Source organism: Molossus molossus, unplaced genomic scaffold, assembly GCF_014108415.1.
Source record: "Molossus molossus isolate mMolMol1 unplaced genomic scaffold, mMolMol1.p scaffold_m16_p_7, whole genome shotgun sequence".
In the NCBI taxonomy this organism is placed as follows: Eukaryota; Metazoa; Chordata; class Mammalia; order Chiroptera; family Molossidae; genus Molossus; species Molossus molossus.
In genome coordinates, this window is record NW_023425401.1 from 104,374,959 (window position 1) to 104,446,634 (window position 71,676).

Sequence of the window (71,676 nt, forward strand, 5' to 3'; positions counted from 1 at the left end):
AATTAGGTAAGGCTGAAGTTAGTACCTGTCTTCTCCTTGGCCCCTTCCTACCTCTGACTCCTGCTCCTCAATGTCCACTCTTTTTTTTTTTTTTTTTTTAATCCTCATCTGAGGACATTTTTCCATTTTTTGTACAGACAGAGTGGGAGGGAGAGAGAGGAAGAGAGAGAGATAGAAACATCGATGTGAAAGGGACACATCGAGTGGCTGCCACCCGCACAACCAACCAGGGCCGGGGACAAACTGCAACCGAGGTACATGCCCTTAGCGGGAACTGAACCCGGGCCTCTCCAGACCACAGGCGGACGCTCTAACCGCTGAGCCAAACCGGCCAGGGCGTCCACTTTTTTTTTTTAAATAAGGAAGTTGATGAAGACACATTTTTTTTTTAATTTTAAAATTTTTTATTGATTTTTAGAGAGAGAGAGAAAGGGAGAGAGAGAAACATTGATGAGAGAGAACATCGATTGGCCGCCTCCTGTATGCCCCCCACTGGGGATCACGCCCACAACCTGGGCATGTGCTCTGACCAGGAATTGAACTGGCGACCTCTTGGTGCATGGGTCGACACTCAATCACTGAGTCACACCAGCCAGGCCAGTGTCCACTCTTTTAATGACATCTTCTGGCAACGTACTTAAACACCATCTGAACCTGTTATATTTTGCATATTATTTCTCAACTTGCTACTGTGGGAGACAGAAATTTGGCTTTCTGGAACTCCTTTTCCCCAGAATGCACACATGCAAGACAAACATGTCCATCTTTCCCCCATACAATAATTAAGTCATAATGTTGGTATAGACCGATGTTCACTGTGTACATGATTATAATTATGGGACTAGTATTCGCAGATGAGCCATGGATATACTATTATCACCGACTATTACATTCGCCTTCTTGTAAAACTTTGATTTCCCTCGAGTGCAGAATGGCCTCATTTTTGTTCTTTGCTTAGTTTTCTGTGTAGTTATCACTACTTGACCCCAGAACACTGAGCCAATGGCGTGAGTGTCGGTACATTTGAACAGATCAACAGTGTGCAGTTTTACCATGGTTGTAGAGATGACCCTCTTGGAGCCTTGACCTTCTGCCCCAACGTGGGCCTGGGGGTCTCTGCTCACTGCACAGCTGTGCTGCTGCATCACATCCGCCTGCATCACCGCCCGGGAGATTTCCTCACTGTCTCCTGAATCCCTGTTTCCTGGGGGCTGCATTTTCCTCTTTCTCCTTTACTCCCATATTGGTTGAAACCATCTCCCTGGAAATGTCCTTTAAACAGCGAATGCGGGAAAATAAAAGCATCCGGGCACTGAATATCTGGTAACGTCTTGATCTGTCCACACGATGGATTCATACTTGGCGAGGGCGTAACGTTTTTGTGCTGAAACTGATTGTGAAGGACCATTTTCTTGTTCCTGGCCGCCAGGGCCGCTTTTGAGAAGTAGGAGCCCATTCTGATTTTCACCCCTTTCATGGGACCTATTTTTCTCTCTGAAAACATTCGGTGTCTTCGTCCAGAGGGACCTCAGATGTCCTGACACCGTGCCTTGGGTTGGGTCATATTTAAAATAAAATCGTGATGCGTCGGTGGGTCCATTCATTCCTGGGACTCGTCGCCTTTGTTTCTGCGAACTATGCTTATGTTTGAGCTCATGTCGCTCCCCGACTTCTTTGTTCTTTCTGTCTGGGATTCCTAGTCAGGTATTAACCCTTCTGACTGCTCCTCCTTGGTGTTTTTTGTTTTTTGTTTTTTTTTTTTACTTTGTATTTTCTCTATTTTTTCCTCTCTGTCTTTTTGCTCCACTTGTGGGAGATTTTCTTGACTGTCTTCCAACGCTTTCATCTCATTTTTTATTTCTACAGTCAAGTTTCTGATTTTAAAGAACATCTTATTCTCTGGTGCTCCGTTTGCCTGGGTGATGCGATATTCTAATTGTCTTCATTTGATACACTCAGTGCCGTGTCTAGTTTCTCCGAGGAAATTCACTACATCTGTTTTGTAGCATCTTTCTTCCCCCTGAGATGTCTCTTGTGTGCGTGTGTTTTCTCGAATATTAGAGGATTTGAAAATGCCTGGCGCGTCCCAGCTCTCTGTGCAGATCTCTGATGAATCAAGAAAAGCCATGTAGAAGAACAGTGTGTACAGACAGAGCGTGTCGCCTGATGGACTTCCACACCGAGCGGTGTCTCGGCTACTTCAACGGGGACCTCTGTCAGGACCCGTACTTCTCTTCTAGGGACTTGTCAGTATACACAGACATCTATCAGTCTCCAGCCTGCAGGGTACAAGTCTGGGTGCCAACATCCTGAGACTGAAAGGGAAAGGGGTCTGAGATGGGGCAGAGGTGGCGCTCATTGTGCACCTCCAGCATGCTTCTCTGTCCTTGGGTAGCATGGGTCCCTGAGTACAAAGTCCTCCGTCCAGCCTCTGCCGCCTTCACCTGGGTAGAGCAGGGGCAGCTCAGTGACTGTAGGGCTCTGACTGCTTCTGTGCAGACTTTTCCACCAGCTCTCACGCTCCCCACCTTCCCAATCCACTCCTGCCCGGCTGCAGGACGTCCTGGGAGTCGCCCCTGTACATCTGGGCTTCGGGGTTGCTGCTTTCCCAGCCCAGGGTTCTGTTTTCCTCGGGGTACTAAGTTGGGTACCCATCTGTCGGCTTTGCAAAGTCTAACGCTCATCACTGTCATCTCCGCTCCGTTTTCTCAGTCCTTGAAGATGTGTAGCTTTTATCCCCGACTTGTCAGGTTAGTGAGGTCTGACGGAGTGGGGGCACGCTCACATGGTAGGTCTCCCGCTTAAAGAAAGGGAGGGTTCTTAAGAAATACTTCTCCGCCGTATTTTGCCAGACTAACTTTTTGGTTCATTGATTTTTTTTTTTTTTTCTCTCCGTCTCTCTTTTCCCCTCCATGTTATTGTCTTATACTGTTACTATGCCCTGGGAACTCTGGATTGATTTCCCAGAAGCAACACCATAGGTCATTGTGTTTCAAACTTTTTAAAAAATTGTGATTTATAATAATTACTCTTTATATCATATTTTGGTATATGCAGGGGGGAAAAAAACCCACATACATATAATTGAAACAAACTTTCACAGAACAACACTTCCCTGTAATACGTGCGGTAAATTTCATTTATTTCCCCAGTTCCATTCCATTCTGTTTCAGTCTAGCTATAGTATTTTTGTTAAGAAAAATCTGCCCTGGCCTGTTTGGCTCAGCGGTTGGAGCATCGACCTGCGGACCAGAGAGTCCTAGGTTCGGTTCCCGCTAGGGGCACGAACCAAAAAAAAAAAGAGAAAAATCTATACTATGCTAAGTGAAATAAGCCAGTCAGAGAAAGACAAATACCCTATGATCTCACTTATATGTGGAATCTAATGAACAAAATTAACTGATGAACAGAGTAGAACCAGAGGCTTGGAGACTTGGAGCAGACTGACAGCTGTCAGAGGGGAGGGGGCAGGGGCTGGATGAAAGAAGGTGAAGGGATTGGCCAGAGAACATACATGCATGACACACAGCACACAGCAGTGTGGTGATGGCCAGAGGGAAGGGGGCAGGGGGCTGAGTGGAGGTGGGCAAAGTGGGGGGTGGGGGACATCTGTAATTGTGTCAACACTAAAAAAAGAAATCTGTTCCGAACCTGCTAGACTATATCCACTGCCTACTAATGGCTTGAAAAACATTGTTGAAGATGATTCTGATGACAGGTCACAAGTACAGCATTTTGTGAAACCCTTTGCAATTTCTTGGTCTGTGTCATTGATACAAATGAAAACCAAGATAGGGCACATTGTCTAGTCCTGCAGAATATTTCTAGAAATCTCTGCTAGGTTGAAGCAGTGCCGTTAATCAACATGCTTTGCATATGGTTTATCCATCCGCTCAACAAATATTGCCCGCAGGTATCAATGTAGGCACTGTCGGTACAGCCGTGATTCAAACAGCTAAAGTCATTTACCTATGAAATGCCTATGTCAGTGGGTAAAACAGTCTCTGACAAAATATACAGAGAAACCTGTCAAGGGATGATAAATGCAATGGGGAAAATAAAAGCAAGATCAAAAAAGAAAAGCATGAGGATGCTTTGCTATTTTATTTGCAATCATCAGTGATTTTTTTCCCCCTCTCTTGAAATACTAACATTCAAACAAAGAGCTGAAGCAATGAGAAGTAGCTGGGGAAGGAGCATTCCAATCAGAGGAAAGGGTGTGTGCAAAGGCCCTGAGGCAGAATCACATCTGGAACTGGAGAGGAACACTTGTAGGGAGCAGAGTGGTAGAGATAAGAGCAGAGAGGTAGCAGGGTCCAGCTCATGGGTTGCTTTCAAGGCCATGGCTGTGACTAGCTTTTACTCTGAAATAACGTGGTGTTGCAGCTGAGTTATTTGATCTGACTTGTCTTTAAAAGAGTCCATCAGACTGCTGTGGGGAGAATAGAACCTAGACAGGTAAGAGGCAAAGGAATGTATTGCAACGTCCAGGCAAAAGGGGGTTGCGACTTGGATTCGGGCGAGAGCAGTAGAGGCGGTGAGGGGTGATTGGCTCTGTTCTGCGCATCCTGTTCTGTGTGTGTCCAGAAGGCAAAGCAGACCAAGTCTGCCGATAACTGTACGAGGGTTTGAAAGAAGGGAAGAAGCCGACGCCCACTATCATCCCATTTTATATATTTTTATAGCACTTATTATATTTATAATTATATTATGTATTTTTTTTTCGTACTTGTGTGTTGTCTTCCTTCACTGCTAGACTAGGTCCTCCGCGCGGTCAGAGACCTCGTCTGTCTGACAGCTGTAATCCAGCACCCAGAGGAGAGCCGGGCACAGACAGAGGCTCAGTAAATGCTTGTTTGCATGAGCGCATGGAAGGGGAACAAGGGCATCCACACGGGGTCCCTAATGTCTTCGTGCATTTCTCCTCTACTCCCACTTCTGGGAGCCGATCTGGAGGAAATGTTCACAAAGGCAGAGACTTATCCCCGCAGATAGTCAACAAAGCACCTGATTGGAGTAGTGGGAAATGAAACACATCCTGACTGTTCAGCAGGAGGAGAATGTGGGACGCCTCCAGAAATGTTCGGAGGACACTTGCCTCTTTGGGGCAGGATGCTCAATGGTTGGAAGTAGCCTGCTCTGCCAGGGGCGTTAGCACCAGAGCCTGCTGGGTGGCAGGGTCATGTTAGTTCACCTCGAGTCGTGCATTCTAATTACAGCTCTCCAAATCTCCAGGGTTCAATTTAAAGTTTTACAGCTTTGAGCTGGCTCCTGGGGCCTCATTACTGTGCTGTCCTCACCATGGGCCTGTGGCGGGGGGGGGGGGGGGGGGGGGAAAGGAGGGCAATGACGAGCAGAGAAATGGAGGAGAAGAGGTGTATGATGAGAGGAAAACCCGGGAGAGAGAGGGAGCTCTAATTAAAGCCCAGCTGGGCAACTTGCATCAGTGAGTGGAACCCGGAGACGAGGCTGTGGGAACGGCCTTGCTGGGTCTCTCTGAGGTGACACTTGCAGCAGAAGGTGCAGGACAGCGTAGGGCAGGTGCCCACCCCATTCCTGGGGGACTCCTGCCTGTGTGCAAATAGGGACACATTAGCATTTGTAATTTTACTAATTAATAAAGCCTATGTTTGTGCTGCTGAGTGCTGGGAAAAACAAATGAGATATAACACTTTTTTTTTTTATTACCAAATATAGAATTTTTTTAAAAACAGTTACACAACAGCGTTCCAAGTCCTAGTACACAGTTGTGAGTTTATATTGATTCCAAATGAAAGTATTTCCACGCTGAAAGGAGCTTGGGGCTATTCTGCTTCTTCATTTTACAAAGAGGAACATGATGTCCAGAGAGTTATTTGAGAGAGTAGAGAATGTGTTCATTCCTAATCCCCATTTCAACTCTTTCTCCCCTATTCTATACTGTTTTCCTTTTTTTTTTCCCCCTGGATCTATTTATTCGACAAATACTTGTTGAAAACCTATGTGCAATGCACTGGTTGGTGATTGGGAAAGGTAGTACATAAAGATGAAACTGGAATGGATTTTACTTTCTAGAGACATATACTCTGGATACAAGTACTCTCGTACGCATTCTTTTCTCTTTCTTTCCTCTACCTGATCTAACGCCAACTCTAGGTAGCCAGGATTTACACATCATGAGCCACATAGGACCTAATGCAGAGTAGAAAATGTAGGTAGCATATAGGCTTCCAGAGAGGCTAAGATTTGGGTAGAATTCTTGGAGGAAGAGGCTGTCAGGTTGGCCTGAGGACGCTGCAGTTGTGAGTGTATCTGGTGTGGCATTTAGGGGGCGTGATTGGCAGGCACCATCAGAGAAAGCCTTGGCTAACTTCTGCAGGAAAGGAACTAACCAGACATATTAGGAAATCTCTCATAACTGACGGCGTGAATGGAGAACGAGGTGTGACTACACTAGGAACCAGGACCTAGATATTCAGGTGTACAGAAATATTTGTACAGGCTCAGTTCCAGACCCCACACAATAAAGCAAATATCACACTAAAGCAAGTCACATGGATTTGTGGGGTTTCCAGTGCATATGGTAAGTTACGTTTACACTGGACTGTAGTCCACAATGTGTGAAATATCATGATGTCTAAAAGAACAATGTTGACACCTTCATTTAAGAATGCTTTATTGGAGATAGTCTACAGTGGAGTGTGTATGGAAGCTGAACTTGCTGCCTCTCAAGAACACATTGAATGTACACCTATGTCTAGAGCAAATCCTCCTGGGAGACAGCTGTGAGCCAATTGAACAGCTTCTGCACAAGCAGCAAGAGAGAGGGGGATGGTATAGAGAAGGTGAGGGAGCTTAAGAAAGATGCTAGCCATCATCTGAGTCTTCAGCAAGTTATACTCTTTGTGCTGGTGGAGGGACTGTCCTCAGTGTTGATGGCTGCGGACTGACCAGGGCGGTGGTTGCTGACCGTTGAGATGGCTGTGGCAATTTCTTAAGATAACAATGACATGTGTTGCATCGATGGACTCTGCCTTTCACAGACAATGTCTCTAGCGGGCAATGCTGTTTGATAGCACTGACCCACGGAACGTCTTTCCAAATTGGCACCAGTCCCCCCAAGCCCTGTGGCTGCTTTATCAGCTCAGTGAATGTAATAACCTAAACCCTTTGTTGTGATTTCTACGGTCTATGCAGCATCTTCTCCAGGAGTAGAGTCCATCTCAAGAAATCACTTTCTTTGCTCACTCATAAGAAACAACCCCTTATTCATTAAAGTTTTATTATGATATCAAAGCAAGTCAGTCATACCTTCAGGCCCCACTTCTAATTCTAGTCCCCCCCCTTTTTTTTTTATCCTCACCTGAGGACATTTTTGCATTTATCTTCAGATAGAGTGGGAGGGAGAGAGAAATATTGATGTGCGAGAGACACAATGAGTGGCTGCCACCCACACGACCCTAACCAGGGCCAGGGACAAACTGCAACCGAGGTACGTGCCCTTAGCAGGAACTGAACCCGGGACTCTCAGGTCTGTGGGCTGATGCTCTAACCACTGAGCAAAACTGGCCAGGGCTAATTATAGTTCTTTTTCTATTTCCATCTGCAGTTACTTCCTCCGCTGAAGTCTTGAACTGCTCATAGCTTTCTTGTGGGTTGAAATCAACTTCCTCCAAACCCTTGTTAATATTGATATTTTGACCTGTTCTCATGAATCACAGATGTTCTGAATGTCATCCAGAATGATGAATCCTTTCCAGAAGGTTTTTATTTGCCCAAATCCATCAGAGGAATCTCTATCTACGGCAGCTGTAGACTTGCCAAGTGTATTTCTTAAATAATAAGACTTGAAAGTCAAAATTACTTCTTGATCTAAGAGCTGAAAAATGGCTGTTGTGTTAGCAGACATGGAAACAAAATTCATCTTGTTGTGTACATCTCCATCAGAACTCTTGGGTGACCAGGTACATTGTCAATGAGCAGTAGTATTTTGAAAGACACCTTATTTTATTTTATTTTATTTTTCTGAGCAGTAAGTCTCATTAGCGGGCTTAAAATATTCAGTAAACCATGTTGTAAACAGATGTCATCCAGGTTTTGTTGTTCTATTTATAGAACATAGGAAGAGTAGATTTGTAATTTTTAAGGGCGCTAGAATGTCCAGAAAGGTAAATGAGCATTGGCTTCAATAATCACCAACTGCATTAGCTCCCGACAAGAGAGGCAGCCTGTCCTTTGAGGCTTTGAAGGCAGGCATTGACTTCTCTCTCACTATGAAAGTCCTAGATGGCATCTTTAAAATAAGGCTCTTTCTTTTACATGGAAAATCTGTTTAGTTCTGACTGGTATGATTCAGTTGGTTGGGCATCATCCCATGCACCAAAAAGTTGCTGGTTCAATTCCTGATCAGAGCACATGCCCAGGTTGCAGGCTCCATCCCCAGTGGGGAGGCATGCAGGAGGCAGCCAATCAATGTTCTGCTCTCATATTGATGTTTCTCTCTCTCTCAGTCAATCATTTTTTTTTTTAAAGGAAAGAAAACCTGTTTAGCATAGCCACCGTCACTAATTATCTTAACTAATCTTCTGGATAACTTACTACGGCTTCTATATCAGCACTTGCTACTTCATCTCCCACTTTTATAGTATGGAGAGGGCTTCTTGCCTTAAATCTTATGACCCAACCTCTGCTAGCTTCAGACTTTTCTTCTGCAGCTTCCTCACCTCTCGGTCTTCATGGGATTGAAGAGAGTTAGGGCCTCTCTCTGGATTAAGCTTTGACTTAAGGGAATGGCTGGGATCATCTTTCCAGACCTCTAAAACTTTCTCTGTATCAGCAATAAGACTGTTTTGCTTTCTTATCATTAGTGTGTTCTCTGGAGTACTTTTAATTTCCTTCAAGAACTTTTTCTTTGCATTAACAACTTGACTAATTTTTTGTTTGTTTTCTTTTCTTTTTAATTGATTTTTAGAGAGAGAGGGAGAGAGAAACATTGATTGGCTGCCTCCTGCCTGCCCCCCCACTAGTTGTTTGATGCAAAAGGCCTAGCGTTCGGCTTGTCTTAGCTTTTGACCTGCCTGCCTCACTAAGCTAATCATTTCTAGCTTTTGATTTAAAGTGAGAGATGTGGTTTTCTTCCTTTCACTTGAACACTTAAAGACTTTTGCAGAATCATTTATTGGTCTCATTTCAATATTGTTGTGTCTCAGGAAATAGGGAGGCTTAAGTGGGGAGAGAGAGAGATTTAGGGGAACAGCTGGTCTATGGTACAGTCAGAACACACACCCAACATTTATTGATTAAGTCCGCTGTCATATATGGGCACGGTTCATGGAGGCCCCAAACAATTACAGTAATAATGTCAAAGACAACGGATCACAGATCACCATGACAAATACAATTAGATAGTTTGAAATATTGCAAGAGTTACCAAAATGTGACACAGAGACACAAAAGGAGCAAATGTCACTGGGAAAAGAACACCAATAGACCTGCTCAGCACAGGGTTGCCACAAACCTTCCATGTGTAAAAAACGCAGCATCTGCAACACATAGTCAAGTGAGGTCGGCCCGGACAGCAGCAACGATGCCACGGAAGAACTTGGTCAGGAGTGGCTGCTGTGGCTGCTGGTCCCTGGATGCCACCGACAGAATTCATCCCATGCTTGACACTCTTCTCGAGTCATCCGCTTGGGGCCCGCCTGCACCCTGGCTCCAAGGGCCGAGGGTAAGGAATATGCACACTTGGCATTTGTACCTGGTGCTGTGAAGAAGGACCTCGTCTTCCTCTCCGACTCAGACTGAGCAGAATCCGAACAGAATCAGGATCCGAATGCCGAGTAGCCAAAAAAGAAAACAACAACAACTACAAAAACGAAAAGGTTCCTGTTTCTGTTTAAAATTTTACGAATTCAGTGAGTTGAGAGCAGATGGTCTGTGTGATTCCAGTCAGGTTGCCACTTTTCACTCACGGAGTTTTAGATGTGAATCAACAGATCTGTTGTCACAGACCCCAAAGATAAATTGAGAAGTAAGGTGCTGTTATTAAGGGAACCCGCCTCCCCCAGAAGTTTCACTATTATAAAAATAGCCCTGGCCAGTGTGGCTCAGTTGGTTGGCTGTGGTCCTATGCACCGAAAGGTCGCAGGTTCGATTCCTGGTCAGGACACATACCCAGGTTGCTTGTTCGATCCCTGGTTGGGGTGTGTGGGAGGCAATCAGTTGATGTTTCTCTCTCTAAAATCAATTAAAACAAACAAACAAACAAGAACAATAAATACTTGGGTGAGGATTTTTAAAAAATCTTTGAGGTAATTATATATTATATATTATAGTTGATTAAAAGAAAAAATGTCATGTACACATTAGTCTCTTACATGTCAAGCATATAATAAAATCTAATGGAGTTGATAGAAAATCAGTTTTTCTGACTGACCTATGGACTATGTTCTATTTCATCTCTTTTCCTTTAGTTGAAAACTACTTTACATTTTCATGTAAAACTAAACATACTGTACCGTGTTCCCCTTTCAAACACATAACTGACAGTTTCTCTCTTCCTCCTGGGCTATTCACTACTATACACAGTATAAATATTCTCTAGTATTTTATTATTAAAAAGAAAACTCTTCCCTTGTCCTTTGAGCACTTCAGTTACCTGTTCCTTTGCTTCCTTACCAAGAAAAATGTATTAAAAACATGTCGAATATGAGTTGTCTTGAATCCTGCATCTCCCTTTCTCCTCCACCTGCCCCAGGTGGGCTTCTGACCCAGCCGCCACCCACCTGCATGAGATCACCAACCGTCTCCATGAGCGCTGATCCCACCGTGACCTCTCCATCCGCTTCACGCAACGTTTTCATGAGTATTTAACGACATCTGCCTGCTGACATTGCCCTCCTCCTCTGCTTCGAAAGAATACTCCCTTTCCCACCCGTCTGTGACACTATTATAAATGCGGGCTCTCGCCTTATCTCACCAGGCCAGCCCTTCCCAGTCTCCTTTGCCTGCTTCAGAATGTGGGCCTGCAGCATCCCTAGTGCACTCCCTCTTAAAGAATTCAACTCAAGGGGGAGGGGGAATCAGTGGGGGGAAAAGGAGAAACGTCTGTAACAAAAATAAATTAATTAATTAAGAAAAAAAAAAAAAAAGAATTCAACTCAGCCTGAAACTCTGACTACCCTCTATATTCTGGTAAGTGCTAAATTTACATTTTCAGACCTGACCTCTACTCTGAAGTCTAGACTCATCCATCAAACTGCCTATCTAATATCTCCTCTTAATTCTGTACGCTAAGCCTCCAAAGTCTAGACTCGTATCTCAAGCTGTCTATCTGATATTTTCTCTTCATCTCACACCCTCATCTCCCACGATCTCAGTTCAAGTGTGCAGAACTCCGACAATTCAAGCCCAGCGCCTAGGTGTCATCCTTGATCTCTCTTTACTGTCCCCCATCACTTCCAATTTATTGCTAAATCTATTCCTCCACCCCCCCGCCCCCCAAATATAGAGGATTATATTTTCTGGAAATAATGACCATTTTGTCTCTTCCTTTTCAGTTTGCTTGTTTTTCTTAATGCATTCATAAGGACCTCCAGGGATATGTGGAAGGTTGCATTAAGAGCGGACATTCTTCTCATGTTCTTGGGTTGAATGTGAACACTTCCAACTGTTTAACGCTGAGTAGAACACTCGCCAGAGGTTTCTAGCCTTATAGGACGTGTCTTTCTACTTTACTGTACTGCCAGTGTTTGGTTGTGACTGGGTCTTGGATTTTTCACATTGTTTTTTGGCATGATCATAACATTGTTCTCTCGTCATCTGTGAATGTAGTGAACATAGTAGCTATACTAGAATTGCATCATCTTTGCATTCTTGAGGTTTTCTTGTCCCCCCAATCCACGTCCCCTGGACTTGGGGAACTCCCGTGGCCGTGCCTACTCGGAAAGCTCATGGCAGGAGGCAGGATCTTGGTTTTCTTCAACCACGTGGTACCAGCTCCCTGGGTCTTTCAGAAGGAGCCTGCCTTCTGGTTTTCGTTGCTGTGTTAGTTTCAGAAAAGACCTCGTCTTTCCAGTCATTTCGAGTCAGGACTCGAAGAGGCTGGCGCGTGTGTTTAGTGCGCCATCTTGAGGACAGACAGGAAAGGACTCAAGTTATTTTGGTTGGTGACAGAGATGTGGGGATCACCCTGACTTGGGGGAGTGCCCTTGTTCTAGAACATCGTAACATACAGCAGGGCCAGGAAAACTGATCCTTCAGAGAAAAGAAAACCCTCAAAAAATGATTGCTGGCTGAAGTTCAAAGAAGGGGAGACAAGAAACAGGTGTGGGAAGAGGTGAGGACAGAGACCGTGAAGTGGCAGGGCCTAAAAGATTGAAATAAAAACTGGTTATTTCCTTTGAAAGTTTCCATCACCCTCCCCACAAAAATGTTTCTAAAAACATTCTCCTAAGTACTGAATCTTTAATATTTAAAGGGGTGAGGAGGAAAGTGTCCTTCCATCCAATCTGACCACCAATATGACCCAAAATTGTATGGTCAGGTATAAGGTTAAAAAAAATGGAGGGAAGATTAAAGTCATTCTGAAACTCCTTCTGGATTAATGGGAGAATGTCTTTGAATTTCAGTAAATATCACAGGCTTCTATAGCATATTCCAGGGGGACAGGAGTTGGGAACCCTTCATCAGTTTTGTACACGTTTCCTGAGTACACAAATACCTATGGAAAACGTTTGATGTGCCAGGCACAGTGATATGTGTCAGGGATAAAGCTCTGAGAGGTGCCTTAAACATTAAACAAGGGTGAAGTACAAATGTGCAGGGAAGTATTAAATAAAGCACAGGAGGTATGGCTACAGGCCGTATGCAGAGGTCATTCAACTGAGACTTAAAAAAGAAGAAACACATACCCATTGGTAATTCCGACTCCTGTCTTTCCAAAGCTGGAAGAAAAAAAAACCACCCAAATTCTTTGTTTATGATCAATTCTTTTCTCTCTATCCAAAAGTTTCTTCAAAAACAAGAGTGTGCCCTGGCTGGGTAGCTCAGTTGATTAGCGCATTGTCCAATCTGCCAAGGTTGTGGGTTCGATTCCTGGTCAGAGCACATATACAAGAATCAACCTGCCTGGCTGGTGTGGCTCAGTGGTTGAGCGTCAACCCCCGCACCAAGAGGTCGCCGGCTGGATTCCCGGTCAGGGCACATGCCCAGGTTGCGGGCCTGATCCCCAGTGGGGGGCATGCAGGAGGCAGCCAGTCAATGTTTTCTCTCATCGATGTTTCTATCTCTCTCTCCCTCTCCCTTCCTCTCTAAAATCAATAAAGAAATTTTTTTTTTAAAGAATCAACCAATGAAGGCATAAATGAGTGGAAGAATGAATCAATGTCTCTCTCTCTCTCTCTCTCTCAAAATTAATCAATAAATGAAAATTTAAAAACAAATAAACGAGAGATTGTATGCTTTCAGAATCAAGGATTCCAGAGGCGGAGACCTGGGTAACCACTGACTCTATTACCTTCACCATCAGTGGGAAACGGGCTGTGTTCTCACTGTCATGACTCAGGTGGGGCCCACTGACTGTGAGGAGTGAGACTGAAGCCCGGAGGGTCTGCTCGGGGAGAGTCCTCCATGAGACAGGACAGGGGTCAAACAGCAAACGTCAGAGGACTTGAGGAAGGTGGGAAATGTTTTAGTTAGATTTTTCTGATGGCAGGTGAAATAAATTCAACTCAAACTGGTTGAATCAAAAGGAAGCAATTTATTGATTGAGGAAACAAAAAAGTCTGGGAGTTGACCAGGAGCATGGAGTATTACTGCATCTCCATTCTTGAGCTATATTCTTTGGGATCTTTGTCTTTGGTTTGTCGTCATTTTCCAAGATAATGATGTTACAAGACAACTCTTGCCTTAAATGGCTGACAGAAACCATAATCTCAGGGGGAAAAATTATTTTCTCTATCATTTTGAAAACTGTTGGTTGAGGAGCACTAAGGTTTTCTAAGTGGCCACAAGGGGGAGACAACGAGCAACACAGGTGACCTCAGAATCTACAATGTGGAAGGTTCCTTCAAGGTAGAAATTAAGAGTTATGCCCTGCTTAAGAACAGGGATACCTTCTGATAAATTTGTCCTTAGGCTATTTTGTCGTGGGAACATGATAGACTGCACTTACACAAATCCAGGTGGTGTAGCCTACCATACATATAGCCTATGCTTCTGCACTACAAACCTGCACGGAATATTACTGTGCTGAATAAGGCAGGCAACTGTAACACAATGGTAAGTATTTGTGTATCTAAATATATATAAACATGGAAAAGGTACTGTAACCCAGGTATGTGCCCTGACTGGGAATCAAACCTGCAACCTTTTGGTGTACGGGATGATGTTCCAACCAACTGAGCCACCCCCCAGGGCTCTTCAGGATATTCTTCATGATAGGATAATTAATCCAAGCAGTTTTCATAAATTTGTTGGAAAACTAGCAAAAAAATTTGTTTTTTCAAGTAGTGTCCTTCTTACTGAATGTTGACTTTGGGTGTTATCCCCCTGATGTGAGCATTAGGGCGTCTGAAATGGTAATTAGAAGGCTTTGCCCCAAGGTGAGAACGTCTTTCTCTGCATCTGTCTTGGGTGCCCACCCACCCAATTCCTTTGTCCTCTGGGTCTCTGGCTGGACGGATGCTTAGCAAATGCAATTCTAACTTTTGTCCTCACCCCGCTATGTCCTTATCTGTGCTTAACATTTTACAGTAGCACTTTCTCCTTCCATCATCTTCAGGAGCTTAGAGGTGATATCTAATTTTTTTTTTTTTTTTCAATGAAAAAAGGTGTTTTCACTGCTTGCCCAATCAAAAGGTGAGTCAGTAGAGAGAGTTATGTGTACAAAATGTAGGCTCTCCTGTCGGTCAAGTATGGGCACCAAACTCTCTTCCTGTTACACCTGGGAAGCACCCCAGGCTTTAAAAGAGCATGCGCACCCTGGCCAGTTTGGCTCTGTGGTTAGAGCATCAGCCTGCAGTTCAGAGAGTCCCGGGTTCGGTTCCCGCTAAGGACACGTACCTTGGTTGTAGTTTGTCCCCAGCCCTGGTTGGGTCATGTGAGAGGCAGCCACTCATGTGTCCCTTTCATGTCAATGTTTCTCTCTCTCTCTCTCTTTCTCTGTCTCCCTCCCACTCTATCTGAACAAAAAAGGGAAAAATGTTCTCAGATGAGGATAAAAAAAAAAAAATGAAAGAACATGGGTGCTTTATCAGCATAGTCCCCAAAACCTGGTGACAGGGACAAGGGCAGGGACGGAGGCAGCTGAAACGTGGCTGCCTTTCTTTAGAAACCCTGACCGCGTCGCACGCCTTGGCCGACCACGTGTTGGCACGCCGGGACATGCCGCTAAGTCGTGCTTGGGGGTTTTAATGAGCATATCAGAGATTGATGTCAGTAATACTCAGAAAGCTCGGGCTTCTGTTCAAAGCTCCTGGTCTAGCCTAGGAGGCTGAAATTCTTTCGACAGTCAATTAAGATGTCCTAGGGGCTAAGAGAATAGCTTCTTACCATCGGAAACTCTGAGCAGGGTTCGAGTAGGACAAATATTGGAAATTGTCTCCTGCAGAAACGGAGACTAACGGATCAGAGCAAGTACTTATGTACAGTTGCTACCGAGAGCCACCCCAACTGTCTTGTTCTGAAGGCGGAAAGCCATCTGAGAGGATCTGAATTATTACTACTAGTATTTGGTCTTAATTTGGCATGATTCTTACGGCGTGATGAATCTCTGTTCCAGAGCCGAATGACATGAAAGAGTACGAGAACTGTTCATTCAAAAGAAAGGTGTCTTTATGAGAGTTAAATTGGCTTGGACATGTTAATTAATAGAGGAGAGGAATGGACATAGACATGTAGTACAAATAGGGCCCACGACATTTCAGGAGGTGAAAATTCGGAGAAATACTCAATTGTTCCCCAAAAGCATAGAAGAAACTTCTGAAAATAACTTGTAGTGTTCTCCGACCAGACTTCCCTGAGAGGAGGGGAAAGAGAGTTGATAGAACGTGTATTCTCACTCAGGCAGCCTGCATTCAGATGACAGAAACGGAGTGGTTAGAATCACCCCAACGCCTCCGGAATAAGGAAAGCATGGTCCTGAATAGGGGTGAAGAACAGAGGTCTTTTAAAGGGAGCCAACAGGTGTAGCAGTTGGCAATCCTCACCTCCTCTTTCCCTGTATTACAGTCGTACTGGGCATCTCTGGATTCATTCGAGACCCACAGCGAAGCTTGTGTGTGGCAGGACCTGTGCCGGGGGCTCTGCCACCAGCTGTAAATCAGACAGACACGTGCCGGCCCTTACGAAGTTCCCATGCGGTGGGGACGGAAAACACTGAACAAATAATGACATGTGGTGACTGACACCTAAGGGAAATGCGTAAGAGTGTGAGGCAGGGGACCAAGCCCAAGGAAATGGCCTTGAAGTTCAAACCTGAAGGAGAAGAAAACCTTAAAAAGACAGATACTCGAATCTGTCTTATTGAGAAGTACCACGCCCTGGCTGGTTTGGCTCAGCGGTTGGAGCGTCAGCCTGTGGACCAGAGAGTCCCAGGTTTGGTTCCTGCTAGGGGCACGTACCAAAAAAAAAAAAAAGAGAGCGAAGTACCATCCCTCCCCGCAAGGCCACCAGGAGGTCATAGAGTGCCTTTTCGTAAGTGCCTTTGCCTGACTTGCAGGGAGAGGAGCCAGAGCCCCCTGCTGGCCCTGTATTTGTTATCTTTTTGTGGGGCCCAAATGGCACATGGACATGGTGTCCCTCCTCCATAGGACAGAATCTTACTTTATTAAATGCAACGCTGCACAGTGCTGATTATTTTACTGATATTTAGCTAACAGATACAATTGTTCACATTTCCAAAAGATTTCAGACCATTTTTTCCAGCTTGAGGTCGGCTTACAGGTCATTGAATACTTAACAGGGAAAACAAGGAGTGTTCTAATTTCCGGGGGTATATATAAGTGATGTATTATGATTCTTCCCATCTGAGACTATCATTATAGACAAGGATTGGTTGGAGTTTTGCTCATTTGTTTCACCAGGGAGGAAGTCCGAACACCAGCTAGCTCTTCACTGTGAAGTGGGGGGAAGACCGGACGGGGGAGGGATGATCCAGGAGCAGGGGGCAGCCTGTAGACAGGGGAAGGTGGGACGGGAGGCGAGCGGCCATTCCTGGCCCCCAGCAACTCGTGTTTCACTCCTCCAGCTGGATGTAGGCCCGCAGGGGGTTCCCCTCCCACCGGGGCAGACGGGCCAGGCTCTCGGCCACTGCCTTCCGGACGGGCCAGCCCCAGGCCTTGAAGAACGGAGCCAGGTTCTTCTGCACTTTTTCGGAGAACTTCTTCACCCACAGATTCATCTTGCCCGCGTTGTCTTGGGGGATGTCGGAGAGGGTCTGGTACTCAGCAAAGAGCCGGGTGAATGGCTCCCACCCGAAGGCCTCCTGGAGCTGGGAAGAGGAAGAAGGGGCAGCAGGCGGCATGAGACTTCCAAAAGCAACAGCAACATGCTCGCTCCTAGTAAAGAGGAGGACTTCAGTTACTGCGCCTTAATCAGCCATTAGCTTTACTCCTCACCTGTTCCCGTGCCCCCCCCCCCCGCCCCTGCACATGAATACAGTAGCATTGGCTCATTCCACCTCCTGGTCACAAAACCTCCACCCCCTGAATCTACTAGGGGACTTCATGGGACCTAATAGCTGAGAAGAGGTAAATATTCAATACATGACCTTCATAATCACTCTCTTTCGTATTAAAAAGCGAGATCCCCGGATCCTAACGGCTCTCCTAGGCATCAGACAGGGTTGAGCCCGAGTGTGAGGAGAAACCCTCGTGTCATTCTGGATGACACGGGGAGAAGAGGCCAAGAGAGCGCAGCTGTGACCGATGATTTGACAGGTAATAGACAAGATGTCCACGCAAGATGCAGCCGCAGGAAGGAAGCATGGGGAGGCACAGGAGCCCGGAGCAGCCAGGTCTGCTCATGGCAGGAAGCAGCCTGGGGCCCTGGAGGACAGTTATGGAGGTGAGGACACTGGGCGGCAAAGGCAGGGCTGCTGGTGATAACCTGATGATAAGGGGCCCCCTACACTCTGCTAAGTAGCTCCCACTTCCTCCTGTAGGGAAGGAAAGCGCTCGGAGTGTGTTACATTGTTACGTGCGGAATATTAAGACTGTTTTGGGAGATGGGTTGTAGGCGTAGAGGCAAGATGCTGGAACAATTTAGGAGGCTTCTGGAATCGACCAGGAAGAGTGAGGAGGACCTGAGCTGAGACCAGGGTGGCAGGAGTGAGGGGGAGCAGGTAGAGGAAGCAGGTGTCCGCCGGTCCCGAGGCTCAGGCTCCAAGAGGATAACTTCCCACGGCCTTTGCACAGTGAGTCAGGGCTCCACGGGGAGGGTGGGGGAGGGGAGGGCAGAGGGGCCTTCACTCTCCACTTCGGTGGCAGCCTCCTACCATTTAAGGTCTGTTTCCTTGTAGCCCCTCAGACTGGCTACATGAGGACGAAGAATGGGTGCAACACGACGCGATTTCATTGACATTCACCCTTTAGAAAACGAGGGAAGGAGAAAATAAAAAGGAGGGTCCCGTCATTGACTTCTGATGTTAGGCGCTGGCCCGTCCTTTGAATGTGTGACATTGGGCAGGCTGCTTGGACTCCCCGACTTAGTACGTGCCTCTGTGGCCAGTGCGCGTCCGCTCCCACCTCCAGGGTAGAGGTCGACGGCGGAGGAGACCCATACGGAGACCGGCTTTGACCGCTCCCAACATTACAGTCCCCAGCGGGATTCGGGGGGGGGGGGGGCAGGGACTTGTGTTTACGTCACAGGAAGTGGACCTAGTTCAAGGCTTTTCCCCACTCGGTTAGTTGGTTAGTTATTCATTCATTCTTAAAACATTTTGGGTTCAGCCGGGGAGACAGAAGTCTGAGCATCGTAACAGACTGGTCTCCTGCCTTCTCGCCGCTGTCCCATAGACACATCACTGTCACTGTGAAGGGACCTAGCACTCACTTGACCCACAGAACAAAGCAAAACAGAACAATGACCATTTCTGGAGCATTTCTGAGGGGACCGAGGTCAACACCAGTTGGACGGGAGAGCTGTGATTCATTCTCAAGAATGCCTAACTCAGAACTTCCGCTCTTGGCCAACGTACCATGAGGCCGTATTTCTCTCTCATTAGTTTTTCCATTTCCTCTTACTAATGATTGCAAAGTCACAGCAGGCGAGTGGGACGGGTCTCACTCTCTCCACCTAGAAATGTGGCAGCTGAGAACGTCACCATATGGCCCAGTCTCCCACGCCCAGGGGAGGCGGGGGGCCCAGGCTGGTGGGGCTGGTGAAGGGCGTTGCATGACAGAGGGGTCTGATGCCCCCCTGCCTGGATCTCTGCTCAGTACCTGTAAATATGTTTCCAGAGCTGTCCACACGTTCCAGTCACACAGGGGCGCTCCCTTCCCCAGGTGCTCTTTGATCCTCTTCTCTCGTTCCGGAGGGCTCAGAGAAGGGTGGGCCCGAGCCCTGGGGATACCCAGGACCGTCTCATGCACATAGACTGACCAGAGGTTGCAGGTGGCCTCGGTGGTGTGTGGGGGGAACTCCCACCCATGCTGCTGCTGGTTGTGGCCCAACTCGTGGATGGGTCCCCACAGCCCACTGCTTCTCATGGAGGTCTCATTGATGAGCTCCTGCACCGACTCCAGGTGGCACATGATGGGGTACCCTGCATGCATCCAGCCTGGGAACCCAAAAGGAAGAGGTGAGGCATGAGGGGGCACCCAAGCTCATCTCCCTCCATTCCTTTCCACTGTCATTCCCTCACCGTTCCGGCTGCGGCCCGTCCCTGCAGAACCTCTGAGCTCACTGGAAAGATGGCTTTCCTGACTCGGTCAGAGCCTGGAGCCCTCCCCCCCGCCCAGCCTCGCACACGGGAGGTGTGCCCCCTCCTCACTCTGACTCTGAGAACTAGGAGTACGCTACAGTCATTCTCGCCACACTTCAGAGCTCCGTTTGGGGGTGTCACCCATGCGCGTGAGGCTGGGACACCAAGTCCTGCTGACTTTGAGATCCTCCGGCTAGGACAGCGTCATCTCTTCCCCCATGCAAATCACTGCTGTCCGGATGCATACTCTTTAACCGAGGGACTCTTGTCCTTTGTAAAGATAAGAAAACTGGGGTGCAGAGGACTTTTTTCCACATCAGAACCAGACTTCCTTATTTTTTCTTTAGATTCCCCTCTTTCCTCTAAGCCACTCGGTACTTAATATAAAACTCTACTCCCCCTTTGCCAACTCTGACTTCTGCCCAAAGGAAATCTTTCCCTTTTCACCTCTCCTTGTCACCTGGTACCGTTCTTTTCCGAGATGGTTCTACCCATCCTGTGAAATCTCACCTCGGAGGCGCAGGTGATGTACCTTCTCACAGGTAAACATCTTTGCATCCCATCAAGGTCCCTGTCTTTTATGGCTTTCTGCCTTTCGTGGTAAAAGTATACCTGACTCATATTGGGCATTAAAAGAAAGGCAAACCCACAAATGGTGTCCACTGACTAGAGCCCGGCCCTGGAGCACCCACCAGCGGAGATCTGCACGTCGGCCACAATCCTCTCGGGCCGGGGGACCGGGAAGGGCTGGGCCGCCAGCCTGGTGATCGCCCGCATCATCTCCTCCCAGAGGCGGAGCACAGGCTCAGGGTCCTCCAGGGCCCGCAGGTCTGAGGTCGGCACCGTCAGGATGATGTTGTCCGTTGCCAGCTCTCCCCATGGAGCCGGGCTCTCCCGGACAGAGTTCTTCCACTCTGCTAGGGATGTCTTACCTGGGAATAAGTACACAGTTCCGTCAACCCCGTCTCCGACTGCTCTTGAGCTGAAGAACACACCTTGAACTCCAGGGGCACATTGCAAATGAACTAGAGTCATGAGGGTCTGCATTCTAGGAAGGGAAGGACAGGCCTCCAGACCCTTCCTTTGGTTCTACTCGGGTCTCCACAGACACAGGTGCTGTTTCTCCTGTCTCTCCTTCAACCCCGAACAGCTCTCCCTCCTTCTGTCCCCCTGTCCTTATTCCTGTCCTCCTGAGCAACCAGCCCCTGACTACAGCAGCATCCTCAGCACCCCCCCCCCCCTCAGTGCTCAGTCCACTTACCCAGCTTGTAGTACGGGGCGGGCACAGCCCTCTTAACAGTGACGGACATGGGTCCCAGTGTACTGCCTTTGGGCACGATGACGTAGAGAAGGCCACCCCAGAGGCAACGGACTGACTGACTGGTCCCATCCATACTGCACTGGTGGGTCACCACAGGGGCTCGGCACAGCTTGCTGGCTTTGGTCAAGTCATCAGTGTGGCAGCCAATCTGCACCTGGAGAAGTGATTCCACTATGTGTGGGAGGAACGAGGTCGCTGTGCTGTGAGTGTGGGGTTGCGTGGGTGAGGGGTGTCAGAACACCTCCTCCCAGAACCAAATCGGATCACAGCTAAGTTCCAGAACAGTTGACCTGAATGATAACTAAAGACTGGTTGAATAGAAGTCTTGTCAACAAGGGTTTACAGAAGAACCCACATGGAGACTGGTAGGAGTCATGAAAGGGCTGGTCCCAGAGCCATGTACAGCAATATTTTTTCTGATCTCTCTCCTCAGGCAAGGGAAACCAAAGAAAAAGGTAAACACATGGGATGACACCAAACTAAAAAGCTTTTGCATAGCAAAGGAAACCATCAACAAAACAAAAAGACAACTTACTGAATGGGAAAAGATACTGGCCAACAATACATCTGATAAGGGCTTACTATTGAAAGCTATAAAGAACTCATACAACTCAACAGCAGAAAACTCAAACGATCCAATTAAAAAATAGGCAAAGGACCTGAATAGATACTTCTCCAAAGAGGACAAACAGATGGACAAAAGACATATGAAACATGCTCAGTGTCACTAATCATCAGAGAAACAGAAATAAAAACGACAATGAGGTATCACCTCACACCTGTCAGAATGGCTATCATCAATAAATCATCAAACAACTGGTGCTGGTGAGGATGTGGAGAAAAGGGGACCCTCGTGCACTGTTAGTGGGAATTCAGGCTGTGAATTCCCCAGACTGCAGCCATTGTGGAAAACAGTATGGGGTTTCCTCAAAAAATTAAAAATGGAGCCCTGGCCGATTTGGCTCAGCGGTTAGAGCATTGGCCTGCAGACCAAGAGTCCTGAGTTCAGCTCCTGCTAGGGGCACATACCAAAAAAAAAAAAAATTAAAAATGGAATTGCCCTATGACCCAGTGATTTCATTTCAGGATATATCTGCATATATATCTGAAGAAACCCAAAGTACTAAATTGAAAAAATATATGCACCCTGAGTTCCTTGCAGCGTTATTTACGATAGCTTAGATATGGAAGCAACCCAAGTGCCTACCAATAGAAGAGTGGCTAACAAAGCTGTGGTACATATATACGGTGGAATATTACTCAGCCATGAAAAAGAATGAACTCTTACCATTTGTAACAGCATGGATGGACCTAGAAGGTAATATACTAAGTGAAATGAGTTAGTCAGAGTAAGACAAATACCATGTGATTTCACTTATGTGTGGCATCTGAAGAACAAAATAAAAGAACAAACAAAATTGAAATAGACTCAGATACAGAGAACAGACTGATGGTTGCCGGAGGAGAAAGGGAAGTTGGGGGACTGGGTGAAATAGCTGAAGAGGTTAAGAAGTACAAATCTGTAGCTACAAAATAGTCACGAGGATATCAAGTACAACCTAGGGAATACAGTCAATAATATTGTAACAACTATGTATGGTGACAAATGGATATTTGAATTACTGAGGGGAACACTCTGTATAAAGTATATGGTTGTCTAACCACTATGCTGCACACCTGAAACTAATACAAAATAACATTGTACATCAAGTGTAATAGAAAAATAAAAAAGACAAACTCCAGCTCCCCTTTGCTGTGAGCTACGCATGGAAGCCTATGCTATTTCAGCATTCCAAGTCAAGTCGCATGGACTGAAAGGCACAAAGCATCACTTTTCCAGGGCTTAGAATCGCTCCTGAGGCTGTGCTGACCAGGGTCCCATGTGCCTTTGTACCAGGAAGAACCCCGGGTTCTGTGGATCCTCAACCAGTGTGTTGCTGGATGCTGGGGATGAGCCTGGGAGGTTCCGCCTGCCGTTTGTGCAGGGACAGGAGGCCTGACCACAGGCAGGATGTGGCCTGAGGGGGAGGCCTGGGTCTCTCCTTTGCCAGGGTCCCCTCTTGGTCTGATGGACCGAGCACTCTTGTCTCGAGTCCCGGACTTGCTGTTCTTAGGGTTCATGTAAGTGAGTTCCACAAAGAGCCAGATGACACAACAGAGCCCCTAACTGTGGAAGGAAGGAGGAATCTAAATTCTGCCTGTCGGGACTATTTTTGTGAGTGACCGGATTAATTAAGTGTACCCTTCAGGTGTCAAGGTGAAGAGGTGAAACCCAGAAAGGTAGTGTGCTATGGGGCAAGGGGTGTGGAAGGGGAAACAGGTGTGCCGGTGAATAGATGCCCTCCTTCTCGGACTCGATGTCCCTCCACATTCCTGTCGGGAGGCAAAAATCACCGCGTGTGGAAGCCACAGGCTTCCGTCTGAGTACTGGGTCTGATGTTGCCACTCTGGCCTCGGCCCCCACTGCCTTAGGCCCCCTGCCATTTAGCTGCTTCCCCTGGGAAATCTGTCACATGGGCAGGTGCTCCCTTCCCGGGCTCTTGGTAGCACTGCCGTGCGCTGGATGAGAATTCAGCAGCCCCGAGGTTTTGGGGTGAGGGCAGCGGGTGTTCTGGCCTTACCTTCAGGCCGGCACAGGCCTCAGCCTCCGACAGCGAGACCTCTGCAGTTTGCGCGTTTGGGACGTAGAGCCCAGTGCTCACCCAGGACTCACGGGTGCCTGAGAACAGCCGTGGGAAAGGCTAAGTTCTCTCCCCACCTGGAGCCGCCCAGCCCCTCCACAGGTGCAGCCCCTCTTCTGGAGGGCAGCTAATGGAGGATGGGGTGCCTGCCTGGGCCTCAGCACCCGCTCACCCTACCTTCCCGGGTCCTGCCAAGCTCCCCGCACTCTGCCCTCGCTCCGTACCTGGGTTGCTTCCATCGATGTCCACAGTGATGGGGTGCTCTGCGGCTGGGTGGCCGGTTGCTGGCTCCGGCATGGGGCAGTGTGTCCCAGCGCGGACCAGCTCCGTGGCGAGGCACAGCACTGCAGCCTGGGAGGAGTCACTGGCCACGGGGTTTTCCCGGCTCACAGCTGGGATGCCGGACCACTGCAGCATCTTCCAGATGCGCCGGTGCAGGCACATGTACGCAGGGACCCCCTGCGCAGGGATCTGCAGGAAGGCAGCCCCCTCGACTCTCAGCTTTGCCAGCCAGTTCTTTTCCAAGTTCTCAACCTCCTTTCTCAGGACAGCCAGGAATTTGGACAGTGCCTTGCGGAAGTGGTAGCCCAGCATCTGGGGGGTGGGGACGGGGAATCGGCCGGGCTGGAGAGTGTGAGGTAGGATGCTGAGGCCAAAGCAGTTGAGGATGGTGTTACCAGGGAAACCAGCCAAGGCAGAGCAGCCTGGGTTCTGGGAGGCCCACCACCAGGCCTGGCCCCCGATCAGCAAACCCCCTCCCTCAGCCACAAACTCCTGCAGCTGCTGAGCCTGACTGTTACTGTAGGCGTTACAGCAGTAGACAGCCAGGCCACACGTCAGGTGGGGCTCCAGACTGCACTGCAGGCCGTGCGGGGCCAGTAGGGCACACAGGTCTTGGAGACTTGTGTTCACCCCAACTTTGCCTGCCTGGCCTCTAGCCAGCCAGCGCACAGCATTGAGCAAAAAGGGCCCCATCTTGGGAGCACAGAGCAAGCCCTCGTGGGCAGCCAGGACCACCCGGCCCTGGCCATAGCGGGCAGCGGCCAGGAAGCAGCCGAGTGAAGCATCTAAGCCCAGAGGGAAGGCCAGGGCCCCATGCACCAGCAGCTGCGAGGGGATCCCTCCCGTCTCGATGTCCAGCTCGGAGATCCCTTCCAGGAGCTGGTGCTGGTCCCGGCTGAGGTCCTCCCCACACCTGGAAAGCGACATGGGGAAGAAAGGGGCAGCAGTCAGTCGGTGAACCACGGAAACGAGCCCACTGCACAGAGGATTCCACGTGGGCACAAAGACGACACATTTCAGGCCACTCTCCTCGCTCTTACTGGTAACATTTAGGATTTTAGCATGAAGCACCATTTGTTTTCACATCTAAGCATATTTTTTCCACCCTCTAACAACCGATGGCATATCACTGTTTAATTGGCATTCTTTGCTCCTTCCCAGCACCAGTTAGGAATGGTGCCTTCTGAACTCCTTGTCGTCATAGATTTGATGAAATTCTAAAGAGTGAAGTAGTGGCCTTATTTGCAAAATCCACATTCTGCAGCCCGGCCGGTGTGGCTCAGTGGTTGAGTGTGGACCCATGCACCAAGAGGTCGCCGGTTCGGTTCCAGGTCAGGACACATGCCCAGATTGTGGGCCTGATCCCCAGTGGGGGGCGTGCAGGGGGCAGCCAATCAATGTTCTCTCTCATTGATCTCTCTCTCTCTCTCTCTTTCCCTCTCCCTTCCTTTCTCTCTAAAGTCAATAAAGAAAAAAAATATTTTTAAAATCCACATTCTCCAAATGAACCCTCCCCATGTCAGCCACTGAGTGTAGACTTGTCTGGCTTGGATTTCCAATTTTTTCAAATACCTGAACATATGAATTCATTGAATGAGAAGAAATAGTCTGTTATTCCTAACTAATTTTCTACAAAGGGGACTGTAAAAAAAACCCCATCAAATTACCCTCACCTTGTGTTAGTTCTGATCTAGAAACACATTACAAGTAAACAGTTGGACAATATACTTGAAGATTTATACAAACACTCTTTTTAAAAAATTTTCTCACTTAAATCTGATGACTTATTTACCATTTTTTATTGAGAAATGTTCAAAATGTGATGAATTCATAAAAGGTTTAGTATTCCAGCATCTTCCTTTTCCTTCCTCCCTCCCTCCCTCCCTTCCAACAATTAGTAGATACACTAAATGTCAAACATCAAGAAACTGGTTAAATAAGTTATGGTTAACCCTAGATAGCATGCCATGTGGTAATTAAAATAATAAGTAGATAATGGAAAATGGGAAAAACTTTTAAAAATCAGAGTGCAAGATACTGTGTACCAAATCAGCCAAAGTTTGTAAAAACAAACACAAACAAAACGCCAAAAACAAAACAAAGCGAAAAGAGATACAAAACACAAAACCAGACACAGAAACAGGATTTAAGCCATACTCATCAAAATGTAATCATCTTGACTAGTAGGATTATAGGTGATTTGAACTCTCTTTCTAAAACGTTGTCTCGTCATAAAAATCAAGTGCTAAAAAACAGTTTACTCATTTGAGTAGCAAAATGTTTTAGAAAAAAGTACCTCTTCTACAGATTCTCCTTCATTTCTTTTCAGCATGGAAATGAGGACGTGCCATGTCTTAGTTTGGGCATCTTACTTTCAAACTCGCATGACAAATGTCACGCAGGGTCAGGCATTAGCGTTGCCTGTAGCTTTTTCTACCTGTGGAGACTCTAGACTTATTTGGGGAGGTAATGACATTGAGCTATAAGACAGCTTGTAGACCTGGCTTCCTCTTTGATGAGTTCTTCCAGAATCTTCTGAGACGTCCCTCCTAAAGTCCCACCTAATGACAGAAAACCTTCGGTATGGAGAGCCACCGTTCATGACATCGCCCACCCGAGGTTCTCCCTCAGGTGTCGCTCTCCTCTCCAGCCGAGCGGGTCACTGGTGGGCCCAGGCTCTCGTGGTCAGGGTTCGATCCTGCTTCTTCCCTTGACACAACAGCCGGAGGACGCGGTGAGAGTCACTTCCCCTGTCCACACTGCCATGTGCTCATTTGTGTATGGCGGTGACATGGATTTTCTCACCAATGGCGTAGGCAGGTCTTTGGCATGTCCTGATGCAGTGTGGCTGAGTTGTCTGTGATGTTCCAAGTCCCCCAGGGCCCATTTGTTTCTAGGCTCACACCATCCGCCTTCTCAGATGGTCTCGAGGTCTGTGTATTGCTTCTTTCCACTTGATCACCTACGGGTCTTGGCACTCTCTGAAGGGCAAAGACCAGCTGGGGCCTAGGACTGTCCTTGCTGGGGACTGGTCCTTCCCCTCACTGGGGACCTAAAGGCCTACTCCACCCAACCAGGGACAGAAGGCACTTGTGCGGTTCAGCCCAGCACCGTGCTTGGAAGTGAGCGAACTCAGCCCCCTTCTGCCTCCACCAATCACTGCTGCTTTTACACTTGGGGGCTGTTTCTCCTAAATATCCACTCACCCAATTTGTTCTTTCTCCTACAGCGTGAGAAGGCGTTGATGATCGCTCTTGGATGTGTGGTTTCAAGTTTTTCTTAACTCTTGGTTGTGCATCTGGGGTGGGGATGGTGTGACAAGGACCTCGCATTGTGGGGGCTGTGGTGACAGGTGAATGGGGTAGCACGGAATCTTTCCGAGATGCATGACCCTACGCTACCAGCGTGCATTTACGTTTACGTGAGCAGCTCCTGCCATGTGCCAGACCTTGTGGGTTACACAACATGTGAGGGTAATGAGCTCTCGATCTGAGCTTAATGGTTTCTCCAGACCCTTTTGTGTCTTGGCATTAAAATAGCAAGTGCACTTGGATCTCATTTTGCATATAAAAAAGTAACTGCAGCCTGGCTGGTGTGGCTCAGTAGATTGAGCGTTGAGCCATGCACCAAAAGGTCGCAGGTTTGATTCCCAGTCAGGGCACATGCTCAGGATGTGGGCTTGATCCCCAATAGGGGGCATGCAGGAGGCAGCCAATCAATGTTTCTCTCTCATGGATGTTTCTATTGCTAGCTCTCCCTCTCTAAAAAAATCAATTAAGAAAAGAAAAAAAAGTAACTGTAGTATCCTCCCCAGGTGTATAAACAGGTGTGCAGTCAGCTTTTGCCCTTGGGGAAAGGATGAGTGATCGGATCTTCTTTTGGTTTTGAGAGCTGACCCCTCCCTGGGCAGAGCAAGCAACCTCCTGAAGGCGTTCCCGGGCTTTTCAGCAGAATCTGCAGTCAGTGCACCTGCCAGGTCAGTCCAGGAGCTGCCAACCGGGATATAATGCCAGGGAAGTTCACTGAAGAACCTCAGAGGGGACTTCCCTGTGAAAGAGGCAGGAATCGGAACTGGGCTCCATACAAGGGCCTCTCGGACCTTCGCGCTGATGGGGTGAGTCAGCTCCAGCTGCTGTTGGCTGAGGCTGGACGTCCCCGAGACTCGGCTCCCCTGGCCGTCCATTCCGCCACGTGAGGCTGTCCGTCTGCAGGGTTCTCACCCGTGTTCTAGGCCACCCTTTCTCTCGTTATGGCTTTGGATGGGTCGTCACTCCCATAGGTATTCATCACTTTCTGTGGCCTACAAACTGTTGCTCCCTCGCCCCGTCAGGCACCGACAACGCCAGTGCATCGTGGAGTCTATATTCGGGCTGGAAGACAGGCACTAGCAGGCACACAGGTGGGCGGTTACAGACTGTGCTCATTGATCTTTAGGGAATAATGGAGACACTCTGGCAAGGGAATGGAAGGTCAGAGCTGATTAGGGTTACGGGGGAAGACTCCCAGAGGGAATATCACTTACCTAACCTGGAGCGGGATCTTGGGCACCTTCTTAGAGACTTTGAGCCGGTCTTTGTCCCCATAGGTGTCGGTGAAGTACACTCCAGCCACACTGGTCACCTGGTTCCCAGGGAACCTGGACAGCACCTGGTCACAGCCATGCTGACTGGCCCAGTACCAGGCCTGGCCCCCGATGAGCAAGCCCCCGCCACGTTTCACAAACTGGATCAGCTCTGCAGTTAGGGTTTCGTTGTAGGCACTGATGCAGTAAACCCCCACGGGGTCTCCCGGTTCTGGCTGAGCCTGTGCCCCAACCCCAGAGCCCTGCAGGATGGTAACTAGTGGTTCCAGGGAGGTGTGCACTCCCACGGGAGCCTGAGGAGAGGGGCGGAGCCAGTCCACTGCGTTGCGAAGAAATGGAGCCAGGCCGACATCCAGCAGGTAGCCCTCGTGGGACACCACCACCAGGCGGCCTCGGCCATAGGAGGACGCAGCGATGAGGACCTGGCCCTTGTCATTCCGCATCACAGGGAAGGAGGCCTCGCCAACCAGAAGCAGTTCACACGGGACGGCATCTTTAGGGACATCCCAGCTCGTCACTCCATTCATAAGGGCCTTGAAAGCAGCGTCGGGAGATGTCGCCATGGTCACTCAGCTGTGGTCAGAGTAGGGGAGCGAGGCGTGAACGCGAGGAGGACTGAATGCATTCAGACAAGAACCATTTCTTGGGTCCCCGCCGGGTGCCGGCAGCGGGGGTGCAGCAAGGATGAAACAGACAAGTTCCCCGATTTCAGATAAATTTATCTGATTTCAGCGGAACAGATAAATGCAGTAATTAACACGTGTTATCGTGAAAATAAAACATAGCGATGTGTCATCAAGGAAAAGTGCATTAGACGCAGGACAGGAAAGGCGTTTATGCGAAAGTGACACTGAAGCTGAAACCTGCCATTAAGTTCGGACCTGACAGGTGCTATAGGAGAAGAGGGGTCCCTCAGACAGAGGTGACAGGGTAGCTGCAGGGAGCTGGGCAGGGAAGAGCAGGACCTGAGTGGGGTGCAGAGGGGCCAGTCCTGCAGGGCCTGTGGGTCAGCGCAACAGGTGACGCGCAGGAGCTAAGTCTTTCGTTTTTCTGGACAGAAAGCTCAGGTGACCTTTCAGAAACTGCATTTGTTCTGACAGCTTCTTCTACGAGTTAGAAACGCCTCTGGATTTATCTCTTTGGGTAGCGTTCTGTGGTTTGGGGAGCTCTTTTAAAATCCGCTGCTCCTAAAACCAAGCTCCTTATCGCCCTCAAAGCGGCTCCTCCTGGATCAATTAGTTATGCCTCCTTTTCCCCATTCATAAAAAAAAAAGCATCCATCTCTCCGAAGACTGTTTCTGAAGATTGAGAGAATGCACGTAAAAACACAACCTGGGCTGGGGTACACAGTGAACACTAACAGTGTCTGACCTTTTGCTGCCCTTCGTAGCTTCCTCAAGTGACAAGGGCCCTGTAGTAGCTGCTCCCGGGCCAGTGCCACGCCCACTCTGGCCACTTCTGACTTCAGGGGCTGCCTGAGATTGGTCCTAGGGCCCTCAAAGGGTCCTCAGTTCTGCTCCCTTTCCTCCTTCTTTGTCTTTTCCTCCCCACGTGTCCTCACTCCGGGTTCTGTGCTCCTCAAATAAACTACCTGCACTCAGCTCCTTTTTGCCAGGCTTTGCTCTGGGGAAGACTAAACTAAGACAGATACCAAAACCCTCTGGGGCACGGGCTGCCTTCCTCCCTCCTGTTCCCCGAGAAGTCAGCCACCTGGCTTGTTCTTCTCCCTTCACGCCAGTTCCTTTAGTTCACATTCACATCTAGGCGGCACCACTCTGGTTTTCTTCCCGGGATGTATTCTCATCTGCATCTTTCTCAAGCGATCGAGGCACATCTCTCCCTAAGAGCCCTCCCGTCTCATCCACTGTCCATAAGGCACAGGCGACTGCTTCACTGGAGATTTCCAGGCCTCTCCATTGTTTTCTGTACTATTTTTCCTACTAGGTTGGTTCTCCACGAAATCTCTAGTCGGTTTGACCTGTATTTCCTATAAAATACCATTATTATTATTTCTTAATCTACTACCTCTTTCTCAGTATTGCTCCCAGGACGGTGAATTCACAAAGAGAGCGGCTCCCCGCCTGAAGCCTGCGGGTCCATGGTCCCCACCTTCGGGTCCAGGAGGGGGAAAGGCAGGACAGAGGTCAGTACTGGAGCTCAAATTCCTGTTGACTACCTCTGAGATGACCAGGGAAGTCTTTACTAATCTGGGCAGCCCTAGTTTTACAGGAAAAACAAACAGAAAACTCAGGAGGTGAGTAATAAGTCCTGGGGACGCTGAGCCTCAACTCTCCAGGCCAACGTGGGCAGGCACACACGCCCGTCTGTGTCAAAGTCTTGACTCACGGGCTCAAAGCGGCGAGAGAAAAGCGTTTTGAAACAAGTAGTAAAGAGTGTCAGACCGGTGAAACAAAATGAAACAAAAACCTGGCAGTAAGAAGAGACACGATTGAGGGAAAGTTCCAGGCACGCCTCCGGCACCCGGGGGCGCGGGGTGCGGGGTGCTCGGCCCACCCACCACCAGGGAGCTCCGGCTGAAAACTCACGCTCGGGTCTTCTGGGTCCCAGGTGCTGGCTCGGGCTCAGGAGCTAACTGCGGAGTTGCCGCCAGCGGAGGTGCAAGGTGGCCGGAGGGGCGGGGGGGGGGGGGGGGGGGGGGGGGGGGGGGGGGTAGGGCAGGGCGGGGCGGGCCCAGGCGGGGCGGGGCGGGCCCAGGCGGGCCCAGGCGGGACGCATCCTGGAGCTGCCTTTCTGTGGTTCCCTCCCCGCCGGCTGCACTTGGGACAGCACGGAGGGGTGTCTGCCCCCTCCCTCCGGGAGGCGGGGTCCCTCGGCCTGCAGGGAAGGAGCCGAAACCGCTCTCCCACATGCCCCAGGGGTCCCGGGGTGCGAGCGGGCCGCTCTGCAAAATTGCTATCTCACTGGGAGAGGAACGCAAATGCCCAGTCTCCAGTAAACCGGATTCCGGGGCAGACAGTGCCCCAGCAACAACGTAACCCACGGAATCGTGGAGGGATCGTGGAACCGTGCGGCCTCGGATGGAATCGGGCTCCCTCCCCTCGGGTCCCAGGGTGCGACCCCGGGCCGCTGCAGCATCACCGCTGCCCGCAGCCCCCACAGCCCCTGCATTCAGGGTCTGCCCCCTGGTGGTCAGCACTGGCCATGCAACCTGTTCAGGGGGAAATTTGTGGAGGTCCAGGGAATTTCACGGAGAGAACCAGGTGTGGGATTATATACAGAAATCATGCCCAGTGACATTGCGGCTGGGAAGGGGCCGTGCCTCTTAACATCACCAGATGCATGATTGCAGAAATTACAGCTAAGAGGGGTGGGAAGGTGAAAATCAAGGCGGGAGAGATTTGCCACGAATCTGGTTTTGCACAGCTTTGCACAGCAGACAGCTACTTCTACTTCCATGCAGCTTTATTTTGTTTTGTTTTTAGGGGGAGAGAGGATGCAAGAAGGGTGTATGAAGGTGAATGTTATGACTTGAGGGTGATTATGGAAAAGGGGGTTTTAGATCCCCATTTTCCCCCTAAAGCCCCCTTTGGGGCTACCATTGGTTTTACAAGTAAATCATCACGCTGTTTATAAAGTTAACAATAAAGATTATTTTAAAACACTGTTAAGAAGATCTTGCACAATAAATGATCATTATCACAGAAAAAAAATAAAGTTATCTGATGTACCTATTTTTAAAGAAAAGGTTCCCGGCTGTCTCTTCATAAGCATCATTTAGAAGCAGCAGCGGTTACTCCCACAAACGGGTAGAGGACTCCTCACTTGTGTTCTCTCCTCTGTCTGGGGGCTTGTCAAGATCAGCGTCTTCACCGGACCTGGAGCCCACTCTCTTTGCAAAACAGAGAGCATCTCTGCCAGGGTATTGCTGTCCAGTTTCTTCTCCGCTTTTGTGTTTTCATTTTTATCTCCTGCTGATCTTTACCCTGGACTAAAGTATTCATTGGTTAAATTCCCTTCCCCACCTCCCTGTGTAGAACATTCCATTTCTTCCCCGTGGTTCACCCGCTCGTTGGCCAAGAATGAGGTTCAAACCTTGGCAATGGAGCCTCTGCTTCTACCACGTCATTTCCTTCCAAGGCCACCAGGGGAACTGCTGTCGGAGTCCACACTTCACAGTTCCGACGGATTCATTTTCAGTCTCTTCTCTTCAACTAACACAATGGGATATCATTACTGCATTTCTCTTTGGAACTTTACCAAAACATACTTTCAGTGTTTTAAAGCAGTTTTGTGTTTTGCTTTTTTCCTTTGAGAGTGAAGGCAACCAGGAATGAAGTACTGATTCTTATTTCAATACATCTTGACCTGCTTCGTTTTTTTTTGTTTTTTTTTTAAATCCTCATCCGAGGACACTTTTCCACCTCTTGTACAGATAGAGCGGGAGGGAGAGAGAGGAAGAGAGAGAGAGAGAAACATCGACGTGAAGGGACGCATCGAGGGGCTGCCACCCGCACAACCAACCAGGGCCGGGGACAAACTGCAACCGAGGTACATGCCCCTAGCGGGAACCGAACCCGGGTCTCTCCGGGCCGCAGGCCGACGCTCTAACCGCTGAGCCAAACCGGCCAGGGCTTGACCTGCTTCTTTTTATGGGTTGAATTGTGTTCCTACCTTCCAAATGCATATGTTGAAGTGCCAACCTTCAGTAGCTCAGAATGTAACTGTATGTGGAGAGAAGGTCTTGAAAGAGGTGATTAAATTAAAATGAGGCCAGTGAGGTGGGGCCCCAATCCAATATAACTGGTGTTCCCCTAATAAGAGGAAGACACACACTGGATGCCCACACATGGGAAAACTGTGTAGGGACAGGGCACAATGACTATTCCTAAGTCAAGGAGAGAAGTTTCAGGGAAACCTTGACCTTGAACTTCTAGCCTTCAGAACTGTGAGAAAATTAACTTCTGTTATTTAAGCCAAAGACAACTCAAAATGGTCTAACCAGTAATTTAACCACTACCATTGATAGTGTGAACTTAAGGTGAACCATTCATGAGATTTTCTGACCATTAAAAAGAATGAAGTTGGTTTGCAAATACTATGGTGGGAATGTTTGCAAGTTTAACATATTTAATGTGTTGGTTCATATGTATAAGATTTCGTTAATATAGAAAAAGATTTCATACAGACACACAGCCTCTCTCTCTTTCTCTCTCTCTCTCTCTCTCTCTCTCTCTCTGCTTGTGTGTGTGTGTGTGTGTGTGTGTGGTGTATAACTGCATAGAAAATGTCTTGAAGGATTTCAGAACTTGATAACCATGATTACCTCTGATAAATGATCCCAGAGTGTTTAGGAATGAAGAGTCCACTTTTCCTTTTCTATTCTAAACTTGTATCGTTTGCATCATTAAGAACAAAGAAAAAAATATGTGTTTTCTGGGAAGAAATGGTCACATACAATTTGGGCTATTGGAAAGTCATAATCAGACTTCTGAGAATTTTTCATGGTTGGTGACATTGGGATAAGTTAATAATATTGCTAGTTAAAATGACCAGAATTTGACACTAGCTGATACAGTACAACTAGGAAGAAGCACATTGAAGGCTCTAACATAGAGTCAATCCACAAATGAGATGTCCCTTGTCCCAATCACCCCCCCCCCCCCGGGATGTGCTGTCCACTCCTCGTCAGTCCTTCTTGTGACTGAACTGTCTACCTCTTGAAAATCTCTTGTCCCTGCCCTGGCCGATTTGGCTCAGTGGTTAGAGCATCAGCCTGCAGTCCAGAGAGACCCGGGTTCGGTTCCCGCTAAGGGCACGTACCTCGATTGCAGTTTGTCCCCGGCCCTGGTTGGTCATGCGGGTGGCAGCCACTCGATGTGTCCCTTTGACGTCGATGTTTCTCTCTCTCTCTCTCTCTCTCTCTCTCTCTCTCTCTCTTTTTTCTCTCCCTCCCACTCTATCTGAACAAAAAGAAATGGAAAAATGTCCTCGGGTGAGGATAAAAAAAAAAATCTCTTGTCCCCTCTCTCCAACTCCACACCCCTGCCTTCTGTCAAACCACAGGTCTCTACTACTGCAATGACTCCCTGACTGAACTCCCTGTACCCTAACCCCCAATAATATTTCTAATCTACTCTTGACACTGCAGTTAGTGTTCATTCTAAAGTTAAAGTTTGGTTATGACAGTTCCCAGCATAAAATCAAGTCATGGCCTCCCACCTGCCTCGGACTATTGACCCAGATACCCAGCCTCCACATGACATGCTCAGTTATTCAGCCTGATTTAACACTGTGGTTCCCCTTCCCCCAAGACTCCAGCCTCGTGGCTTTCCTTCAAGTTAACTCAGAATACAACACTCACCTCTAAAGTGCAATTTTCTTCTCCTAAAAATGATTCATTGCCAAAGATACATCAGATAAGGGGTCAATTTCCAAAATATATAGAGTACTCATACAACTCAACAAAAGGAAGACAAAGAACCCAATTAAAAAATGGGCAGAGGAGATGAATAGACACCTCTCCAAACAGGACATACAAATGGCTAAGAGACATATGAAGAAATGCTCAACATCACTAACCATTAGAGAGATGCAAATTAAAACAACAATGAGGTATCACCTCACACCTGTCAGAATGGCTGCCATCAACAAATCATCAAACAACAAGTGTTGATGAGGGTGTGGAGAAAAGGGGACTCTAGTACACTGCTGGTGGGAATGCAGACTGGTGCAGCCACTATGGAAAACAATATGGTGTTATCTCAAAAAATTAAAAATTGAATTGCCATTTGACCCAGTGATCCCACTTCTAGGAATATACCCTAAGAAGCCTGATACACCAATCAGAAAGAATATATGTACCCCCATGTTCATAGCAGCACTATTTACAATAGCTAAGATCTGGAAACAGCCCAAGTGTCCATCAGTAGACGAATGGATCAAAAAGCAGTGGTACATATACACAATGGAGTACTATGCAGCTGTAAGAAAGAAAGATCTCTTATCCTTTGAGATGACATGCAGGGACCTGGAAAGTATTATCCTAAGTGAAACAAGCCAAGCAGAAAAAGACAAATACCACATGATCTCACTTATTTGTGGAATATAATGAACATAACAGTCTGGGGAATAGGGTAGACTCAGGGATGTGGAAGTGGGGTACAGACTGACAACCCTCAGAAGAGGGGGTGGTGGGGGGAAGAAAGAGATAAACCATAGAACTTATATGCATGTACACATAACCAATGGACATGGACAACAAAGCCGGGGATGGAGTTGGGGGGACGGGGGGAGATTGTCAATGAGGTAAAAAAGGAGAAACATCTGTAACAAAAATAAAATAAAATAAACTGTAACAGAAGTGGGGGAAAAAAAATACAACAACAACATGGAAAGCTTTAAACGTTTGTAGCCTTCCACCCAGCAATACGTGACTAAACACATAAGAAAAGAAAAAAAAGACTCATTTTATCTATCTTGGGTGAGTCACCAGTTCCCTAGAAAAAGTTTCCTAACCTGCAGAGTGTACCACATCCTCTTCCTGACTACGCCAAATACCTCTCTTCTTAGTTCTCATCCAGCTTGTAATTCTATATTTATTTGCATGATCATATGGTTAATGGTGGTCTCTCTAATAGGATCTCATACTCTGAGTACAGGGTCTGCTTCCATGTGGTCCACCATCAGGTCCTCATTGCCTGGTTTCATTTCTGGTGTGTTGGAGACTTTAGTTTCTTAACAAATATATAAATGTATGTTGAATAAATGAATAAGTATATCGTGAATGCTCAAGAAATTTCTGTTGGATTAGTGAGTGATTAACTGAGTATTTATTTATTTATGTTTTTTTTATTCTCACCCAAGGACATTTTTTTCCATTTTTTGCTCATATAGAGTGGGAGGTAGACAGAGGAAGAGAGAGAGAGAGAGAGAAACATTGATGTGAAAGGGACAAATTGAGCGGCTGCCACCCACATGACCCAACCAGGGACATGTTGGGTCCTGCAACCGAGGCACGTGACCTTAGCGGGAACCAAACCCGGGTCTCTCTGGACCACAAGCCGACGCTCTAACCGCTGAGCCAAACTGGCCAATTGAGTATTTAGAGGACTAGAGGGAGCCTGTTTGGCAAGGACCAAATGCTGTTGGGTTTCAGAAAGAGACAGCAAGGAGAAACCTATACAGGGGAGACAGTTTGGATAAAACCCATCAGGATTTCGAATGCACAGGGTGGGAGCCCAGTGTGAGGTGAGGTGCGCTGAGTTTCTAGGTGTCATACTAGGAAACAGTTGACCTTCGGGAAGCCAAGTGGGATGTGGTCTCTGAGCAGGTGTGTCAGAAAGCCTACAGGTCAAAGGCTGAGCTCAGGGTCTCTTTCGTGTGTTTGTGCTCTTAGGGTTTTTTGTGTGTTTGTTTTTGTTTTTTTTTAATTTTTATTGTTGAATGTGTTACAGATGTTCCTCATTTTTCCCCCATTGACCCCCCTCCTCCCCACCCTCGGCCCCCTCCTGCCTTTTCCCACACTGTTGTCTGTGTCCATTGGCCACGCATATATGAATATAAGCTCTTTGGTTCATCTCCTCCCACACTCCAAGCCCCCTTCCCTTTGAGGTTTGTCAGTCTAGCAACCAATTTGTTCTTCTTAATCCCTTCATCTTTTTCACCCATTCCTCCAACCCCCCTTCCATCTAGAAACCAACAAAATGTTCTCTGTATCTAGGAGAATGTTTCTGTTCTGCCTGTTCATTTTCTTTGTAGATTCCATTGTCGGTAGATATGTATTCATTGCCATTTTGTTTGTTCACATATTTTATCTTTTTCTTCAAAAAGACCCTTCAACATTTCATATAATAATGGTTTGGTGCTGACTAACTCCTTTAACTTTTTCTTGCCTGGGAAACTCTTTATATGGCCATCGATTCTAAATGACAGCTTTGCAGGATAGAATAATCTTCGTTGTAGGTTCTTGCTTTTCATCACTCTGAATATTTCTTGCCACTCCCTCTGGCCTGCAAAGTTTCTTTTGAGAAATCAGCTGACAGTCTTATGGGAACTCCCTTGTAGGTAACTAGCTGCCTTTCTCTTGCTGCTTTTAAGATTCTCTCTTTGTCTTGAACATTTTGCATTTTGATGATGATGTGTCTTGGTGTGGGCCTCTTGGGGTTCATCTTATTGGGGACTTTCTGTGCTTCCTGGACTTGTATGTCTGTTTCTTTCACTAAGTTAGGGAAGTTTTCTGCCATTATTGTTTCAAATAGGTTTTGGATTTCTTGTTCTCTCTCTTCTTCTGGCATCCCCAAGATGAGAATGTTGGCACGCTTGAAGTTGTCCCAGAGGCTCCTTAAAACTATGCTCATTTTTTTGGATTCTTTTTTTTTTTTGCTGTTCTGATTGGATGTTTTTTGCTTCCTTATATTCCAAATCGATGGTTTGCTTCTTGGCTTTACCTACTCTACTATGGAATCTGTGTAAATTATTCCTTATTTCAGTTAGTGCCTCCTTCATTTCTGACTGGTCCTTTTTTATGCTCTTGAGGCCCTCACTAAGTTCGCTGAGGTTCTCACTAAGTTCATTGAGCATCTTTATAAGTAGTATTTTGAACTCAGCATCTGTTAGGTTGCTTATCTCCATTTCGCTTATTTCTTTTCCTGGAGATTTTTTCTGTTCTTTCATTTGGGACCTGTTTCTTTGTCTCCTCATTTTGGCTGCCCCCCTGTGTTTGTTTCTGTGTATTACTTAACGAGAAGTATGGGGCTAGCTGAGACCAGATGCTGCTTGTTTGAAAGAATTTAGGAAAACCTGAAGCAGGATCCAAGACAGGCCAATCCTATGGTTAAGCAAGTGGCAACAGCTTGGGTGGGCCTGAAAGTTGGGTGTGGTGGGGCCTCAGGGAGTCACCAGGGCGTGGCTACCAGTGTGAGCCAGGTTGCTGGAGTCCCAGATATGGCAGCTGTCTGCCGCCCCAGGGAAGGGCTCACCAAAGGAACAAAGGCCTCTGACAGCACGTTTGTCCCGGCAAAAGCCCCCTCTCCAGCCCTCGCTCCAATGCCAAATAGCTCAGTTCTTCCCTGTGTGTCTCTGGTGCCCCTCGAGCTGCCTCCCCTCCAAGCTTAGAGGGACAGAGTCCGACAAGTCCGTGCGCGGGCCCTTTAAGGAGCTGCCTGGGGCTCCAGCCACCTCAGCCTCCCTGAGCCTCAGTTCCCGCTGGTTTTTCCAGCCAGAAGTTATGGGGATTCTCTTCCTGGCCCCTGAGTGGGGTGCCTGGTGTGGGACAGGGACCCCTCAGTCCTCAGGGAGGACCTTCCCAGCCGAGGTGTCCTCCTGATTTTTATCCGCCACACGTGGGTGTGGGACCAGCCCCTCCGCCCCTCCTACCAGTCTGGATGTGGCTGCTGCTTTAATTCCGTAGTTGTAGGACTTCCATTCAGCTGGATTTCAGGCGGTTTTGAATGATGGTTGTTTTGTAGTTTAGTTGTAACTCTGATGTGGTTGTGGGAGGACGGATACCACGTTTACCTACCCGCCATCTTGACCGGAAGTCAGGGCTGTGCTCTGAGGTTTTAACCAGTCTCTACCTACATCAAGCCTCTCTTTATGGTAAAGGACCACTACTGTTGTAAAGTTTGGTAGTTTTGTAGTTTGGTGTTGATCTAATAGAAGAAAGAGCTTGAAGCAAAGGTGTTTTTTCCAGGGTCAGAGAGCAGACGCAAGCCCACCATCACCAAGGCATCTGCCATTTAGGAGCAGGAGTTGGACAACGAATGGGATGCGGCGCCAACGCCTGTTTAACAGCTGGAAATGGAAGCTGGTGACCGGCACGGGTTCTGACTCAGCGGCCATGCTCGAGTAAAGGTGCTGACTCGGGACCTTGCATCCCACTGAAGGGAGGACACAGGCTACTTCGTGAAAGTCAGCCTGTGCTCCCTGGGCATGTATCCTGTGAGGCATTCTGGGAGATGGACATGATCCTCTGGTCAGTGAGTCTAGAGAGGACAGTGGGCAGAGAAACAACTCTGTTAGATCAACGTATGTGGACGCCAAGATTGGTTGCACATTAAGTTCGAGGGAACAGAAAGGAAGACGCAGCTATTTCTAACGGACCTCTCAGGAAGAACCCACGGAGGAGGCAACTTTGTATGGTCCTGGTGGGCAGAGAGGGTATTGCAGGGCAAGGCTCATCACAGTCACAGCATGGAGAGGTGGACGAGAAAGGCTCGATTCAAGAAAGACAAAGACAAGCTGTTTGTGGGGACCAAACTTGTTAACAGGACTCACAGAGTGCCATCTCTGAAGAGACCCTGGGTCAGGTTTGGAGGGTATACGAAGGAGTCTGCATTGCGGTCTACAGTCTGGAGAAAAGTTCTGAAGAAATGCCCTGTAGGTAACAGTCATGCCACTTCCTTAACTCTGTTTCCTACTCCACCCTTATTGTCCTTTCCAACCAAACCCCAACTCTGTTCAGATAACTCACCTCTCCCTTCCAGGAGGCAGGGGAGAATGAAGCATTCCCAGTTCTAGGGCTAGCTACGAAGTGGCCTACCCCAGGCATGCTGAAGTGTACCCTTTGCATGGCAATGCCTGCTCTTTCTGGGTCATCACCAATAAATATGCATAAACAATATGGCACTTAATTGTCCAGCATATGCAAGGAGCATACGTGAATCAGTATTGTTACTGTGAATCAGTTTCTGTCAAGTAGATGTGCACAGCAATGAAAGTTTTAGTCTTAGATTTTGATGTGTAGAATAGTGGAAAACCCAGACTCAGTTATTCTTAGCTTCCCATTCCGGGAATCCTCACTAAGCCAAATGTAGAGGTTACTTCATACATCTGTGTTCCGATCATGGGCCAACATGAAGAGTCACTGGCCTCCTTTGTACTGGCCTGCTCTTATCACCTTGCACTGATTAAATAAACAAAATGCCAACTATGAAGCTTTCAAAGGCAAATTGAGAAAGTACCAGCTGGCCTGGTACTCCTCTAAGCGAATTTGTCCACTAAGCAAATTTGTTAATTTTTAGAACTTAGAAAATAGAGTGATTAACAGGATAGATGTGTGCTGACCCAGTTCACCCAGTACCCTTCTGCCTCAGCTCCCACCTACCTCCGTTCCCTCCTGCTTAATGCTAACAGCCTCTGCTTCTGTACTTGCTTGCTTGCTCTCCCCCAAGGCCAACAAGAAATGCCAGTTGCAGAAGTTTGTAACAAGCCCCCTATAAAATCAAAAAGTAGCTGAAAGTCGGGGTTGATCTCCAAGAACTCGGGATCAGTCACCGGCCAGCTTTGCTCTCTATTTGGCTTTAATTTGGCTCTGGTGGTCTCTTGGTTCTCTCGCGCCACAGCATATGGAGGCCCCAGTAAGATTCTTTCTTTACTGGGAAGCCCCAGACAAGACCACGAGGCCAGCTATTGAAACTGCACGGTGGAGCTGGTCTGGGGGAAGGCCTTGGAGGGACGTTTCATCTGCCTCAGGACTAAGCCTGCCCTCCCAGTTTCCCTAGTTGGTCTCAAGTTCTGCTCTAAATTGAATTCTGAGAGAGCACCTGGACTCATCTGGAATCTCCCCCGGGAGTACTGTTTTCTGTTCTGATGGGTGCCTTTCAGTGGCAAGGGGGAAGGCTGGATGCAACATTACTTCCCCAGCCAGGTTCCTTATCGAGACATCGCAGGGAACTTCAGTCAGTTCTGTAACTTCAGTCAGTTGTCAGTTCTGTTTTTTTGGTTGTAGTAACTTCGATTTCAGTCCGTTCTGTCTGTGTTTTTTGATTTCAGGAACTTCAGTTTCAGCCCTGTCTGTATTGTTTTTCTGTTTGTTTATTGGCCCTCCAGATTGTCTGATTGCACTTTCTTTTGTTGTCATGGGCCAAAGCCAATCTGGTACAAAAACTCCATTGCAATGCCTACTGGATAATTTTAAAGATTTCAAAGCTCGGGCAAAAAGGTATAATGTCCCGGTAAGCTCTGGGACCTTACAGACCCTGTGTGAACTTGAATGGCCTACCTACGGGGTTAATTGGCCACCCGAAGGTAGTTTCAATTTGCAATTGGCTTTTATGGTCCATTAGAAAATATACAGGAGCCCTGGACACCCAGATCAAATACCACATATTGATATTTGGATTGATATAACTAAAGGCAAACCCAATTATATTAAGAAATGTCAGTGTCCAGAGGTTCAGATGAAAGGAAAACAGTTTTGTTAACAATGCCTCAGCCTTCCCTGAAAAATGGTAACTCCTCCCAGCCCCCAAGGAAATTATATGCCGTCCTTCAGGACCCCCCTGAGGATATACTAAGTGATCCTGTGGGATCACCACCCTTCAGACCTCTCCCCTTCAGGAGAGGACAAGAGGATGCTGAAGCTCAAGCCTTGAGCCCTTCTCATACTTGCAGAGGGACCCCTTCCCGGCCTCCGGTTAAGACACCACGGCCGGACTCCTCCTCAGTAGCCATTTTGCCACTCTGGCAGGTGGCCCGTCCCCCAGGGGAGAATCTCCAACGACCCTTTATGGTGCATGTCCCTTTCTCCACTAGTGACCTATATAATTGGAAGCAACAAAACCCCTCTTTCTCTGACAAACCACAAGTATTAATCTCTCTGTTAGAAACTGTGTTTCACACCCACCAGTCCACTTGGGATGACTGTCAGCAGCTCGTACAGATTCTCTTCACTTCTGAAGAGAGGGATAGGATCTACCGAGAGGCGGCTAACACCATCCTCAGGCCAGATGGGGAACCCACTTCTGACCCTGCCCACCTCAGGGCCCAACTGCCCTCCTCTCACCCCACCTGGGACCCTAACACCAACCTAGGTAGGGAGGCTCTTGAACAATATCGCCTGGGTCTACTATGGGGCATCTGGGGAGTAGCTAAGAAACCAACTAATTTATCTAAGGTCAGCAAAACTGTACAGCAGCTGGGGGAAGCCCCCTCTGCTTTCTTAGAGCAGCTGATGGAAGCTTACGGACTGTTTATGCCCATAGACTCAGAAGCCCCTGAAAATAGAAAAGCTATTAATATTGCTTTTGTTACCCAGTCAGCCCCAGACATTGAAAAAAAAAAAAACAAAACTACAGAAGTTAGAGTTTTGAGGCTCAGTTTGAAGCTCAGTTATACGCTGAGAAAGCCACCTGCCTGGGCTATAAACTGAGAGGAGAAAAATGGTCCCTCTCCACAAGCCACACTGAGGCCATTCTGAAAATATCCCAACCACAAACCAAAACATGTCCGGGAATTTCTGGAAACAATTGAGTACTTCCTCCTCTGGATACCCCGATTTGAGGAAATCGCAAAGCCCCTATACACCAGTACAGGGGAAAGACAGACGATTTAACTTAGACTGAAACTGAGAAAAAGGCTTTCCAAGGACTAAGAGAGACTCATCAGTGCCCCGGCCCTGACCCTACCTGATCTCAATAAGCATTTCCAGTTATTCATCTCTGAGAACCAGGGGATTGCTAAAGGAGTACTCACCCAGGCCCTCTGTCCCTGGAAATGTCCAGTGGTCTACCTGTCTAAGAGACTAGATCCAGTAGCCTCTGGGTGGCCACACTGCTTAAGGACCATAACGGCTACAGCCTTGCTCACTAAGGAAGCCTCTAAGCTGACCCTAGGACAAAATTTACAAATTATAGCATCCTATGCTGTTGAAACCCTACTCAGGAGTCCCCCTGAACGATGGATGTCCCATGCCAGACTTGTCCAATATCAAGTGCCCGTGTTGGACCCCCTGAGGATTAAATTCCTAAAGACTACTGCCCTAAACCCTGCCACCTTGCTGCCTAATGATGACCCAGCAGAACCTGTTCATAAGTGCCTTGAGGTCCTAGACTCCTTGACTAGTCTTTGAACGAACCTCAGAGACACACCCTGGCTGGACTCAGATGCTGATCTCTACACAGACGGGAACAGCTTCATGTCAAACGGCACCAGATATGCAGGAGCTGCTGTGGTAACACAAGGTACTCTGGGCACAGGCATTGGGACATGGGACTTCTGCACAGAGGGCTGAACTTATAGCCTTAACACAAGCCTTATGTTGGGGAAAAGAAAAGACTATATTTACACTGACAGTAGATACGCATTCGCTACTGCTCACGCACATGGGGCCCTCTATCAAGAGCAGAGACTCCTCACCCTCAGAGGGAAAGAAAATTAAAAACAAAGCTGAAATCCTAGCCCTATTAGAGGCCATCTGGCTGCCTCAAAATGTTGCCATCATTCACTGTAAAGGACATCAGATAACCAATGACCCGGTGGCCCAGGGAAATGCTTTTGCAGATTGGACTGCAAGAGAGACTGACCAAAAACCAATGGAGTCTCTCCAGATTTTACCTGTGCTACCTCCACAAAGTCTCCCTGAAGTTCCCTCTTATACAGAAGAGGAAAAAGAACTCGGAATTAAGCTAAGAGGGAACATAAACTCTTCTGGTTGGTACATACTTCCTGATTGGAAAATTCTATTACCTGAGGCACTAGGATGAGATCTTATTTTTAAGACTCACCAGAGTACCCACCTAGGGGGAACTAAACTGATTGAACTTCTTCATCAAGATTATTACATTCCAAGACTTCACTATTATACCAAGCAAACTGCAGCCCACTGTCCTACTTGTGCTCAAATAAATACAAACAACAAGGAAATGCTCAATCCAGGATTCGACTATGCAGACAGAACCCAGCGGAACATTGTAAATAAACTTTACTAAAATAATTTTGGGAAAGTTTGGTTACAAATACCTCCTCGTTTTTATTGACACTTTTTCAGGTTGGACAGAAGCCTTTCCGACTAAATCTGAAACAGCTCAGACAATAGCTAGGAAACTAATATCGGAAATAGTCCCCTGATTTGGCTTCCCTTTAGCCATGGGGTCCAACAATGGCCCGGTGTTCATTGCCCAGATCACACAAGCCTTAGCTATAATTTTAAAAATTACTTGGAAATTATACTGTGCATACAGACCTCAGAGTTCAGGACAGGTAGAAAAGATGAATTGAACACTAAAGGAGACTACTACTAAATTAAAATTAGAGACAGATGAAAATTGGGTCAGTCTTCTTCCTTTTGCCCTATTGCAGGTCCGATGTATTCCTTATATTAAGGGTCTCTCCCCCTATGAAATAGTGTATGGGAGACCACCATCACTTCTCCCCAAATTGGGAGAAGAAACCCTAGCTGAACTAAATAACCATGATCTCCTAAGTCCTTACAGGTTCTGCAACTTGCCCAGTGGAGGAACCATCAGATAATAAGAGATTCTCTACCTAAGCCTTCTCTTCCAGGTGACTCAGATCTTTACAATGTTCAGCCCAGAGATTGGATCTGGATCAAGAAAATTCAGCTTGCTTCATTGGAACCCAGATGGACTGGTCCTCTGCCTGTAATACTCAACATTCCCACGGCCCTTAAGGTAGCAGGTCACCATTTTTGGATTCATTACTCCTAGGCAAAGAAGGCTCACCCCGACCAGATACCAGAAAAATGGACCCTTCAACAGACAGACGACCCTTTGAAGGTAAAATTACTCCAATCCTGATCCTGTTACTTGGGACCTCTGTTTCTATGATTCAAGGAAATCCCCACCAGCCAACTCAGTATCTATGGAGCCTTAGTCGGACCCATTGATAAACACATTATTGGCACTAACACATCCTATGGAACCCTGAGCTTATATTTTGACCTTTATAGCATGTTTGGAAAATCTCTGTCAACAGACCATAATCCAAGCTTTCTAGCCAGCTCCTATTCAGACATAAATGGAGTTATCTATAAATATAAAAACCTGAAATTTGGGGAAGGGCTCTGGCATATTCAACACTATATCTGCCCCAATGCAGGGAGATCTGACTGTGGGACTCTAGCTAACTTCTACTGTGCAGCTTAGAGTTGTGTGACCATAGCACCTTGGCATAGGGATGGTGATCCCAACATTCAACTTCACTGTCTGATTGCACCCCGACCTGAGAACTGCTCCAAGATAAGAAACTGCAACCCAGCTATGATAACTGTCAAAAACACCAATGACCCCACATGGCTCACAGGAAAAATTTGGGGACTACGTTTATATGTATCAGGGAGGGACCCAGGCAGGAACTGCTTTCACTATTCAGAAGATTCCCATTAAACACACACCTAAGCCTATGGGTCCCAACCTAGTCCTCAACCCTCTGCCAGACCAGAGCCACCCTCCTCATCTAGTCACCCCCAAACCTATCAGCTTTGCTGAGCCCCGGATGATACTCCAACCCTCAGTCAGGCCCCTTCTGGGCACCCTGGAAATGGTCTTTAAATTCATAAATAGCACCAACCCAAGAATGACACGAGACTGTTGGTTTTGTCTGAACCCCTCACCATCTTATTACGTTGGAATTGCATCTAACAATACTCTGGGGTCCTCCTGTACTCAGGTGAGAAACCTGTCTATTGAAGACGCCCTAAACGAGGAAACATGCAAATGGGGCCATGAACCAAAGCTTATACTTGGGGATTTACAAGGACGAAGACTATGTTTCAAATCCCCTGATTATGACATGGACAAATCACCTCACCAGGAATCTCGCCTATTAACGATTCCTGTGCCAAAGGACCTCCAAGAAGCCGGAAGCCCCAGATTGCTTGTAGCCCCGAAGGGACTTGGTTCGCCTGCACTACCGGACTGACTCCCTGTATGAACTCACACGATGATGATTTTGGACTATGTATTCTAACTTATGTAATCTCACGGGTGACTCCAGTGAAGGCGGGTACAAACATTTTGGAATCTCAGCTGGAAGGGAAAAACGGGCAATACTCATATTAGTTCCACTCTTAGCAAGGTTAGGAATAGCAGGCTCTGAAGCTATTGGTATGACTGCACTAGTCGCAGGAGACCAGAATTTTAAGACAATAAACAGATAGATCGAGACCTCTCAGATCTAGAAACCTCTATCACCCATTTAGAAAAGTCCCTAAATTTCTTAGCTGAAGTAACATTACAGAATAGAAGGGGACTTGATCTCTTCTTAATACAAGGAGGTCTGTGACTGGCTCTGGGGGAGACCTGCTGTTTCTGCGCGAATCACTCCGGCATCATACGAGACAGCCTCCCCCTAGTTAGGCAAAGGCTCCAACACAGAGAAGAACTAAGAAAATCAGGGAGCAACTGGTTTGAGGGGCTATATAATTGGTCTCCATGGTTAACAACCCTCTTATCAGCAATAGCAGGACCTTTTCTATTGTTGCTCTTAGGGCTACTTTTTGGCCCCATAATTATTAACTGGTTGACTAAATATATCAGAGAAAGAATCCAGACAGTTAAACTTATGGTCCCAAGCACCCACTACCAGAGAATTCAAAATTCAGGTGAGGAAACAATGATTTGATTTCCCTGAAAACCAGTGGGGAATGCACTGGCCTGCTCATATCACCTCGCACTGATTAAATAAGCAAAAGGCCAACTATGAAGCTTTCAGAGGCAAACTGAGGAAGTACCAGCTGGCCTGGTACTCCTCTAAGTGAATTTGTCCACTAAGCAAATTTGTTATTTTTAGAACCTAGAAAATAGAGTGAATAACAGGATAGATGTGTGCTGACCCAGTTCACCCAGTTCCCTTTCGCCTCAGCTCCCACCCACCTCCGTTCCCTCCTGCTTATCACTAACTGCCTCCGCTTCTGTACTTGCTTGCTCTCCCCCAAGACCAACAAGAAATGCCAGTTGCAGAAGTTTGTAACAAGCCCCCTATAAAATAAAAAGTTAGCTGAAAGTCGGGGCTGATCTCTAAGAACTCGGGATAAGTCGCCGGCCGGCTTTGCTCTCTATTTGGCTTTAATTTGGCTCTGGTGGTCTCTCGGTTCTCTCGTGCCACAACATCCTTCTTCAATTATTTTTAGTTAGGAGATCAACTTATGTGCCCCATATAGTCTGTCCCTGAAGGCCCTCAAGAATCTGGAAAGGATTAGCCGCACTCTAATTTAGGAATCGAGATGGATGAGTCCACCTGTGTGCATTACTGGCATGAGTCACCAGGGAGGCTGACAAAGTCACTATTTAAGATCATCCAGAACAGGTGTCTACAGCTGTTTTAGGGACAAGTACTGGGGTGGCCACGAAAATGGTCTGCTCTGATCTCTAAAAGCAGGGAGTGGGTTTGTAATTGATAGACAGCCCCAGCTGGTGGCTAGGGAATCCTGGGCGCCAAGACCAAGCTGCCCAGGGGCTTCTCCTGGCCAGTGATGACGTGTGGTGGGGGTACTAAGGTAGGCCTGTTCCTGGGAGACATGGGACTCTTCTGATGGACGGCTTTGTCTTAAGGACTCCCCATTGGCCTTGACCAAACTTGCTGAGACCTGCACTGCAGTGGAGGCCTTTCGTCCCTTTGCTCTCTCCTTCCCAAGGGTTAGACCCGTATCACAGTCTGATGGCTCTCCCAGCACACTTGAGCTCATCTTGGCTTCCGCCTCTTGAAGGTCCAGGCTAACACAAGTGCTGCTATAATTGTATCTCCTAACGATTAAAATGCTCAAGGGTACTTGTTACAATTGTGTTGTAAGAATAAAGAGCAAAGTCATTAACTTGAGAATATTGATGAAAGACTCAGTCACTACATTTTTCATTCTTAAATATGTGTATGATAACCTTTATTCAAACTATAGCATGGTCCATCACTAAGGACAAGTTCCTGCCTGTCTAGTTATTTAAAGCAATGCAGTTGAAGTTTGCTGCTTCTCTTGATAGGTGGCCAGCCCTAGTTCAGAGTTATAAAAACTTTCAGCCCTGGCTCGTTTGCTTCAGCAGTTAGAGTGTTGGCCTTTGGACCAAAGAGTCTTGAGTTTGATTCCAGTCAAGGGCATGTACCTGGGTTGCAGGTTTGATCTCCCACGCAGAACGCAACAAATCTATATGTCTTTCTCATGTCTGTCTTACATATCTCTCTCTCTCTCTCTCTCTCTCTCTCTCTCTCTCTCTCTCTCTCTCTCTCCCCCTCGCTCCTTCCCTTCCACTCTATCTAAAAACCAATTGAAAAATAACCCTCAAGTGAGGATTAAAAACAAATAAACTTTTATATTCTCCTTTGGTGTATTTGTGTAATTAACCTGGGCCTGTATTTTCTTTTTGCATCATAAGTATGTGGAACATACTTTCTAGGAGCCGATAATATTCCAATCACAGGCCATGTCCTGGAACCTATTGCTGCCACTCCAGAGAGAGCCATGCTGAAGCTCTCTTCCCCAGTAAGGAACAAGGGAGGGGTCTTCTTACATTTCTAAACTCCTTCCCTCCCCAGGTTAAACATCAAGTTTGGGTTTTGTAACGAAGACTTCCATTGTTTGGACACCAGTGGAACTGACTTAGCCCAAGGCTGAGAGTGGATGTTTTTTCTCTGGCTCTGAAATATCAGACCCCCTCGGTAGGCACACAAGACATCCAATTTCTTATCACTGCACCCACACCAGTGTAGTTTATGTTCTTCACACATAACCCTATAACGGTTGCAGATAGCAAGACGCCAGAGGTGCTAGTGTGTGGGGATTAGGAGTCATGGAAGATCAAATATCTTTATGACAAAATTCCTGCAGAGAAAGAATGTGTGGAAGTTCCTAGTCTTTTGGTACCAACAACATAATTTCCCCCACTACAAATGTAAACAGAAACACTACAGGCCAGAAGGAAGTGGCATGAAATAATCAAGGTCATGAAAAACAAGAATCTGAATCCAAGACTACTCTATCCAGCAAGGCTATCATTCAAAACAGAAGGTCAAATAAAGAGCTTTCCAGACCAAAAAAAAAGGCTATAAGGGAATATATTAACACCAAACCAGCACTGCAAGATATGCTAAAAGGACTGCTGTAATTAGTAGAAGAAATAGGAAGAAAAGTAGAACCACACTAAACAAAAATGGCAATAAATAAGTATATATCAATTATCACCTTAAATGTGAATGGTTTGAATGCTCTGATAAAAAGACACAGAGTAGCTGACTGGATAAAAAAGCATGACTCACATATATGTTGTTTACAAGAAACCCACCTCACAACAAAAGACTCACATAGGTTGAAAGTGAAGGAATGGAAAAAAATCTTTCAGCAAACAAAAGGGGAAAAAAAGCTGGAGTAGCAATACTCATATCTGATAAAGTAGATTTCAAAATTAAGGCCATAACTAGAGACAAAGAAGGCCACTACATAATATTGAAAGGATCTATCCAACAGGAAGATATAACCTTGGTAAACATATATGCACCTAATACAGGAGCACCAACATATATTAAAAATATTTTGGAGGACTTCAAAGGAGAAATCAACAGCAATACAATCATAGCAGGGGACTTCAATACCCTGTTGGCATCACTGGATAGATCTTCTAAACGAAAAATTAACAAGGAAACACAGACTTTAAATGAAGTGTTAGATCAAATGGATTTAATAGATATCTAATGAGAATTACACCCCAAAACTGCAGAATTCACATTCTTCTCAAGTGCACATGGGACATTCTCAAAGATAGACCACATGTTAGGGTCATGTTAGGGCAGAAACTAAGTCTCTGCAAGTTCAAGAAGATTGAAATCATATCAAGCATCTTCTCAGATCACAATGGCATGAAACTAGAAATCATTTGCAACAAGAACATGCAAAGACATTTGAAAACATGGAGGCTAAATAGCATGTTATTGAACAATGAATGGGTTACCATGAAGATCAAGGAAAAAATTAAAAACTTCCTGGAAATCAGTGAAAATGAACACAACAACAAAATCTATGGGATGCAGCAAAAGCAGTTCTGAGAGGGAAGTTCATAGCACTACAGGCCTACCTCAAGAAGCAAGAAAAATTTCTAATAGACTATCTAACCTCACAACTTAAAGAACTAGAAAGCAAACAAAAAGAAAATCCCAGAGCAAGTAGAAGAAAGGAAATAGTAAAGATTAGAGCAGAAATAAATGACATGGAGACCAAAAAAAAAAAAAAATTCAAAGGATCAATGAAACAAAGAGCTGGTTCTTTGAAAAGATAAATAAGATTGATGGACCCTTAGCTAGACTCACCAGGAAATAAGGAGAGAGAACCCAAATACACAAAATCAGAAATGAAAGAGGAGAAATAATAACTGACACCACAGAAATACAAAAGATTGTGAACAAATATTATGAACAATTATACGGCAACAAATTCGACAATCTAAGCAAAATGGACAAATTTCTAGAAACACATAGTCTCCCAAAACTGAACCAGGAAGAGATAGAAAATTTGAACAGACCAATAGCAACAAAAGACATTGAAGATGTAATCAAGATTCTCCCAACAAACAAAAGCCCAGGCCCGGACAGCTTCACGGGGGAATTTTACTGAACATCCAAAGAAAAACTAATACCCATTCTCCTCAAACTATTTCAAAAAATTTAAGAAGAAGGAAAACTTCCAAACTCGTTTTACGAGGCCAGCATAATTCTAATTCCAAAACCAGAAAAAGACACTACAAAGAAAGAAAACTACAAGCCAATATCCCTGATGAACATAGATGCCAAAATCCTCAACAAAATACTAGTGAATCAGATCCAGCAATACATCAAAAAAATCATTCACCATGACCAAGTGGGATTTATGCCAGGGATGGAAGGCTGGTACAGTATTCGCAAATCAATAAATGTGATACACCACATAAACAAAATGAAAGTTAAAAATCATATGATCATATCAATAGACACTGAAAATGCATTTGACAAAATCCAGCACCCATTTCTGATAAAAACGCTCAGCAATCTGGGAATAAAGGGATCATACCTCCACATAATAAAGGCCATATATGAAAGACCTACAGCCAACATCACATCATACTCAATGGACAAAAACTAAAAGCATTTCCCTTAAGAACAGGAACAAGACAAGGATGCCCACTTTCGCCGCTCTTATTTAACATAGTACTGGAGCTCTTAGCCACAACAATCATACAGGAAGAGATTCAAATTGGAAAGGAGGAAGTGAAAATGTCATTATTCACAGATGACATGATACTATACGTAGAAAACCCCAAAGAATCCATCAAAAATTTACTGAACTTAATAAATGAATTTGGCAAAGTAGCAGGATACAAAATTAATGTCAAGAAATCAATGGCATTCTTATACATCAATGATGAACTCACAGAAAGAGAAACTTAAAAAAAATCCCATTTACCATTGTGGAAAAAAAATTAAGATACCTAGGAATAAACTTAACCAAAGAAATAAATGACCTGTTCGCAGAAAACTACAGGTCATTGAAAAAAGAATTAGAGGAAGATATAAAAAAGTGGAAGCACATACCTTGTTCATAGATTGGAAGAATTAATATCATTAAATGTCCACACTACCCAAAGCAATCTATAGATTCAATGCAATCCCCATCAAAATACCAACGACATACTTCACAGAACTAAAACAAATACTTCAAAAGTTCATATGGAACCAAAAAAGACCTCAAATAGCCACAGCAATCATGAAAAAGAAAAACAAAGTTGGAGGGATCACATTACCAGATTTCAGGTTATACTACAAAGCCACTGTAATCAAAACAGCCTGGTACTGGCACAAGAACAGGCATATAGACCAGTGGAACAGAACAGAGAACCCAGAAATAGACCCAAGGTGATATGCTCAATTAATATTTGACAAAGGTGGCAAGAGTATAAAGTGGAGTAAAGACAGCCTCTTTAATAAATGGTGTTGGGAAAACTGGACAGCTACAGGCAAAAAAATGAAACTAGACCATCAACTTACATCCTACACTAGAATAAACTCAAAATGGATAAAAAACTTAAATGTGACTCATGAATCCATAAAAATCCTAGAAGAAACTGTAGGCAATAAAATTTTGGACATCATACACAGCAGAATTTTCACTGATATCACCTAAGGCAACAGAAACAAAGGAGAAAATGAACACATGGGACTACATTAATCTCATAAGCTTCTGCACAGCAAAAGATTCAATCATCAAAATGGAAAAGCAACCCACTGTATGGGAGAGCATAATTGCCAATGATGTATCAGATAAGGGGTTAATTTCCAATACATATAGAGTGCTCATACAACTCCACAAAAGGAAGACAAAGAACCCAATTAAAAAATGGGCAGAGGAGCTAAATAGACACCTCTCCAAACAGAACATACAAATGGCTAAGAGACATATGAAGAAATGCTCAACATCACCAATCATCAGAGAGATGCAAATTAAAACAACAATGAGGTATCACCTCACACCTGTCAGAATGGCCGCCATCAACAAATCATCAAACAACAAGTGTTGATGAGGGTGTGGAGAAAAGGGGACTCTAGTACACTGCTGGTGGGAATGCAGACTGGTGCAGCCACTATGGAAAACAATGTCATGTTACCTCAAAAAATTAAAAATTGAACTTCCATTTGACCCAGTGATCCCACTTCTAGGAATATACCCTAAGAAGCCTGATACACCAATCAGAAAGAATATATGTACCCCCATGTTCATAGCAGCACTATTTACAATAGCTAAGATCTGGAAACAGCCCAAGTGTCCATCAGTAGACGAATGGATCAAAAAGCAGTGGTACATGTACACAATGGAGTACTATGCAGCTGTAAGAAAAAAAGATCTCTATCCTTTGAGACAACATGGAGGGACCTTGAAAGTATTATCCTAAGCGAAATAAGCCAAGCAGAGAAAGACAAGTATCATATGATCTCACTTATTTGTGGAATATAATGAACAGAACAGTCTGAGGAATGGGGTAGTCCCAGAGACATGGAAGTTTGGTACAGACTGACAATCCCCAGAAGGAGGGGGGGGGGAGATAAATCACAGAAGTTATATACATGTATACATGAACAATGGGCATGGACAATAAGGCTGGGGACAGGGCGGGGAGGGAGAGGGAGGGGGGAATCAGTGGGGGGAAAAGGAGAAACATCTGTAGCAAAAATAAATTAATTAAAAAAAAAAAGCTGAAATTCCTTCCCGCACCTCTAATTACCTTGATGGAGGGCAAGGAAGGAGTTTGTGGTCTTTTTCCAGGTCTTTGGCTTCTGTTTAAAGCACAGACAGTTGCCCGGTTGGTGTGGCTCAGTGGTTAAGCATCGACCCATGTACCAAGAGGTCGCCAGTTCGATTCTGAGTTAGGGCACATGCCCAGGTTGTAGGCCAAATCCCCAGTGGGGGGCATGCAGGAGGCAACCAATCAATGTTCTCTCTCATTGGTGTTTCTGTCTTTCTCCTCCTCCCTTCCTCTCTAAAATCAATAAAGAAAAAATTTTTTTAAATAAAGCAGACACTTCACAGACAAGAGGAGTAGGCATAGGTATAGGCTGATTTAGATACTTGGGTCTTGGACTACAGGTTGTGTTGAAAGGGGATGGTCTTCTATCTGTGGGGTCTCTTCTGGACCTCTGGACTCATTTTTATATTGAGCATTTGATCATTTTGCCTTCTCCTCTCCTACCCCTTCAGCACTCTCTCAGATCTCAAATTATGCTAATTAATTTTGGCAATCTGTGAAAGTGAATTTTATGTCAAAATTTAGGTAGTTTATGCAAAGAAAATTTTAGTATATACATGTACATATGTTTAAAAGTTCTTATATAGTGCAGATAAACAACAGTAACTTTTTGTTGTTAATTCTCACCTGGGGATATTTTTCCATTGACTTTTTTTTTTTTTTTTTTAATCCTCACCCAAGAACATTTTTAAATTTATCTTCAGATAGAGTGGGAGAGAGGGAGGAAAAGAGAGAGAAACATTGATGTGAGAAAGACACAGCGACTGGTTGCCACCCACACAACCCCAGCTGGGGCTTGGGACAAACTGCAACTGAGGTACGTGCCCTTAGCGGGAACTGAACCCTGGACTCTCTGGTCCATGGGCTGACACTCTAACTGCTGAGCCAAACCAGCCAGGGTTCCATTGACTTTTTAGAGAGAGTGAAAGAAAGAGAAGGAGGGAGGAGAGAGAGAGAGAGAGAGAGAGAGAGAGAGACAGACAGAGACATCACTGTGAGATATCAATTAGTTGCCTCCCATACAACCCCAACCTGGGCTGGGGATTGAACCTGCAACCCAGGCATGTGCCCTTCACCAGAGTCGAATCCTCTACCCTTTGGTACACGCGCTAATACTCTAACCACTGAGCAAAACCGGCCAGAGCCAAAAGTAACTTTTTAATGGCCCTCACGTGCATATATTTGTATTAACATAAACCTTGGTTCCTGACACTGTCATCACTTGTCAATGCCTGGCTTGTTTTTAATTTACTCATTCATTTATTTCTCAAATAATGAACACCTATTAAATCAACCACCTGACATGAGACTAGAACATTGGTAATAGACTGCCCAAGCTTTCCTATCGAAATGCTTCTTTATAGCTTTTCAATGCACGAGAATCCAAATGCATAAATAACATTTCTATATCTCTCTTGAATTAGATGTGGAATTGTGTACACATGTAGTTAGAGGATCTCTGAAAAGTTGAGGATCACCCTCAAATTCTTTACCACACTTGGAAGACTAACTCCAATGTGTGGATCAAAGATGGAAATCCATTTCAAGGTGGAAGCCAAGTGGGTGCAAAAGTTTTAAAAGAATAAAACACATATGTAGTCTTGAAAGGTGTTACTTTTGTTGGTAAAAATAGTCAACATCTACGGCCATATCTGGTTAGCTATTGGCCTATTAAATTCATACATTAGGTGAGGTTGTGACCCAAGGTAGGGACATTGGTTTAAGGATGAGATATATCAGAGATTAATCTTAGGAAGAAGAGATCAGAAGGAATTTCAATAAATGCAACTGTTAAAGATTGGCTTCAAGGCTAATAATACTCATTAGAGCTCTGGTTATTGGGATTTAGATAATAGAAAACAGTAAACTAACGGAGAAAAAACAGCCACCAAGGAATAGCAGGACACAAGAAACCTGACAACCTGAAGATTTCCACTAGATAGTTGACTGTTTCTCCCAAAAAGCGGGGAGAGGGAGAAGCTGACAACAGATTATGATGTTCAGGCAAAGTGGCAAAGAATATACCAAGGAGACTGACATATGGATAGACCTCCTCTGACACCAGTTGGCCTCATGTAAGACTGAAACTTAATAACACTGTCCAATGAATCGGAGTACAGGAAGGCCTACAGCTCCATATGGACTTGAAATGATATTGGAATAGGAACAAATATTATGTGCCTTCTTGGGAAAGAACACTAGTTGGCAATCTTTACGCAATACCCAATTGTGCCTTCATTCATCCAACAAATATTGAAAACCTACTAGACAATAAGCTTTGTCATTAGACCCACGGTGAGATCAGGGGCAGGCTTTGTTTTTGTGGAATACCTGCAGAAATGAGGTGAAGTGTGTTTGAATAGTTGGAGGATATTAAGTGTAGCTAGACCTAGAGAGTAATGTGATAATATGATGAGCCAGGACACACGGGAAATACAAACACTTGAGCACCTTGTAAGCCATGTTAAGAATTTTGGTTGGACTGTACCTTCGTTGATATGAAGTCACTGAAGGATTTTTATTTGAGTTTATTAAAAATTTTTCAAAGTAATACATGCACAAGGTAAAAAATTAAATAGTACAGAGGACTTGAAATGAAAAACACAGTTCCCCACCCCACCCTTTTTAACCCTAGTCCCATCCCCTAGAGGCAATGCATTTAACAATTTCTATTTTTAGATCTTCTGTTAACTAACTTCCTAACATTAAATAATATGTTTGAACAATAATTTCTTGGCTTATTAACTTTAGACACTCTTTAATAATACACCATTACAAAAGATAAGGATTTAACTTACACTATCCTGTTACCTTTGCCTATCTTTCCCCAAATTTTTGATATCATTTTAATACTTCTATTGGTTTAATTTATAGCTTCGAACAGCATACCAATCCTCCAGTTCTTGTTCCATTAACTGTAGACTTTTTTCATCCCCACTTTAGATATACAAGTAGCCCTAACTCTTTCTTCCACCTCTTTCCACAGCTAATTTTCACCTTCTTTCTGCTCTTTTCCCTTAACATGTCAAGATTAATTACTATCAATTTCATTTCTGAATAAACACTTAAGCCTTTCAGGTTTTGTCTATAGGCTGATCAGAACTAAATAGCATGTACATTATTTTTGCTATGTAAATACTGTTTACTGAGAGCCATGGAGAAGCTTGGACATTTTTTTCCATATGCATCCAATGTCATATCTGTGCCACTTGAAAGGAAATATACCTACCGCCAATGTCAAATTGAGTATCTTTTTACATTCCACGCGTATTTTCTGTTGTTGTTTCAGAAATGAATTTATATCTCTTGACATATTTGTTTTGTTTTCTCTTGTTGGCTAAAGAATGTATGTTTCTCCACATTCTCAAACAGTCCAGCTTCTCAGGGAGCCTGAGACTGTGTGTGCTGTCGTCTGAACTGGGTCAGTCTGCTAGATAACTGACTGTCATTCTAGAATGAGAGTCCTGTTGGATAACTGTCACTCTAAGGTGAGACATCTTGTTGGTTATGTGACACTCTGGAGTGACACATCCTGGGTGAGGTCCATCATTTCCCAGATTCCGTTTCTTCATCTTTCCCAGTTCTCATCCTCATTTTGCTGGAGAATTTCCTCAAGGTACTCCCTCAGTAAGGGTGCAGAGAAGGTAGACTTTCTGAAAACTTGCATGTCAGAAAATACCTTTATTTTGACTGGACTCAACAGCTTGGTTTGCTACGGAATTCTGAGTACAAAATTTTTGTGATAAGCGGAGACACTGCTCCATTGGTTTCTAGCTTTCAGTGTTGCTGATGAAAAATCTGCTGCCAGTCTATATCTCATCCCTTTTTAGCTGAGCTAATTATGATGACCTAACTTTATTTTTGCTCTGGGCACTTTTAATGTCTTCTCTCTATCCTTAATATTTCAAAATTTCACAGGATTGTGTCTCGATGTAGGTTTTATCGGGATCCCCTCAATCTGGAGACCTAGTTCTTTCTGTTCAAGAATTTTTTCTATTTTCTCTTCCAAAAACCCCTCATGGTTAGCTACTGATTGTCTAGATCTCTTTCCTTTCTTCATATTTTCCACTATTTCTTTTTCCTCTATATCTAGGGAGATTCCCTCAACTTTATTCAATCTCATTTCACTTTCAAAGGGCTCTCCTTATTATCAGAGATTTTCCTTTCTTTGTAGCATCCTGTTTTCATCTTACAAATATACCTCAGAGCTCTCTGAAGTTCTAGCTAGGTTTTAAAGTTACTTATTCCATTTTAACTTTGTTTCCTCCAGAATTGGTTGTAGTTTTCAAATCTTCTCACTCTAATTGGTAATTTTTACTTACATGCCCATTCCCTGGTCCTTCCTCCCACCCTCCCACCCAGTGCTCAATGTCTGGGAATTGCTCGCTGACCATTTGCATTTAAGCATTGATATAACTTGACTTTTGTAGGAGTTGGTATGGGTTTCCTCTGCCATTGTATGGCTTGGTCTGTTTTGTTTTGTTTTTTTTTCCAGTAAGTCTCTACTATGACTGGAAACACTTGGTTACTTGAATAAATCTAGGGGGTCTCAACTGTCAGTGGAGAATTAGCTGATAGGCTAGGGGTTCACTTAATTCCACAAAAAGAGAAATTTCATTCTGGAGCACCAACTCCTACCTCTCCCTAGGCAGTTTATTCAATTTCTTTATATAAACCACAACCACAACAACAATAACAGCAACAACAGATTTTTCACTGGTACCAATAGCTGACTGCCTGTGTTCTATGCACAAGGGATGGGGTAGAATGGGATGGGGTTCAATTTTACAACTGGTATAATTCTTTAGTAGATAAACATTTCAGGTGCCCAAGTCTCTCTGGGGTTATGTTGTTCAGATCAGCTTATATTCTGTCTGAAAGGTACCTTCACTCTTTCATTCTTATTCATGCTTCATCCACTTTCTCTCTTCCAGAAATGTGTTGAGGTCTTCTTCACTCATAACCAAATGCCTTCTGTTTTCTTTGACTTCCATTTCAGTGGGGCCTGGAGAGGGAGGGGAGGTAAACTTATATGTTCAGTTCATCATCTTAAATTCAAAGTAACACTGGAAGCTTTTAAATAAGGTATGTGAGACATGGATAATTTTACATTTTTAAAACATCCCCAGGGATATACTGCTGAAAAATGGATAGAAGAGGTCAAGAACAGAAATAAATATTATCCTAAATAACTAAGGATCTAAGTTCCTTTCTGAGAACATGCAATGTCTGGGACTTTGGGGAAACAGGCACTTTACCAAAATAACCCATTATTAAAAACCCAATAAGCTAGTAGAATTCTGTCATGGTGCGCTAGTGGGAAGGACTGAACCCTGAATCACCTGCACCCTAAAAAGACTTGGATGACACCAAAAGGATCATCCCAGCTCTGTCTATTGGGAAGCACTAAAGGAGCCTACCTCACATTCTTCCTTGGAACTGGAATTTGGGATAAACAAAGATACTTTTTTGTTCTGATAAAATTAGATGAGGGGCAAGTCTAAGTAGCCAAAGTGCTGGCAGGTAGGGACATAAAGTTCCCTTTTGTTTGCTAGTTGGTTTCTTCATTGACTCATTTATTTGTTCAAAGCACTGTAGTTACTAATACCCAAACTCTAATCGGAATGCCCAGGTTCAGATTCCAGCTCTATCACTTGTTAGTCATGTCGCCTTAGGTTACACTTCACTTGTCCTCCATAAAGTTCAGCTGGCTTATTCCTAAGAAGGGGGTGGTCAGTTTCCATCTCATAAGATTACTGTGAAGATTCAATGAAACAATCCACATGAAGGAACCAGTCCAATACCTGGCACGTACGCAACACCCCACTTATTGATAGCAATTATTTTAAAGGTTGAACACTATTCAACATCTATGTTTAAAGCCCCGAGATATTCATGAAATAAGGGCAAATAATTCTATGGTCAAGAAATGACATGATAAAACAAATCCAAGGAAAAACATTATCTAGCTTAAATCTTATCATCTACACATCCACCCAATTCTAATAATGCTGTATTAAAACAACTAAATAAAAAGAAGTGAGCTAAAGGAAAATTGGCTGGATGTACTCAATGTCAATGCTAGAGCCCCAACTCTAGCTGCAACTACAGACAAATGAGAGCTTCTGAATACGATCAGAAGACAATTGAAAATCTTTGAATGCATTGTAATTAGATGCAATTTGAGTTGGCTATATCTAGTTCTCTGGTTCTAAAGTAAAGACGTCTATATGTTCGAAACTCGTATCTGCCCAACTAGTAAGTAATTCTTGACTGTTTTAGAAATCTGCGTCACTTGGGAAATATAAACACCAACACTGAGCCCAATGCCCATTGTTTGCTCAAGACAAGCACACTCGTGAAATTGTTCTGGGTTTTCAAGTGACTTCCACTCTTGATTTAATCAGAGAAGGAATTCTACCTGAACAATGGAATTGAATAAAGAGACCAAGCCCTAGGAACTTGCAAAACCCTGTGAATTTAGAGCCCTTCCTTTAGATCATAGAGCAACCCACCAGACTCCTCTTGGAGGCTGGTGCAGGAAGAGTAAGATAGCATGGGGTTAATTACACTGCATCTGTAAGAGCCATCTAAAAGTGAAGCCTAGCTCTCCAACGACAGTGCGTTAATTAGATAATAATAATGGCAGCCAACATTTTCTCTGTACCTACTAACTGCCAGTTACTGTTCCAGTCACTTTTAGAGGCACTAAAATGTAATCCTCACAATAATCCTATGAAATCGAGCCCGTTTTAGGGATGAGGAAATTGAGTCACAGAGAAGTTAAGGAAGTTGCCAGAGTCATACAACTAACAGGTGAAAGAACCAGAATTTGGACTCAGAGAGTCAAGTGTGAGACATGATGATCTTAACCTTTAGGCTGTGGGAAGCAGTCAGCTCACTACCCTGTGAACCAGCATAAAATAAAGCAATTCCTTACACAGCATGCACTGTATTCACAAACCTCTTCAAAATGACTGAGTCTCTATGACAACCCTGTGGGGAAGGAATTTTTATCATCTCATACACAGGAGTACTGAAATAAAATTATTTTCCCAAGAACTAACACTAGCTATGGGCTCTATTTCACCAGATTGCTTTTCAAAGCTCTTTAAAAACTACCCAAGACACAAAATATAAGAGTCCTCAGGGAGCTATGATAAATCATGGTAAATCTGTGTTTCAGTGGGGTTCTGTGCGCAGGGTTTTTGGAACAACTCATCAACAATAGAAGCCCAGCGAGTCCTCAGGATGTCAGGACAAGGACCGCTCTCCGTGGGCTGTGGCTGTGACAGTGACCAAGGCCTAAGGTTCTCAGAACTGGCCCAAACAGGGTCAGGAGTGAGTCTGACAGCTGAGAACTGAGGAGCAAACTCAAGAACAGAGGGCCTTGCTCCTGCGAAATTCTGATCCCCTTTCTTACTGTGTTCTTAACCCACTTTCTAGAGACACAACCAGGGGCAGTGAGCCCAGAGGACAGGCCAGTGCCCTAAGAGACAGAGGTCGAGGAGTGAATCCCCGTCTCTGCCTACCTCCCCACACCTCTCTACCTGCCACCTCGCTGGGCACTCCTTACATCTGTGTGAGGAGGTACAATTTCATTATATTTTCCTTCCATTCAGGCAGATAGGCCAGGCTGGTCGCCACTTCCTTCTGGATCGGCCAGGCCCAGGCCTCAAAGAAGGGGGCCAGGTTCTTCTGCACTTGGTGGGAGAACATCTTCACCCACAGGTTCATCTTGTTCACATTGTCTGTGGGCAAGTTGGTCTGGTTCCGATACTCAGTGAAGAGACGGATGAAGGGCTCCCAACCAAAGGCTTCCTGGAGCTGCAAGGAGAGGGAGGAGGCAGGATGAGACAGGGAGTCAGCAACAGGAAGACTCAACAAACACTCTGATAAATGGATTAATTTCTGCACTGAACCCCTTCAACACTAGTTTCATGGCTATGATGGACTCTTCTGTTTCACCTGCTGGCCCCGTGCCCTATACTCATATTTGAACCGTTTTCTTAAAATATGTTTTTATTGATTTTTTAGAGAGATTGAAACATCAATCAGCTGTCTCTTGCACGCCCCCTAGTGGGGGTTCGAGCCAGCAACCCAGGCATGTGCCCTGACCGGGAATGGAACTGGGACCTCTCAGTCCACCGGAGGACACTCAATCCACTGAGCCGCACTGGCTGGGCTTATATTCAAACCTTAAGAAAGGGCCTCTCAGCTAGCACAGTGCTCAACACAAAGTAGACACTCAGTAAGTGGTGGCTGTGGTCACATCAGCCATGATCATGTCAGTGTTTACACCGGTATCATTACTCACACATCTCACTAGCTCGTGGAAGTGGCGATAGGATGTTACACGGGGATTTTAAATGAGCTGAAGCAAAGAACTCCTTACATCTTCCAGAGTTGTGAAGTAAAACCCTGTATTTGGGGAACTCCTAGTCCTGTCCTGACAGAATCCTCATTAACTATAAGTCTTTGTCAATTTCCAAAGCAACTAAAATGGCCTTTAGGGGGGAAAAATGAGTCTGGTAGAAGCAGAAGACTATATGTGGGTAGCTAGACTTAAACATAAAGCATCATTTTAGAGAAAGCCATCCTAGGCCATCGGAAGCAGCCCGTTCGGCTGGGGTGTGGAGTTCCCTGAAACAACCTCAACTTTATTTCACAGATGAGGAACCGTGGGGTGCAGTGGCCCCTATGACAGGTTTATGCAGAGTCCCCCAGCGGTGTTACTGTCATTCTCATGGCCGTGGCCATGAGCAGAGGCCCTCGAGCAGGTAGAAGGCCAGACTATTCTGTGCCTGGCACGTGACAGAGCTCCAGAACCTGAGGTGATGAGACTCTCCACAGTGAGCTGAAAACAATCCGGGGACTCCGGCAGAACTGGGGTGTTTAAATGAAAAGTCAAGGCGAAGGCAACCTCCCTGTCCAGGCCGCGGAGGACTCTTGGATTGCCTTTAAGGTGGAAACTGAGGCACAGCCAAGTCATAATGAGAAGATGACTTCTCTCATCTGTGTGTGTGTGTGTGTGTGTGTGTGTGTGTGTGTGGTGTGGGGGGCTGTTTGGTTTTAGATAGCTATTAAATAGCATAGTTTGGCTTCAATCTCAGTTAAGTCTGGGTCTAAAGCCAGTGACAGTGACTATTTATAGCACTACACGTGTCTCTACCATGTTTCCACTTTCTCAATGCTTTCTATCTCATCTCATGCATCTCTTCGAGTTCATGGGGTGAGGGCGGGCAGTTAAATCCCTTAGGGTCCTGCAAAATGATGTGCTGAGAGGCAATGTCTATTAAGACTGTCACAAGTGGGCTTTGTCGGGGTCTCATAAACCTAGTATGGGAGACAGGTGTAGTGGGACGTCTCCCGGGTTACAAGACTACCGCCTGACCACGATGCTCCGGCATCCCCGCAGGAGGTTCCCACACCCACCGCTGTCACCTGGTATACCTGTAAGTATGTTTCCAGTGCTGTCCACGCATTCCAGTTTTTCACGTTGGGCCCCTTGCTCAGGTAGATCCTGACTCTCTTCTCCCGAACTGGGGGCCACAGGGCGATGTTGGCCCGGCCTCGAGGGATGCCCAAGACCGTTTCGTGCACGTAAACGCACCACAGGTTGCAGGTGGCCTCGGTGGTGTGTGGCGGGAACTCCCACTCCTGCCGCTGCTGGTTGCGGCCGAGCTCATGGACGGGGCCCCACAGCCCCTTGGTTCTGATGAGCTTCTCATTGATGAGCTCCTGCACCGACTCCAGGTGGCACATGATGGGGTACCCTGCATGCATCCAGCCTGCGAGACAGAGGAGGGGGAGGAGGGTTAGAGGGCTCCTCACACATTGTACAAAGTTTTCCTCTGTTTCGTACCTCCCCAGACACCCAGGAGCCCCGATGACTTCCAGAATCCCATACAGCTCAGAAGGCCAATCCACACCCTCCTGGGCCTCCCTCCTCTTCCTCAAACTCATCCTCGCTCTGATCTGACAGTATGTGCTTACGGGAGGGGAGGGGCCCCCGAACTGCTGTTCATGCTACTGTTCCGTTTTCTATGTTGATGGGCATGACCTGTCCGTGGGAACCTGTCATTATACTCTTTCCTCAAGATCAGTAACTCACTGAGGATATTCTCCTTCTCGTGTATTTATTTTTTATAAAATACATTTTTTTTCTTTATTGATTTGAGAGAGAGAGGAAGAGAGAGGGAGCGAGATAAACATCGCTGAGAGAGAACATCAATTGGCTGCCTCCTGCATGTCCCCCCACTGGGGATTTGGCCCACAACCTGGGCATGTGCCCTGACCAGGCATGGAACCGGCGACCTCTTGGTACATGGGTGGATGCTTAACCACTGAGCCACAGCGGCTGGGCCCCCTTCTCATTTAGATATATGTTTGCCCGCCTTGACATAATAGTGATCTTCTACATAAGCCAAGAAAACCAGGGTCTACAGTGATGTCCATGGCTCTTTAATTTCTATAGACCCCCACCCCCACCCCCAATTTTTTCGGCCTCTTGGCCCACTGGTAAAACGCCATCAAAATATCACTTTAGCCCTGGCTGGTTTGGCTCAGCAATTAAAAAGTCGGCCCGAGGACCAGGGAGACCTGGGTTTGGTTCCCACCAAGGGCACGTAACTCAGTTGCAGTTTGTTCCCGGCCCCGGTTGGGGTCGTGTGGGTGGCAACCGCTAGATGTGTCTCTCTCATGTCGATGTTACTCTCTCTCTTCTTCCCTCCCTCCCTCCCGCTCTATCTGAAGATAAATGCAAAAAAAAAAAAAAAAAAAAGTCCTCGGGTGAGGATTAAAAAAAAAATCACTTTAAATGTCTTCCTCGATGTCTATTGAGGGTACACAGAATACGTTACTTACCCATTCCACAATCGTTGGACATTTAGGTAGTTTCCCATTTTTCTATTTTTTGTTAAAGGAAATTGCTGAGTCTATTTTTTTTTAATACACTTTTACCTTTTCATGTAAATAGCAAGGATTACAACATTTATGTCTTGCTAGAAGAGCATGTTTACCCTGATGGCTGCCCCCTGCAGGCTGTTGCAGAAGGGAAGTCCCTTGGGGGCAGCAGGCACAGAGGGCTCTCCGACCAGGGCACCCACCTACTGAGATCTGCACGTCGGCCACAATCCTCTGAGGCAGGCGCAAGGGGAAGGGCTCGGCCCCCAGCCGTGCCACAGCCTGCATCACCTCGTCCCAGAGGCGAAGCAGCGGCTCTGGATTCTCCAGGGTTCGAAGGTTGGCGGTGGGCACGGTCAGGATGATGTTGTCTGTTGCCAGCTCTCCCCAGGGACCTGGATTCTCCTGGAGACGCCTCTTCCACTCCTCCTGGGATGTCTCCCCTGAGAAGAGAGGCCATGGGCTTGAAACTCCCTCTTCCAAAGCCTTTAGGTTAAAACACAGAGCTTGAACCCCAAGAGGAGAACACTAAAGTCATGAACAACCATGTCCCCTTCATCATCCTTCTTCTCTGAGGTCCTCATGAATGTGGTTTGGCCTCACAGCCGGACCTTCCTTCCCTCCTCCAATCCGAGTCTCTTTTTGCCTGCCCCAAGCTGCGCCAATGCCCTCTTCACCCCCAACTCTGCAGTCCCCAGGTCCCACTCCACGGCTCCCACTCACCCAGCTTGTAGAACGGAGCGTGCACCGCCCCCTTCACAGTGACGGGCACAGAGCCCAGCTTGCTGTTCTGAGGCACGATGATGTAGAGGAGGCCACCCCAGAGGCAGGTGATTGATTTTGTGGGCTTGTCCAAGCAGCACCGGTTGATCACCAGTGGGCCTCGGAACAATTTGCTGGCCCTGGTCAGGTCATCAGTGTGGCAGCCAATCTGTACCTGGAGCAGAGACACCCCCACAGAGTCACCTTGGGGCACGTGCGGTGGAAGGGGATAGCGCCCATGAGGTGGGCACAGGAAGGGCACTGGGATTTATGACCCCAGCCTTCCTCCCATCTATGAACCATGTATGCTAAACCTATGAAATTGCATCATTCCTTGGGTGGTATGGACCGAATCGTGTGTAACTTCCTCCCAGGGGAGTCAAACAGCTCCACTAGGGTGATGTTGAGACACTGATGTGAGGGGCACCAGGTGTTCCACGGTAGGGACTCTGGTGTTGGTAAGGGGGTGGAAGGGGTCCAACCCTCTGCTGACTCAAGAGGCCCAGCAGGGGCCAGTGTGACCGGCTGATGTAGCGGAGGGTTGATTCAGTTCCTCCTGATCTCCAAGGCTCCCCTGTTCCTTGTCCTTGGTGGAGTCCTAGAATTATTTCCCAGGATTTATGCCAATCAAGTTCTAGGATAAATGCAGGTGTAGAATAAGCCCTAACTGTCACAGCGACACTCAAGGGAGACAGAGCAGTGTGGCACCTGAATTTGTGACTAGGGTGTGTGTATGTGCAAGCGGCAGAGCTGAGGGGCACGGGGCCAGCAAGGAATAGTCTTTGGCTTCTCTCAGGAAGAAGCCGGAGTCCGAGAGGCCTTGTGCTACAGCAGGAGATGTGTATGGGAAGGGAAGGGAACCAAGGTCTGTGAATACCACTGTGTGCTAGGGGCCTTCCACGGGACACCTTCCTGTTCCCCACTCTATGGCATCAGTGAAACGCACAGAACTTCAGGGTGAGGAGGTCGTAGGTTTGAGTCCTGGGCTCTGAAACGTATCAGATCTATACATTTCAATCAATCAGCTGTGCTGCACCTGTGTGGCCTCATCCTTAAAATGGGGTAAAAGGAAATGCCCTGTGCTGCCAATAGGGTTTTTATGGGGATCAGGTAAGATGCTCCCCGTGAAAGCCAGAACACGTGGGCTCCATGTTTCCTGGGCAGATGGAGTGTGGCCTTACCTTCAGGTCAGCGGAGGCAGCGGCCTCAGGCAGTGAGACCTCTATAATTTGCCGTCCAGGTATGTACAGCCCGGTGCTCATCCAGCAGTATCGGGTGCCTGTCAGAAGCACGGGGCAGATGTTACCTTTCCTCCGATTCCATCTACCGCCCCTCCATGCGCTCTGTGCGTCTCTCCCCCTCCACACTCCCTGACTCAACTCTTGCAAACATCACCTAATGCCCCAACCCCTATCTTCTTAGAAGTGCATGGCAAAGGGTGGAGCTGACCTTCTGGAGGTCATCGGGTCCCTGAAACGAGCTACCTCATCATGCCCCAGGCCCCCAGACCCCCCAACACTGAGCTCCCTCATTGCACACCTGGATTGTTGCAGTTGACCTCAACGGTGATAGGAGATTCCGAGGGGCGCAGATAGGGGCTGCTGTACATGTCTTCAATTTCTGGGACTAACAGAGAGAGGTCACTCCCCGAGTGGGCCAGACCAGTGGCCAGGGAGAGCATAGCACCCCTGCAGCAGTCATTGATGACGGGGTTCTCTCGGGTGGCCACAGGGAGCCGGTATCGACTCAGCAGCTTCCTCAGGAGCCGGTGCACAGACATGTAGGCGGGGATCTCTTCCGCGGGGATCTGCAGGAAGGCCGCGCCATCCGGCCCCAGCTTCGCCAGCCACCCCTTCTCCACGTTCCCTCTCTTCCTGCCCATTATCACCTGGAACTCGGCCAGGGTGGAGCGGAAGTGATAGGTCCTGATTCCCGCTTTCGGAGTACGAAAGGGGCCTGGATTGAGGCTTTGGCTTGTGATGCTGATGCCGAAGGGGTTGAGGAGGAGGTTTCCTGGGAACCGAGCCAGAGGGGACACGCCGGGGTTCTTGAAGGCCCACCACCAGGCTTGGGCTGCGACAAACAGCCCCCCGCCCTCGGCTACAAACTCCTGCAGCTCCTTCACGCCCGCGTCACTCGCAGGCTCAAAGCAGTAGACGCTGGCGTCACTGGTCAGGTGCGGCTCGATGCTGGTGTCTATGCCCCCCACGGCCAGCAGGCCGCTCATTGTCCTCAGCTCCGTCTGCACCACGATCTTGCCCCGGCGGCCCGCGTCCAGCCAGCGCACGGCGTTGAGCAGGAAGGGGCCCAGTTTCCCCACAGTGAACAACACCTTGTGGCCCATCACGACCACCCGGCCGCGGCCGTAGCGGGCAGCCGCTATGACACAGCCGTGGTAGGAGTCTAGCCCCAGGGGAAAGGCCAAGGCCCCGTGCACGAGCAGCTGCGACGGGAAGCAGTCCGAGTTGCTGATGTCCAGCTCGGAAATCCCGTGCAGGAGCTCCTCCCGGTCCTCGGAGAGGTCGTCTTCACAGCTGCAACAGAGACACGCGCGCTCGTGAAGGCGAAGCTCTGCGTACCGCGCCTGGCGTGCGGCAAGCCCAGCTTCACGAACAGTGCCCTTAGCTCTTCCCGCAGAGCGGGAACCACGCGGGCAGATCTGGCCTCCCTGGGCATGGAGACGCCTTTGCGCGGAGACAGAGAAACGGGGCACTCGCTCTGCTCTGCGCGATCTCTGTGCATATATTCTCCAAAGGACATCTTGAAGAAAGCCTCGCTGTGTTTACCCAACGCTGCATGTGAACTATTCTGGATTTCGGTGTTAAAAATGCCCTTTAGCCCTGGCCGGTTTGGCTCAGCGGTTAGAACCTCCGCTGGCGGTCCAGAGAGACCCCGGTTCGGTTCCTGCTAAGGGCAGGTACCTCGGCTGCAGTTTGTCCCTGGCCCCAGTTGGGGTTGTGGTTGTGGTTGTGCAGGAAGTGGCCACTCGATGTGTCCCTTTCACATCGATATTTCTCTCTCTCTCCCCCTCCCACTCTATCTGAACAAAAATGGAAAAATGTCTTCCAGTGAGGATTAAAAAAATGCCCTTTAAGCATTATATAAAGAACTGACCAGCAGAGTGCGTGGTATTATTAGAATCACTGCTATCTTAAAATGTGGGCCAGGGGGTCCGACTGGCCTCAACTCTAGCCAGACCCTTCTGTTACTTTAATCTACTGGGATTGACTGTCTACACCCAGCTCTCTACCCATTCATTGCCAGCCCACAGGAGGGATGCATATTTCTGCTATATGGGTTTTCTGAGCACCATCTGTTCTGTCCAAAATGAAGATGGAGCCTGTGGGATTATTAGGGGATAAGGAGCAGAGTGACCTCTATAAGCAGACCTCTGAGATCCCAGAACTGGTTAGAACACCTGCGTTAAATAAGGCTGTGGCAACTGGATGGTCAGAAGGATGGTCGGCTGCAAGGAAACACTGAAAAACAGTGAATTTTAGCTTCTGCATTTAAGTCTAAATTAATCTTTAATTATTTATTTTGTATGGAGTGGGATACATTGCAAGATTCATTTTTTCCCACGTAAGGGTTTCAGGACCACTGTTGAAAAGATTCTTTTCCCTCATGGAATTACATTGGCACCTCGCCAAAAAATAATTGAGCATAAAACTGTGGCTCTGTTTTTGAACTGTCTAGTCTGTTTCATTCATCCGTATGTCTATCCTTATGCCAAAACCATGGTGGTTTGATTACGTTAGCTTTCTAGCAAGTCTTGAAATGAGGTTACATTAGGTCCTGTCATTCGTATATTATTTTATAATCAATTTTAACTTTGCCAGAGATTGCATTGAATCTATATGTCATTTGGGGAAAAACTCACATCTTAAAAATACTGAGTGTTCTGATCCATCAACATGGTGTATTTCTCTGTTTCCTTAAGTTTTATTAAATTTCTCTCAATAATGTTTTACGGTTTTCAACATACAGGTCTAGTAACATATTATGTTAAATTTGTCCATTAGCATTTCATGATTTTAGGTCCTGTTTTAATTGATACTGTATTTTTCATTTCAATGACTTTTTTTTTTGGCTGCTAGCATATAAAAATATAATTGATTCTTGTATGTTGATCTTGTATTTTGCAACCCTGCTCAACTCAATTATTAGAGTAGCTTTTCTGTAGATTAAAAATTTTTTTTTCTACATAGATGATCATGCTTTCTGCAAATAAGCATAGGTTTACTTCTTAATTTTTAATCTCTATGCCTTCTTTTACTTGCCTTATTGCATTGGCTAAGACCTTTCAAACAGTGTTGACTTAAAGCAGTGAGAGCAGATATTCTTCCTTGTTTTGTTCTCAATCTTAGGGTATCTCACCATTAAGTACATTCTTAGCTATAAGTTTTTCAGAGATGACTCCTGCCACCTTGAAGAAGGTCCTTTTTATTTCTAGTTTGCAGAAATTTTATCATGATTGGGTATTAAAATTTGTTAAGTGCTGTGTGTGTGTGTGTGTGTGTGCATGCATGTATTGAATTATATCGTTTTCTCATTCATTCTGTTAATATGGTGAATTAATTTGATGTTTGAATGTTAAATCAGCCATGTGAATTCCAAAGATAAGCTCTACTTCATCATGCTGTATCATCCTTTTCTTATATTGCTATATTCTGTTTATAACATATATATATTTTTTGGCCCGGGACTCTCTGTTCCACAGGCCGACTATCCAACCACTGAGCCAAACCGGCCAGGGCTGTTTACAATATTTTTAAAAATAATTTTTGCGCCCTGGCCAGTTTGGCTCAGCGGTTAGAGCATCAGCCTGCGGTCCCAAGAGACCCGGGTTCGGTTCCCGCTAAGGGCACGTACCTCGGTTGCAGTTTGTCCCCGACCCTGGTCGGTCGTGCGGGTGGCAGCCACCCGGTATGTTCCTTTCACATTGATGTTTCTCTCTCTCTCTCTTCCTCTCTCTCCCTCCCACTCTACCTGAACAAAAAATGGAAAAATGTCCTCGGGTGATGATAAAAAATAATAATAATAATAATAATTTTTGCATCTATGTTCATGAGGGATATTGTTCTGTAGTTTTTTTCCCCCATGGTGTCTTTCTCTGGTTTTGGTTCCAGAGAAATCCTGGTTTAATAAATCAAGTTTCAAAAATGTTCCTCCTCTCCTAGTTTCTGGAAGAGTTCATGTAGGGTATATAATTTTAGAATCAATTTTAACTTTGCCAGAGATTGCATTGAATCTATATGTCATTTGGGGAAAAATATTTTTAAAAATAATTTTGATAAAATTAATTTGATAAATTAATCAGTGATGCTATCTGGGTCTAGTTTTTTTTGGGGGGGAGCAGGATTTTTTGCACTGTTGTTGATTTTAAATAAAATTTTATTTTAAAATAAAAAATATATAAGTTGACAAAATAGTAAAGACAGTTCCTATATACCCTTCACCCAGTTTCCATAATGTTAACATAGCACATTTTTCAAAACTAAAATGTTAACATTGGTAAAATACTATTACTTAAATTCTAGACTTTATATGAATTTTGCCAGTTTTCCCACTAATGTTTTCTAGGATCCAATCCAGGTTACCGCATTGCATTTAGTATTGAAATGTGTTCTTTTTTTTTAAATATATTTTTCTTTATTGATTTGAGAGAGAGAGGAAGAGGGACAGAGAGATAGAAACATTGATGAGAGAGAACACTGATTGGCCGCCTCCAGCATGCCCCCCACTGGGGATCAGGCTCACAACCTGGGCATGTGCCCTGACTGGGAATCAAACCAGTGACCTCCTGGTGCATGGGTCGACTCTCAACCACTGAGCCACACTGGCTGGGCTAGTATTGAAATGTTTTTAATTATATATTTAACATATATTTTCATATACGTTAAACATATAACATATTTTCTGTTTCTTCTTGTGTCAATTTTACTAGTTTTTGTCTGTCAGGAAATTTGTCCATTTCACCCAAGTTGTCAAATTTATTGGCGTAAAGTTGCTATAATATTCCATTACCCTTTTAATGTCTGTAGGATCTGTATTAATGTCCCTTATTCCATTCCTGGAATTTATAATTTGTGTTCTCTTATTGTCATAACAGTATACCTAGAGATTTATCACTTTTATAATTTTTTCTAACTAGCTTTTGTTTTTATTGTTTTCTCTATTGTGTTTCTATTTCCTATTTCACTGAGTTTTGGTTTTGTCTTTATTATTTTCTTTTTCCTCCCACATATTTGGGTTTGATTTGATTATCCTTTTCTTTAGCTTCTTGATGT

The 71,676-nt window shown here is 46.1% G+C and overlaps 2 protein-coding genes across 3 annotated transcripts in view; both read right to left on the reverse strand.

Moving 5' to 3' along the window:
- Window positions 1-16,843: 16,843 nt before the first annotated feature.
- On the reverse strand, window positions 16,844-31,392 carry LOC118619927 (TRPM8 channel-associated factor 2-like). The gene is made up of 8 exons (XM_036246776.1): window positions 31,316-31,392; window positions 28,710-29,342; window positions 24,130-25,100; window positions 23,846-23,943; window positions 21,165-21,378; window positions 20,596-20,835; window positions 19,422-19,759; window positions 16,844-17,470 (listed from the first exon to the last, which is right to left on the reverse strand). The coding sequence occupies exons 2-8, from the start codon at window positions 29,330-29,332 to the stop codon at window positions 17,216-17,218; spliced, it is 2,739 nt and encodes a 912-aa protein (XP_036102669.1). The 5' UTR covers window positions 29,333-29,342; window positions 31,316-31,392; the 3' UTR covers window positions 16,844-17,215.
- Window positions 31,393-58,086: 26,694 nt separating this feature from the next.
- The window catches only part of TCAF1 (TRPM8 channel associated factor 1), a 36,262-nt gene continuing 22,672 nt past the window's right edge, over window positions 58,087-71,676 (reverse strand). For both annotated transcript variants that reach the window (XM_036246774.1, XM_036246775.1), the window contains exons 3-9: window positions 66,926-67,920; window positions 66,568-66,665; window positions 65,348-65,561; window positions 64,828-65,067; window positions 63,173-63,510; window positions 61,296-61,546; window positions 58,087-58,724 (exon numbers count right to left, since the gene is read on the reverse strand). In XM_036246774.1, the coding sequence (XP_036102667.1) occupies window positions 58,715-58,724; window positions 61,296-61,546; window positions 63,173-63,510; window positions 64,828-65,067; window positions 65,348-65,561; window positions 66,568-66,665; window positions 66,926-67,920 (2,146 nt within the window). In that variant the 3' untranslated portion in view covers window positions 58,087-58,714. The remainder of the gene's footprint in view (window positions 58,725-61,295; window positions 61,547-63,172; window positions 63,511-64,827; window positions 65,068-65,347; window positions 65,562-66,567; window positions 66,666-66,925; window positions 67,921-71,676) is intronic.

Coding starts and splice junctions, on each gene's coding strand:
- LOC118619927 (XM_036246776.1), bottom strand. CDS start 29,332: ATGGCGACATCTCCCGACGCTGCTTTCAAGGCCCTTATGAATGGAGTG. Junction 23,944..24,129: donor CATCGATGGAAGCAACCCAG/GTACGGAGCGAG, acceptor GGCTGTTCTCAG/GCACCCGTGAGTCCTGGGTG. Junction 21,379..23,845: donor AGGCCTGTGCCGGCCTGAAG/GTAAGGCCAGAA, acceptor TCACTTCTCCAG/GTGCAGATTGGCTGCCACAC.